At 36.3% G+C, this 57,305-nt stretch overlaps 2 protein-coding genes and 1 long non-coding RNA gene across 3 annotated transcripts; all 3 read right to left on the reverse strand.

Annotated features, from left to right (window-relative positions):
- Positions 1–13,336: 13,336 nt before the first annotated feature.
- Positions 13,337–14,686, reverse strand: LOC122008864 (putative F-box protein At4g22180). Its single transcript, XM_042564756.1, has one exon. It carries the CDS (start codon positions 14,684–14,686, stop codon positions 13,337–13,339), a length of 1,350 nt encoding a protein of 449 aa, XP_042420690.1.
- A 24,842-nt stretch (positions 14,687–39,528) lies between these two features.
- LOC122038913 lies at positions 39,529–43,657 on the reverse strand. Its single transcript, XR_006127964.1, has 2 exons — positions 43,100–43,657; positions 39,529–39,897 (listed from the first exon to the last, which is right to left on the reverse strand). It is a non-coding gene; the product is annotated as an uncharacterized LOC122038913 (long non-coding RNA).
- A 5,720-nt stretch (positions 43,658–49,377) lies between these two features.
- Positions 49,378–52,664, reverse strand: LOC122038914 (putative F-box protein At4g22180). Its single transcript, XM_042598888.1, has 2 exons — positions 51,315–52,664; positions 49,378–49,828 (listed from the first exon to the last, which is right to left on the reverse strand). Coding segments are annotated over exons 1-2 (1,317 nt in total). The 5' UTR covers positions 52,631–52,664; the 3' UTR covers positions 49,378–49,827.
- Positions 52,665–57,305: the final 4,641 nt, after the last annotated feature.

A 57,305-nucleotide genomic window follows, 5' to 3' on the forward strand; every position in this document is an offset into this window, starting at 1 on the left:
TCGAAATTGTCAGCCAAAATATCAAAATCCCGTTGTTCGAAACGGGACCGCATGATAGTATACCATGGGCCTAGGGATTGTTCTTCGGGATGAGAAGAATTAGCCATGATTCGGACAGAAGAAATCAAAAAAGAAGTTTCAAAGACGAAGAAAAGGAGTTTCAAAGACTGGAGCTAGGGGAAGAAATACGAATTAGATACCGGAAAGGAAGAAGGAAAGATCTAAAACCTTACTGAGTGGAGAGGGATCGAGGAAAGGTGCCGAAGAGCGTCAGAGGGCAGAAACAAGATCGCCGGAGCTCCAAAGCGCAGAGGGCAACAGTAGAGGTAACGGAGGCGAGTGAAGGTGAGAAGGAAACGAAGAATTTATAGGGTGAGGGCCGGGCGGCCTCCACCGTCGGATCCAGGTCACGGGAATCAAAGCATGCATCTAGCCGTTTATTTCGAATTGCTTCGATCACGTCAAAATATCATGCCACCGCCTCCGTACTCTGATGGCATTGCTCCACGTGGCAGTCAATCATTCGGAGCATTTAATGAAGGTATGATCAACCTTGATGTCGAAGATTGGCGCAGAACGCGAGGAGATCCGGTGAAGGCCATCATTGATTCATTCAAGGATATCTGTACGGCTGACCGGGCGGAGAGTATTAGCATGGAGGAGCCGTTCGGCTAGACTCACAGTCCAGTCAGTCGGACTATTCGCCTCCTTCGACTAGACTTGAAGGGGAGGCAAGTGATCCGGTAGTAAGAGCGGGCCCCCCCTGCAAAGTCAACGCCCAGTGGAAGTCACCGGAGCAGCCGCCCATCCGGGGAGAGTGGTCCGACCGGACGGACGGCCGTAGACGGCCGGTCCGACCTGACTGCCGGCCGGCTCACACTTATGGTTGGAAGGCACCCTGTCAAATCGGGGTTCCGACGCTCAATTGAAAAGGTCATGGACCGAGCTGACCTTTTGACCGACCAAAGTCATAAAGCACCCCTGCTTATTATTCTCCACAAAGCACAAGTAAACCACTGCGGATGTCCGGCCGGATGTTGAGGGAGCTGTCCGCCCGGACGACAAGTTTGGAGCAAGGGAAAAGGACAGGGGACTTCTTTCTCTGACAACCGGTAGGTTTCACGTGTGTGTCATGCTCCAAATCTTGTGACAGGGGATTCTGATGTCCCATCAAGAGCATGCTTTGACTGTAGCGATATGGGTCAGGTAAGCTTTCTGACAGCCGCATACCTAGGAAAGGACAGAGGACACGTATGCACCTCGATACACGTGCCCAAACCCTTCCCAGCTCTATATAAAGAGCCTCAGACTTCGCCGGAAGGAGGATTTTTTTCAGGTATTCTGAGACTTTGGGAACCACCTTGTTCATCGTAATTTACCTGACTTGAGCGTCGGAGGGTCGCCGCCGGGAACCTCCTTTCCGGGCCGACTTCTGTGCAGGTTAGCCGGAGCATCGCGCCACCAGTTGGAGATTTACATCAGCGGAGATCTACATCAGCGAGTCGGAGAGCGCCATGTGCCCAGCGTCTGTTAACTTCTGATTCGGACAGGATCAATTATTTAAAAGACGAACGCATTAACTAATAAATAAATATTTATCAAATAATCCGCAATCCATTTATCCTAATAACAAACCTAATTTCACCCCGAAATTATCATCCCAAGTTCCCAGCAACACGAACGATTTTTTTTTTTTTAAAAAAACAAAGTTTCCCATAATATTTAAATTTTATGAATTTATTTAATTATTTCGCATCCCTTCTCTTACTTTAATAACAAAGTTATATTATAAAAAAAGGAAAGAAAATAATACAGAAACCAAAAGAAATGTCAAAGAACATTTTGTCTGGATCATAACAGGATGACAAGTTTTAGGGCATATTTTTCTGGATATTGCTCAGTTTAAACCTAAACTATTCAAGGATTAATAATCCTAGTACAATAATATAACTGTGCATCTATAATGACATGTTCTTGGTGTAAAGTAATAATCCAATTCCAAGATGCATGCTATTGTCCACTTATGAATAGTCATTGTCATCATCAAGTCATTGCCATCCTAAATACTTTTATCGATTATACTGATCTTATCTCTCAATTGAAATCTACACAAGGTGTCAGTTGTGAATGGTCATGAATCTAAATTTTCTGATGTGAAAGAGTGAATATTACATTGTCAATTAGATATCGCAACCAAAGAAGCAGTAGCTAATTCACCTGTTTACTATTTACCGCCACACTTTCACACAAATGTCAAATAACTTAAGCACTAGAGATTTCAATTTAAAATAAATTATCAGAGCCTGATGTTTTTTATTTGAGAAATTTTATCATTTTTATATTATTACTTCAAATATCATTTTTTTAGAATGGAATAAAATCTAAGCAAAAAAATGTTATTCATAAATATAATTTATGCATAAAGCAAGGAACATAAGTGATGCAAGATAGATTGATTGATACTTCCTAATTTTAAATATTTAATACCTCCCAATCAAGGATTTCATAAGCTTCTCAATAGCTTTAGCTGTCTGTCGTAATAAAAGAAAGAATACAAATAATTCTAAATAATAAGCAATTTTTAAAATATGGTTTTGTTGTATTGATAAGAGTTTAGGCTTGAACCATTACAGTAGTTGAACCAAGCAATATATAAACTTGTATTCCTCTTTTGTCACAATGAATATGCCACAAATGTTCAATCCACTTTTTGTAAAAATCAAAAGAAGTGCATCCACTTGAATAAAATTATAAGGAAAAGCTCACTATTACAAAAAAAAAATCCTTTTTATATAAAAAAATATTTATTTAAAAGGAAAAAATAAATTAAATTGGCGGCGGTATGGTGAATCTTGCATCCTCATCAACATCTAGCAACCAGTTGATGCTACCCATCTTTGATATAAAAAAAATTATACTGTTACTATATCGAAATTTTAATATATTGATTTTTAATATAATATAAATTCTATACCGTTTATATTCAAATTCGATTATCGATAAGGTATCAAATTTCCAATTATTAAATTGCATATAAATATTATATTGAGACTTTTCAGTACGATATAATATAATAAGAAAAATTAAATGATTACAAGAATACTATATACAAGAGCAATAACATCATTTTCTATAAGTTTTTAACTCTAGATTTCAGTATTAGATTAGCTACATTATCTAAGACCATGCTGACGCGATAGTCATCATGTAATAGAAATAGGATGTATTAAGATCAATTATAATAATAAAGGAAACCTGTCTCATGCATTTGTATTAGCATGAATATGCCACAAATGTTCAATCTGCAATTTTAGTATAAATCAAAAGAAGCACTTAAACAAAATTATAAGGAAAAACTCATTATTACAAAAAAAAAATCCTTTTTATAAAAAAAATTATTTATCTAAAGGGGAAAAAAATCAAATAGGTGGTGGTAGGATGAATCTTACATACTCATCAACATCTAGCAACAAGTTGATGTTATCGATATAAAAAAAATTTATATTGATACCATATCAAAATTTCAATATACTGATTTTAATATGATATAAATTCTATACCATTTATATTCAAATTCGGTTATCGATAAGTATCAAATATCCAACTATTAAATTGTATATAAATAGTATATTGAAACGGCTAAAATTCGATTAATAACGACTAAAATAACGATTAATAACTATTAATAATATTATTAATAACGATTAATAACGGTTATCGATATAATAACGGCTAAAATTTTAGATATATTAAATTTTTAATATAATTCGATTACCACACACATGATATATTAAAATTTTTGATATTTTTCTCAACCCTATATTAATTTACTTGATTTAGATAGAGATCAAGGAAATTGGCGTGCAAAAGAAGTTTGTTTAGCATCGCGATTTAAAAACTTTCTGGCAATATTGGTATAGCTTATTAAAATATGCTTCTGTCATATTAAATCTTAGTTACTTAAACAAACCTAACAATGTAACTTTAAAGTATTTGATCATCTGATGAATATTTGTTGAATTTTTATAAGATAATTTTTATTCTCTATCAAACAATCTTCAAGGAATTATATTACATCAACTTATAAACAGGTACAAATGTCAGAAAATTTTCATTCTTAAATTTATCATATATACTTGTGGATTTTACCTTTATTTGGTTGATTTGTATTGCTGTAATTTCTCTTAGAAAGATTAAAAAAGATTCTTGCATATGTTTTATTAGAAGAAATCAAAAAGTCTTATCAGTTTTATGGATAGATTCTGATTTGTAGAGTATTTTCTAGTAAATTTGATAATAAGTATGTCTATAATGACAACTTCCATGATGCTCTTGTTGTCTTAAACTTGATCGTCAATGCCTCTTCAAGTGATATTTTTTTTGCCTCTCCGTGTTCTGTCAGTCTACTATGCCGGCGTTACGCCTTGGGGATATTATCAGATTTAGTTTCCAGTCACCTACACGTATGGCTTGTCAGAGATGTTTGTAGAAAATATTTCGTGAGAATTTTTTTTGCCAATTTTTTTAATATTAAATTTATTCATGAATATTAGTTTATTCAATTGAAAATGAATTATTTATTGTGTGGAACATTGAATAATTTGACAATTATTTTTGTTTGGTAATTCAAAATCTGCTCCATCCATGGACCTTGCCTATTATTCAACTGGTCTAATTGCCTAAAATTTGATTCAATCGTAGATGGACCATGTGCCCTCCCCTCTTGAAAATTTAAATCAGGAACACAAACCAAACTTTTATCTACATGAAAAGTTGTGTCCAGCTACATTTATCACTTCATTGTAATTAGCCATGTTTAATGCTGATTTCTTTTTAGTCTTCCTCATTGAATTTGAACATTTTCAACAATTGATTGTCCTAGTTTGACTACAAACCCAACACAAAAAATTAGAACACAATTAATAATAAAATTTACTTTATATCTTTAATTTGGAAAGAATGAACTTTTCTGAATTAATAGATAGTTTTCTTTTTATCATTCTTTTTGTTATTTGATTCTCCTAAAAAACCGTTTTGACTATACGATCGGGTTTTTTTTTTTTTCTGTTTATTTTTTTTAGTAAAGAAATTTTTTCGATGTATTAAGATATTTATGATATCACGCACCTCTGATAATATTATCCCTATATATATATATATATATATAATTAAATAATGGCAAATATTTATTTATTAGTTAATGTGTTTCTCTTTTTTAATAATAATTAAAATTATTGAGAGATTATGAAGTTAAAGTAAAATAATCATGAGTTTCTTAAAAAAAAATAAAAAAAGATATAATTTAAATAATTTTGTGACTTTCAATCTGATAAATGGATTGCTGACTTAATTTTTAAAATAAAAATTTCAACAATTTACCAAACAACACATATGAATGTAGGTTTTCTTCCATCAGTAATTTAATTTTGGAAATATCCAAATAACAGATTCTCTCTATTCTTTTAATTGTTTATCCAAAAAAATATTTTTCTTCCTTTTTATTATTTATTTGAAAAAAAATCCGAACCACTTTTTTACTATTTATTGATTTCTGAAAAAAATGTCTAAACCACTTTTTATGAAAAATTAATTATGGATGTTTTTATGCAAAAATTAAATTTTAAAACTTAACTTTTTACATTCTTGATTTTCATAAATCAGAAAATCAGCATAATATTATGGAATATAAACTTTAAATCAACCTATTTTTAGTAACACAATAAAAAGTGTTATTGTTGATTTTGAATCAACAACGTTATGGATTATAAATTTCAAATCACTTCTAATAGTGTTCTTGATTTTCGAAAATCAATAACTTGTTGATTTCTAAAAATAAGTAATACAACTTTTTATTGCAAACATGTTACTATTTTTGAAAATCAACAATATTATAGAGTATAAACTTTGAATTACTTTTTATAGTGTTGCTTATTTTTAAACATCAGCAACACTAAAAATTAGTAACACAATAAAAGTCAGTAACACAGATTTTTTTAGGAATCAGTAATACCATTTTTCACTGTGTTACTTAAAATCATTAACATCATGATGTTAATTTTTCTAAATGAACAAAATTATACCGTTGATTTTTAAAAATCAATAAAATTATGGTGTATAAATTCTGAATTATAGACCGAGCCTATTTATTTTACAAAAGTCATACATTAATCCCAGATTCTCGACATTGTAAGCCCCATAATTATTTATATAGAGGTAAATTAGAAAATTAAGTAGATCATCACATGGGAAGGTATTTCTCTTGGCTTCACAGGGAATCAACTATTGTTTTATTCTTAAGTCTATCATGTGGTGACCAACTCGACCAAATCTTGGAGGCATGAGAGCCTAATTAGATTGAATTGATGAGAACCTATTAAAAAAGTGATAAACCCAATTAGCTTTATTAACTAGCTCTGGGGTGATCAACCATGTCTCACAAAAATTTTCCACCGATCATCAGAATAACCACCAGAGTAAATCGGGAAGCGCTTGCGGTGGGCGGCTAAGAAGCCTAGTATCCTTTGGTTGCACAGTTCATTTGAAGGAAAAATTTCTATAAATTCATTATAGTTGGGGATCAAACAATGGATATCTTGACAACTTAAGGGTGCGTTTGGTTTGCACCGTTTTCATTTTCATTTTCTGGAAAACGCGCGTTTTCTAGAAAACAGAAAACGGCTTTTTGTCATTCTCTGTTTTTTTAGAAAACAATAGCCAATTTTTTAGAAAACGCGCGCGAAAAACGCAAACCAAACATCGTTTTTCAGAAAATGCGCGTTTTCCAGAAAATGAAAATGGAAAATGCGTGTACCAAACGCCCCCTAAATATTTTACCATTGTACCATAATGGGGGCAATGAGAACCTATTTAGGTCGGATTGATGAGAGTCTCGTGTATTTTATTATATCTTTAGATTATCAACTAAAAAGGACATTTGGCTACTTATAGGTTACACAGTTGTTACCTATATAATAGTTATTTTAATAAGTTTGGGGTGAATTTTTAATGGGTGTAAAATAAATATCTGTCTAATATTTCCTATACAGTGGAGTTGGAGATAAAAATGTCCCATAAAATGGATAATACTAGATGATCTTAGATGGGCGTTATTAACTTTTTGTTCCAACTAAAAAGAAAATTTTGGGGCACGTTCCTGCTCCTGATAACATGGACTTGGAGGGCATGTGAGGTGTATGAACATTTAGTGGGCTGAATGTTGTTCTAAATTAGTTGTTCTACATTATTTCTTTATTATATTCAAGTTTTTAGACAATGCCTTTTTCCATTTCTTTTGTTTTTTGGGCCCGATACTTTTTAATATTTGTAGAATCATTTTCTTCTCTCGGGAATTCAGATGTGGGCACGTTTTTTATGATCTTATGCATAATAGTACGCCTCTTTTATTCACTTACTTTTTTTTGGTAGGTTACAGAGAGGAAATTCTACACAGTATGGTTTCCTTGAATTTGTAAAATACAGAAGTAATTTATTTCCTATTAAGTTTTTTGAAATTCCTTTAAAATCAATTCTTTTTCATTTATACATGTTGATAATTCCAAGGTGGCTAGATTGGAGTTGATGAGATTTATAATTAGTGATCCTGTCTGAAGAATTATCCTTCAGACAAGATCAATTCTATGGATGTCACTAAATGAATTTAACAATCGACTAGTGACAGAATTATCAGATAATTTTCTTATGCTGATCAGTAGATTGAGGATATCTGTCGAGAGGTTTGATCAATCTCGTGGTTCCATGGATTCTATGGATATGATGGGTTTCATAAGTCCCTCTGAGATCCGTCACGTCTACTATCTTATTTCTATTATTTACTTGATTCAAATATTATTGAAATAACATGCTAAAAAAGTTTCCTACTATATTCTTGGTTTATCCTTAAAAAAAAAATACTCCTAGGATACTAAATCCAATTAATGACGCCATTAGGATTGAAATATTCATTGATATTGAGTTTATATATATATATAACATTTTAAGAGAAAATAATTTAATAAATATTTTTTAAAAAATATATAGTTAAAATTTTTTACTTACGTTACTTTTCATACTGATCCTTTCTGAAATTTGTGAGAAGGTATGCTAGCTCCAATAAAGAGGAACTCCTGGAGATCCGGAGAAGCTTCTCAGTAATCTTGCGCACAATGAGACGAGCCAACAAAGCATTAATGACCTAAGACCAGGGTAGGAATCTCTGGCTAGGCCCTCCGACGCTCAAGTCAGTTCTCTCACTTGGAGGTGGAAGAAGTACAATAGCGAAAAAAGTACAGAGAAGTAGGGTTTCAGATGTAAGTGTTTGTGTGGAGTAGAGTTGCGTCAGAATTGCAAACTTTGCCAGTGGAGGGGATTCCCCTTTTTATAGTATCTCATATAACCTCCGCAATCATGAGGTGGTCCTCGGTTTGTTAGAGTTTGTTAGAAGATGGAGAAAGCATCATCTAGACGTCGTGCAATAATCTTTCAAGGAATCTTTTTTATACTTCAGATGTACTTTTTTTGTCGTTGATGACTCCTCATTCAGATGAAATATGAAGAAGAATATACCCCTACCACTGAAGAAGCTTCGAGAGGATATTTCCCGTCAAATTGGCCAGGTTGTCATAAGATAGTCTGTTGCATGTATTTCGACCGATCATTCAAGCCGATCACATATTGAGAATACCTTTTGTGAAGCATATCTTGACCGGTGATCACTTAAGCCGATCCTATATTATGAATATCTCTAAACTTGGTCGAGCTCTATCCGCCCGAGCGCATACCAACGTGCTTGTGCTCGTTCGGCCTTCGCTCGGTCATTCACATACTAGAAGTTTTATAAGTCCGAGCGCTTCTAAGCTTGGTTGGGCTTTGCCCGCCTGAGCATATACAAGCACGTTTGTGCTCATTCGGCCTTCGCTCGACCATTCATATACTAGAAGCTTTATAAGGTCGAGCTATCTAAGCTCGGTCGGGCTCTGCCCGCCCGAGCACATACAAGCACGTTTGTTCTTGTTCGGCCTTCGCTCGGTCACACATATATTAGAAGCTTTATAAGGCCGAGTACCTCTAAACTCGGTCGGGTTTTGACCATCTAAGCGCATACAAGCACGTTTGTGCTCGTTTGTCCTTCGCACCATTCATATACCAGAAGCTTTATACGGTCGAGTGCCTCTAATCTCGGTCGGGCTTTGCCCGTCCGAGCACATACAAACACGTTTGTGCTTGTTCGGCCTTCGCTCGATCCTTCATATAGTAGAAGCTTTATAAGACCGAGTGTCTCTAAGCTCGGTCGAGCTTTGTTCTTCCGAGCGCATACAAAAACGTTTGTGCTCGTTCAACCTTCGGTCGACCATTCAAATACCAAACGCTTTATAAGTCCGAGCGTTTCTAAGCTTGGTCGGGTTTTGCCCGTCTGAGCGCATACAAGTACGTTTGTGCTCGTTCAACCTTCGCTCGACCATTCAAATACCAGAAGCTTTATAGGTCCGAGCGCTTTAAAGCTCGGTCGGGTTTTGCCCGTCCGAGCACATACAAGCACGTTGGTGCTCGTTTGTCTTCGTTCAGTCCTTCATATACTAGAAGCTTTATAAGTCTGAGTGCTTCTAAGCTTGGTCAGGCTTTGCCCGTCTGAGCGTATGTAGAGAACTTTTTATTCGGTCGGCCTCTGACCTACTGATCATATGTTCGACCAGCTATGAGCATCCTCTCTTCCTCTCATCCTTAACTTCTACTTCGACAGGTCGGCTTACCATAACCCATAGCACTAGCCTTCCCTTCAAGTCTAGTCGAAGGAGGTATAACCGACTGACTAGATACGAGTTTTAATTTTATTTGCTTACTCATCTAATTTGTTTTTTTTATATTTTCTTTTCTTTCCTTCCTTAATTATGCCTAGAGGGTTGAGCAACTTTTCAAAAATTCTTTCATTGGTAATTGGTCCTTCAACGAAAAGAGAATGTTGGAGGTGCACGAAAATATAACGCCTCAGCCTAAGCATGATTTGATTTGTCATGTTCATCATAAATCCTATTTATGGGCGAGATCCACGTGGCACTTTCTTCCGTTTCTCGAAGTAACCATCCACAGGCTTCTTTACTAGTGTCTTATTGCCTATTTTCTTTAACGAATCAACGATTTTCCTTAGACAAGCCTCTTCAATCCAACGACAATCCTAATTAGCTATATCACGTTAAAACCCTAAGCGTCCTTTGTTTCTCCCTAGTTCGTCTTCTTCAACTCATCTCTCAGTGCCATCTTTTTCTCTCAACCCTCTCCTATAATCTACGCTTCCTCGTCCTTCTCTACTTCCTCCCGTCACCTCACTTTCTTAACGGCTCAATAAGTTGTTAATCCTTTTGTTGTTTTTGCATTCCCTCATGGCCGGAGAACCATCTATTCCTTGGTATATTAAGATGCATTAATCTCTCAGAGATGCTGATAGAACCGCCCTTCATTTTCAATACGAGATTTCTAAGGAATATCGTATTAAAATTCTTGGCCCTGGTGCTTGTCCTCATCTGCCTCCTGCTAATTATGTTACTTTCTTTAAGGATCAACTAATAGCATGGTTACGTTTTTCTATACCTCCCTTCTTAGCAGAAATAAGTCAAAAGTTTGGCATTCCTTTGCTGTAGTTCGCCCCTAATTCCTTTCAAAATTTATGTGGACTGTATATACTATTTCGTCTCTTTGATATTCCCTTAACACCTTAAAATTTTTTTATGTTCTCCTATCCCAAAAAATCAGAATCGGGAGTGTTTTTTTTTCAATCCTGCCCAAGAATGATTTTCTTTGAGGAAATGCCTTCATCTATCAAAGGTTGGAAATCACGTTTTTTCTTTATAAGATTTCTTGACCCTATTTGTTGACCTACAACATGGCAATCTTCTCTCCCTCCTCTTCCTGATGTAAAAGAGCTTCACCAACAACCAACCTTTCTTGATTTTTCCAACAAACTACTTGGTCATCGTTTTCACATCCACAAATTGATTCGCAGTGATCTTTTATACCTTTTTGGTCTAAGTCCTGTTTGAATGGAGCTGCGCTATTCTTTTAGTAAGCTATGACACCCTTGTTGGTTGGTCCTAGGAAGATCATACCCGTTCCACTGTACAAAAATTTTATACAAGTGTCGAACCTTTTCTAAACAACCTATTGTGTTCTTTAGAAATTAAATTAGGAATCGCAAACGGAACTTAACATTATTGATTCCAAATTTAACTTATCTGTTCTTAATGGTTTAGATTTGGATCGCAAGCGGAACTTAACACTATTGATCCAAATCAACTTATGTTATAAATTCAATTAAATATTTATTTCGAAAATTGGTTCCCATGACAAACATGGCGAGACACATGACCTTCTTGGGTATGAGAGCATCCACCACTGTCTCGACAAAACCTCTTAACGAAATTAAATATTTAATTTCCTAAAATAACATTAGGTTTAACTAAAAGAACAATCGAATCACAAATTCAAAAAATAAAAACAAAAACACAAATTCGAAACAAATTCAAAACTCTAGAATCATATGTCTCTTGTGTTTGGTATTTCCAAAAATAACTATACAAAGAAAACTAATATGATGCGAAAAACAATTACTAGTTATACCTTTCTTTGTAAGCAAATAACCTCTTGATCTTCTACCGTATTCCTTTTCTAATCTCGGACGTTGTGAGGGCAACGATCTTCCAAGACAAGAACCACCAAGCTCCTTCTTCTCCAAGCTAAGATTCGGCCACCATCAATTCTCCAAGAGAAGTAAAGGTCTGGCCACCACCACCAAGCTCCAAGGGATGCTAGAAACAAAACCTCCTTTTCCTCCTTCTCCAAGCAAGATCCAGCCACTTTCCAAGCTTCAAAGGTTGAAGAGATTCGGCCACCAAGGAGAAGAAAGAAAAAGGAGAAGAGAAAACTTCTAGGGTCGGCCACACCAAGGAAGAAAAGAGAGGAAGAAAAATAATAGAGTTGTTAGCCATGAAGACACCTCTACCTACTCTTTTATAATCTTTGGTCTTGGCAAATAAGGAAATTTAAATAAAAACTTCCTTAATTCTTTTATCATGAAAAAGAAAATTTTAATTAATTAAAATTAAAATCCTTTTCTTACATAACATGGCCTGACCACTTTTAATCCCCAAAACAAGGAGAGTTTTAATTAACACAAGAATTAAAATTTCCTAATTTGTTTTCGGAAATTTATAAAAATTTCTCCAATAATTTTTTCTTCATGGTGGTGGGTTGTAAAAAAGAAATTTTATAAATTAAAATCTTTCTTTTAAACATATGGATAATTTCCAAAAAGGAAAGTTATCTTTAAAATTAAAATCTCCTTTCAATCTACAAATAAGGAAAGATATCTAATTTTTTCTTAATCTTTTGTAGAAACTTATAAAGGAAATATTTAATTTTAAAATTCTCTTTTTAAATCAAGAACATAGTTACAAAAAAGGAAAGTTTTATCAAAATTAAAATCTTCCTTTAAATCTACAAATAAGGAAAGATTTCAAATTTTTTCTTAATCTTTTGTAAAAAGCTATAAAAGAAAAGATTTAAATTTTAAACTCTCTTTTAAAACCATGGAATCCACATAAGAAAAATTTATAAATAAAATCCCTTTTAACGTGATGTGGCCGGCCACATCATGCTTGGATTCCAATTTATGCGTCTTGTCCACCTATGGTTAGTATTTTGATATACAATTTATGTGGTGCCAAGTTGATTAGAGAGTGACAGATATATTATAATAAGACAAGAGATCAATTTCCGTTAGATATATGTCCTCAGAGAAAAAATCCCTAGCCGTTTGACAGCTGATTAATCTTTTAAAACTACACTAGTGTATTAATCTACGTTCAGAATGGTCGAAATTAGAGATCGCTTCCTAGAAGGACCTAAGATCCCACAACTCTTAAATGATCACTCTCCTATTATGTGAGGATGAATTAGGATTGATCCATTAAACACTATGTTAGCCTAGGATTCCTTGTAGCGCATCAATCTACTCTCATAATTAACTCTCCGTGCATCGATCTACTCTCAATGATGAGGCATGACTAGCCCTTGTTAATCATTTTTTCGCTCCATTTTCATCTTTCTTGGCATAGGAGCATGCCCATATCATGGGACATGACCAGAGAAGCTCCTTTCATCTTTCTTGGCCTAGGGTTCCCAATGAATATGCTCCAAAAAATATATACAGAATCAAACATTTCAAACACCATAATTCTTTGTTTTTTATAAAAAATAAGACACTGCATACAAAATGTTTGTAACATCAAACACTACCCACATGACATAAGCAATTGATTATAGACTTGCTACAATGATTATAGACTCACTAATTAATGGAGCTTGAGGGAGGCTGCCAATATAATCGGACGGAATTAGTCGCGTCGATGGTTAAGGAAATCGGACAATTCAGAATTTTTCTGAACCAATTTCGTTCCAAAAACATTGGCAGAAAGAAGGCAGAAAACTTGTGCGAATTTCTTTCATGAGACATTTGCGGATGGTAAAGCAATCGATTTCGAATTAGATCGGCATCGGTAAAATATATAGAATTTGGCGTCAAATGTGGAAAATCACAACCAGAAAGGCAAAGTACGTTGCCGTCGCCTAAGAAGATGATCAAGTCTCCCAAGTCCTTGGCTTCTACTCTGATACTTAGACTCTCATTATCCACCACCACCCTGCTGTCGCCTAAGGAGATAATAAACTCCTCTCCCAAGTCCATCGTTTTTTCTAGTCTTTTACTTGGCCTCTCCGCATCATCTATCACCCTGTGAACCTTGACAGACATGGCGGTCTTCGAAAGATTTTCATTGCTCTCCCTCCAAATACTCAAAAGATCCCCTCGAGGAGTCTCAAACAAGTAGTGTAGGTCGTCACGATGTAGTGCTCGATCGACCACTCTAAATCTGGGCATTTCGCCATGTTCAATTTGGGCCTCCTCGTCGAGATCACAAACATACACTTCTGAAAGTGTGCTCATATACAGTTTGCCTTTATGGAAGACCATATTTTCAACTAAAATGGAGTTCCTTAGCTCGAACCATTTCTCGTCACCGGAGCGGATAAAATAGATTCTCCCGGGACGATATTGTATGAGCGCGACGGTGTAGCCATCTCCGAGCGACGGATCAGCAGAAAGAATTGCTTTGAAGTGATGTTGTTCCATATACCAATCGCTATACCTATATGTTTCGACCTTCTCTTTGCTCACTGTTTTCGGCATCATGAAGCCGATTAGGCACCCTGCAGTGTTGCGGATGGGATGGGTGTCCTCGGAGGGGAGGAGGCGAGGGAGGTCGATCTGCGCGCCAGTGATCGGGTTCAGCAGCTGCACCTGGAGACGGACGTCGATCGTGATGATCCAACCGTGAGCAGAGCCGAGGAAGAGTCGGTCGCTTATGGGAGGGTCCGGGACGGGGATGGTGTACTCCCTTCGCTCGTCCAAGGCGTAGAAGGTGATGGCGGATGGGTCGCCGCGGGGATTGTCTTTAAGCACGAGCCAGGGGCTCTGCCCGCGGAACTTAAAGTAGCTTCCGCGCGTGGACAGATCCCGGACGGCAGCCGACCACGAAACACAGACGGCTGCCGAGCGGAGAAATTGAGGAAGAGAGAGTTTGGAGAAGATGAGGGAGAAGAGATCCAGCGGGAGACCAGCCCAGCCGCCGTCGTCAGCCATGGGAGGAGAATCTAAGAGAGGCGCTGATGTTCATGAGGCGGCGATGAGGCCTGGATTTTATGGTTATCTCAAGATTTCTTTCCAAATTTATTTTTGATAAATTTTAATTTATAGACTGTGCTATCCATTTATGAGATCGAAAGAGTCAAAATTAACGAAATAAATCAGTTTAATTATGTCGCGTGTTTTTTTTAAAAAAAAGACTGATTATTTTAATTAACTTCGTAATACCTCAACAATTTTAATTATTATTTAAAAAGACAAACACATAAACTAATAAATAAATATTTGTCCATTATTTAATTATTATTTAAAAAGACAAATGTATTAGGGCATCCATAGTCTTAAACCTCTTAAAGAGTTTTATGCCCATATCATTGTCACATCAAAAATTAAAAACCTTACTTCTTTTAAAAATCACTCTCTATTACCATAAAATCTCTCTTTTAAAAATTTTATTTTTTTAAAAATTCACTTTTTATCCTCTCTCCATTATTTTTTTTATAAACCTAGTCATAAGATTTTGATACAGATTTATAAAAAAACTATAAATCCCACCTATAAAGTGGGAGAGGGATTTATATTGAGAGATTTATAACATAAATTATATGCTATAAACCTCTCACTGCAGATGTGCTTAACTAATACATAAATTTTTGTCCATTATTTAATTATTATTTAAAAAGACAAACACATTAAATATTTATCAAATAACGCGTGCGCGCGCATCTAACCAAACAAAATTAAGCAATTGTACTTAAAACCTTAGGTTAGATTAAACAAATCCACAGAAGCTACTGCTCCCCAAAATATCATAATTTAGGTTAACAATACGATGAACTCTCATGTATAAGCATCACAAATGGGAAGCTTTAAAATTTGTTCAAATTATGACAGGACACCAAAACAAACATAGGAAAATATAGAATAACTCAGGTGCAACGTTACCAAAAATACAAGGAATCAAAATGATGCTCAACTAGAACAAAAAAAACAGTGAAGTGCAAACTCACCATGTTTGGAAGGTATGTACCAGTTCCCCTTGTTTTCGTGATATCATTAGAAATTAATGGGGGATCAAATAATAACTTGCGGAAAGTGCATGGTGGAAAGTGGACAAGATTATTTGCACCAACATTCGCATGCATGCTTTGCATATTCCGGGAATGCTTGTTTTGATATGGGGAAGGAGATGCATGGTAGAGCGATATTTGAACAAACATTCTTGGATTGCTACAATAAAGCTGATAATCACCAGAGAGGTCTGATAAATTATTGGGACGAGGAGTCGCATCACCTACTTTCCATCATCTGGGCGGTCCGATCCCCCATGCATTCGCATCAATTAAAGTGCAGTATTCAATGTCAACCGGCGGCATAGCGGACTGAGAGGTCGAGTGGACTGATCGTGTGGGCAGATCGACCAAGCGGATAAAGCAGTTGAAAAGGTCGAGCGATCGAGTGGTAGGGTGGTCAAGTCTCAGATCAGACCAAGTCACTAACCGAGCAGATAGGTCGACCAAATAGTGCGATCGAGCGGGTTGAATAGCCAAGTGTCCGGTCGGCCAGAGAAGCCGAGCGGCCGAGTGAGTGTGTAGCCGGATGAACTGTGAATGTGTTGCCAGATGGACAGAACAGTCGAGCGAGCGTGTGGTCGGATGAGCGGAATGGCCGAGCGAGCGCAGCCAAGTGAGAGTGCTAGCTGGCGACCAGAGAGGCCAAGCGAGCAAGCTGCTGATCAGAGAGGTCGAGCGAGCGAACGACCGAGCGATCGAGTTGGCGAACGACCGAGCAAGAAGGCGATTAGCCGACCAAGCAAGCGAGCGGCTGAGCGCTTGAGCTAGCGACCCACTTGGCCAAGAGGTCCAAGTCGAGCAAGCGAACGACCGAGCAATCGAGCAAGATTGAGGTATGCGATGGGCACAGTTTCCTAGAAACAGGTTCACCCCTACCTCCGGCTGTGCTTCGAGGTTTCCTTGGATCATCTGTTTTTCATGATACAACGGTTAATTATGACATGCACCAAATACTGGTGGTCACAGCGAACTGAGTGGTACCCGACTGTTATCACCATAGAAACTCCGTTGAGCAAGAAATGCACAACAAAGGAGGAGGGGAACGAAGGTGGAACTTCTGCTTCTTTTCTTTTTGTGGATGTCAGTCATTTTACCTATGATTAATATTGCGACCTCGACATATAGGAGCTCATATCAATGACAACGTTAATGATCGATTAACGATCATTACTCGTCGAGCTGTGAAACGCCAGCATTTCACTCGACCGTTTTGATTATCCATTAATCTTACTTTAATGCATCCTCCACACAAGCAGTAAAAATGTTTATGCTGCAAAATGTTAGTTGTTCTACTTGGGCAAATTTTGTCTTGACCGGTCCGACATTTGACGCATGCAGGTCGTGCTCGCACACGAGTCAACTTGGTTCAGTACAATCCGGACCCTGGATTTGCACCCCTCGCGCACCCACATATGAGAGAGAGTCTCTTCCATATTTATTTACATTATCAATGCATGTGAATCAAAATAAATCAACTAATATATCTTAATACTCTTAATATAAGACTAAAGTCGTATTCACAATGGAACAATTTCCACCTCTTCTTCGTTCACATAGATCCTACATATTGGTTCTATCTTAACATGAAAACAAGTGGAGTGCATGAAAAACTTTTCCAGATGTTGACGGCTTAAAACTTTCATATGAAGATCTTGAACCAAATACTCTTGTGGAATGAAGATTTGTAGCATCATCAATGGAATGTTTGCTCGTAATGTTTTCCTCAGAAACCAATGAGACTTCTAGACCAGTTCGTTAATAGGTGATCTAGCAGAATGCTTGCCATGTTATTTTGTTAATGTGCAATTTGTTGAAAATGTGAATGGAATAAAGAGATGGAAATGAAAAGACTATATTGTGCATGAGTTTTTAGTCTCATATTAAAAGTCTCTTGGCTTTATTATATTGGAACCCTAAGGTTGTTTTGATGTGATCAACAAGTTAAGTTAGGTCCTGTGATTTTTAACATTGTGTCTAAGTGTGCATGAGCACACGAAGTCAAGCAAAAGACGCAGCTAGCGAGAAGGACGACACGGGAGAGAGCCGACGGGCTCGGTGCATCGAGTTGCTGCGGAATAGTACGCGGGCAGACGGGAAGGAGGCGCGCGGCGTTTCAGAGGGACGAGAAGCCAGAGTGAAAGGTTGCTCGAGAAGGCAGGAAGTTGGGTTTGGGTGAGCCTTATTCCGGATGGTCGATATCACCCAAGCGAGCGGAGCCGGAGCGAAAGATCCGGACCGAGGCGAACGGAAGCGGAGGAGAAGACCCGGGAGGAAAATGTCAATGTTGTTGACTTTCCCTGCGCGAGGCGCCCGGACTAGTGGCGTCTAGTAGCTCCGTTGCACCCGGACTGGGGGTGCCCGGGCTCCGGGAGTCCGAAACCCAAAAACTATCCAGTTTGACGTGGACGTTGACCGTTACATCGGAGATAAAACTTTATCCCCTCCCAGGCACCTGGAACCCTTCCAGGTGCCCCGACCAAGGCTATAAATACAGTCTTGGCCCAAAAGCTATTCATTCATTCAAGAATTGTGTATTCAACACTTGTGCGCTTCCTTTCTAGTTTAGCTTCTTTCTTTTTGCACTTCACTGCTGTAAGAGGCTTTTCCGCCTGAAGGAGATATTCTAGTGCTCGATTCATTCCTTGGATTAACAACCTCCCCGGTTGTAACCAAGTAAAAATACTCGTGCCTCTTCTTTTACTTTCTTTCTATTTTTTTAATTATTTTGCAAGCTAAGTGTTCTTTTGAAAGTTTGAGAAGGATTTCTTTTTATTGTTTGCAGGGCTATTCAACCCCCTTCTAGCTGGCCCAACGGTCCCAACAAGTGGTATTAGAGCCAGGATGCTTCTGGAGGACTAACCTCCGATCGAAGCAAAGACGATGGTCGGACCGAGTATATACTTGCCGAAGTTCGAAGGGGAATTCGCTACCTGGAAAAAGTGAATGCAGGTATTTTTCAAAACTGACTTTGATTTATTGTTAATAATGGAATTCGGTTTTGTAGCACCGGAGGGCAAAGAAAAATACCAGTGGACGAAAAAGGAGCAGATTGACTACGTGGCAAATGACAAAGCAGAATTCCATCTGCTAAGCGTCCTTCCGCCACAAGAAGTTAATCGGATCGGCAACTACGACTCAGCAAAGGAATTGCGGGAAAAATTCCTTGAGCTGCACGAAGGGATGTCCGAAGTCAAGCTCGTAAGACGGGATCTACTTCGCAACCAGCTCACTAACCTGCGACTTGATGAAGATGAAACAATTACGCATCTGCACTCAAAAGTCAAGGAGCTTCACCGAGCTTTTGAATATCAGAGAAAATGTAAGTTACCGAGATTCACTAAGGTATGACTAAATTCGTTTCCAAGAAATACGAAATGAGCATCACTAGTAGATACCTTTTATATTTCTAATGACTTAGAAAAAATTACCTTGGAAGAATTATTCTCGACATTTGAAGTTCATGAATCAAGATGTACAGGTACGAAGGAGCCCAAGCACAACGTCGCCTTCAAAGCATCGTGAGACGAACCTGAGTTAGAGTTTTCCCTCGACGACGAGGAAATGGTTATGATGGTAAGATGTTTTAAGAAACTATGTAAGTCTAGAAAAACTAACCATCCGCAGGGTAGAAAGAAAAGGATGATCTGCTGCTACCACTGCAACGAAGAAGGGAACGTCAAAGACAACTGCCCCAAGCTAAGGAACAAGGACAAGGACAAAGGTAAGAAGCCTGTCCAAAAGCGCAAGGACCTAGGCTTTCCGACTTGGAAGTCCGAAGTCAAAACCGGACAGTCCAGAGACTATCGAACACTTCTTTTAATGTATTTATATGTGCTAACTTTGTTTTGCAGGGTATGTTTGTGTTTTGGGACTAACATGTCTTGCAGGTACAAAAGAATAAGATTTTCCCTCGGATGAACAGTATCTGAGGCGCCTCCCTGCAGCCTGGAGGTACCTCGGGTGCAAAGGGGTAAGCTGGCTGCAAAGTGGAGCTGGAGGTGCCTCAAAGGTGAAGCTGAGGAGCCTTGGACACTGCCTTGGAGTCGCCTTGGAGAGTTCATGGAGGCGCCTCCAGGCAGGATAAGCAGCAGGCAGTGAAGCTCATCGTAGCGTAGGAAGCGGGATTGAACTTAGCCTTTGAGGCGCCTCGGATAGGCTTGGAGGTGCCTCCAGTAGGCTATTTAAGGGGTCTCGACTAGCAACATTGATTCATTAGTTCAAAAGTGATCCATCTACAACATGCTGCTAACGAAAGGCTCCGACTAAGCTATGGCAAGTCCTCGACAACCCGGCGCTCTGATTTATTGTGCTAAGCTATGGCAAGTTAGAACCGGACAGTCCGAAGATTGTCAAATACTTTATTCATGTCTTTATTGTGCTAACTTGGTTTTGCAGAGTATGGTTAGTTTCTTGGACTAACATATTTTACATGAATCGAATTGGACCCTTTTACCTCGGATGAACAGTACCCGAGACGCCCTCCATGGAGCTTGGAGGCGCCTCGGGTGCATTGCTTAAAGACTCCGCATAGCAGAGCAGAAGGCACCCTCCATGGTTGCTGGAGGCGCCCTGGACGCTTGGTGGAGGGCACCCTCCATGGAGCATGGAGGCGCCCTGGACGCTGTATGGAGGACGCCCTCCATGGAGGTTGGAGGTGCCCTCAGGTGGATAAACAGCGAGTTTTGCGGAGCTTATCATCGCTGCGGATTCGGCGGGGTTGAGGGTGCCCTCCATGCTGTTGAAGGCGCCCTCCATGGTATAATTTTCTATTCTTAATTGTCGGTATAATTTTCGTTACTATTTTACATTGTACTTCAAAGTTGTAATTTTCTGAATTAATAGTGATTGCCCAAAGTAAACGCTCAACGAGCGTGGGCCTTGGAGTAGGAGTCGCCATAGGCTTCAAACCAAGTAAAAAATACTTGGTGTTTGCGTTTGCATTTGTTTATTTTTTCCGCTACATATTTTACTCTGTTCGATTGTCTTAAAAATGAACGTGAAAGCCACGAGCGCTATTCACTCTCCTCTAGCGCTTTTGATCCTACAATTGGTATCAGAGTGGGGTCGCTTCGACTTGATGAAACCACCATTCAAGCAAATTTTTCATGGTAGTTTTCAATTTTTCTGAGTCGATCAGAATCGATAAAATTATCGTCTTCTGATATGGTTTTATCGCAATCGAGTTTTCCTCAAAGTTTGTGCAACACCACTTGAGTTGACTTATTATTTTTTTTATTATCCCGTACTACTAATTCAAGACCAAGTCTTGGAACAAAGTTTCATGTTTTTTTTGTGTGTGCGAGATTTTTTTTATGCTATAATGGCTCATCAAAAAGGCTACAGCACAGCCCGCCCGTTACTCTTCTCCAGAGAAGACTTCGGCTACTGGAAGGGCCAAATGGAGTTCTACCTCCAAACCCAATTCGAGATGTGGATGATCATCAAAACCGACATCTCACTCCCACTCGACGGCTCGGGAAAACCAGTATCATGCGAGAACAGGGACGCAAGCATAATAAAGAAGGTTGAGGTCAACGCCAAAGCGATATGTACTCTTCAATGCAGCCTAACCAAAGAAGAACTTAACCAAGTCGGCCCGTTCTCAAGCGCAAAAGAGCTGTGGGAAAAACTGATCAAGTTACACGAGGGCACTTCCGACACTAAGGTAAGCAAGCGTGATTTACTTTTTAATAAATTGTATAACATCAAAATGTAGGAAGGTGAGACGGCTAGCCAACCTCACGCATGAATTCAAGATCTATTGACGAATTCAAGCGATCGAGCAGAAGGTGGAAAACCGCGATGTAATAAGGTATGCAATCAACGCGTTTCCAAGAAATACATTATGGGCATCAATGGTAGACACCTACAAAGTATCCAAGGGTCTTTCTTTAATCAAATTAGATGAACTATTTTCGGAATTTGAATTACACGAACAAATTAATACACGCTCGCTCGCCCGAGAATGGTATTGCCTTGATTGTAGGTATAAGCAGAACCCGCGAAGCAAAAGCAAAACACAGAACTAAACCCAAGTCTGAAGAAGAATTGAACTCAGAAGACAACGAAATTACCGCCGAGATCGTAAAACTAGTTCGGAAAATGTGCAAAAAGAAGAAGGTAAACCAATCGAACACAAAGGCCAAGTCTAGAGTTACCTGCTATGACTGCAACAAGAAGGGATACTACAAGCTGGAGTGTCCGAGCTAGAAGCAACGAAGAAGGAAAGTCTTAAAGGCAACGTGGTCCGAGTCATCAGAAGAGTCAGACGAAGAAGAACACAAGCAAGCAAGCTACCTCGCTCTACCAGTACAAGCATATGTGGCCGAAACTGAATCTGAGTCCGAGTCAGATATCGAGAGCGAATCAGAAACCGAGTCCGAGCGAAGCCACGGATCCGTATCCACTTCCGAAGGACCAAACCCCATTGTAAGTTCTTTATTCGCCGGTACTCAAGTAGACGAGCTAGAAAAATTAGTTTCATATTTGTTAAAGAAATTGGTCAAATCCAACGTCTGAGTCAAGTCACTCCAAAAGGAGGTAACAACCCTTAAGGAAGCGACTAACTCGAGCTCTTTGGCTGAACCAGTTCAAATTGAAAGTTCAACTCAAGTCCAACAACTTGAGGAAGAAAATTTCAATTTGAAAACTCAAGTGAAAGAACTCAAGGACATGTTGGAACGGTTTATTTTGGGTTCCAAGAACTTTGATCTGATTCTTGGAAAACAAATAGTCGTTTACAATAAATCCAGACTTGGATTTAAGCATAAACATAAATACAGATCATATTTGTCAGTTATAAATAGATCAAATAGAAAATTAGTCAAAGCATGGGTCCCCAAGTCGAACTTCGTTAATTGAGTTGGACTTGGTCAATATTGGATCCCCAAAGATCAAATCCACTACCTTGATAGACCCTATCAAGGTTATGATCAAAGGGGAACCAATAGAAAGACCATTTTTATCAATAGATAGATTTGTTTGATGCTTGCTTTACAGCTTTTACTATATCTGCTTAGATTAGGCTAGATAAAGACCTAGACTTGATTTACACTTAACTAGTTAGACCTATGAGTTGGTGTAAGGAAATTAAATATCCAATTTCTTTGAAAGACTTTGTCTAGAAGTGGTGGATGATCCCATAACCAAGAAGACCTAGTGTCTCGCCACAGTTTGGAAGTCAATCATTGAAATAGATATTTAATTGACTAACTGTAAAATCTAAGTCTAACTCAAATAGAAATCAATCCTTAAATGATAATTTAATTTAAAGATAAAATTAACCATCTCACAAAACCTATAAGGTTTCCTGATTGATAATTTAATCTGGGTGAGATGGACTTAGGTAAAATTTAGAATAAATCTTAATCACTTAGTTAATCTAAATTTTAATTAATAAATCTTACTTAATTTCTTAATTAAAAATCTTACTTAAAATCATAATTAATGTCAAAATCTTAATTAATCTTAATTGAAAATTTTAATTAATTTCAAAATATTATTTAAAATCATAATGAATTTCAAAAATCTTGATTATTTGATTATTAATCATAATTAAATTATAATTATTTTTAAATTTCAAAAAGTTAATTATTATTAAGTTCTAAATCATAATTAAATTAATTTCAAAATCAGTATTTAAAAAATTATAATTTTCAATTCATAATTAAAATTCAAAATATTAATTCTAAGATTTTCAAAATCTTAAGTATCTGTTAATGATAATTAATTTTCAAATCATATTTAGTTTCCAAAATCTTAATGATAATTAAATTTTCAAATCATATTTGCAAATTATAATTTCAAGCTTAATTAATTTTTAATATATTTTTACAATCTTCAAAATTTTAAATGCTTACTTATTTGAAATTCAAACTCACTGAAAATATAAATTTATATTTCAATATTTTTTAAATATTGATAAAATTAAAATAGAGTTAACTCCATCTCACACGTACTCATAAGATGAATATGCTTGACAACCTAGAATGAGTGAGATAGAAAATCAGGAAAATAGAAAACTACCTTGAAAATTATTAAAATAGATAATGTCTTCTATCTTATTTACATCCTTGGACTTTAGGATCCTTGAAAGAAGCCAAGTTGGTTTGTTTTAAAATAAAATATCTTTAACTTAAAAGTTTTTTTTAACCTTCTATTCTTCAAGCTTATCAAAATATTTTTTAAAATGGAAGGTTTCATCACAATATTCTTAAAAGTAAAGTATTTTTTTTTAAATCTTTTTTAAGTCGAGTACTTTTAACCAAGCCCTTTTCAAAACCTTTATTAAAACTAAGTTCTTATCAAAGCTAAGTTATTTTTTTGTAAAAAGCTAAGATAGTTTCAAAACTTAAGATTAGCTAAGTTTTTTTTTTACTAAGTATTTTTCAAGGCTAAAATTTAGCTAAATTATTTTTTGAAAAAATCTAAGTGTTTTCAAAGCATTTCTAAACGTGTTCCAAAGTACTTATTTTTCAAAGGCTAAGTTTAGCTAAATTTTTTTTTTAAAAAAAAAAAAAGAAAAGGCTTAGTCACTTTTAAAAAAAAACTTAAAGTTTTGCTAAGTTTTTCTTGCAAATCTAATATTTTTCAAATAAGAGCTAGCTTTTAGGGGGAGCTAAAAATTTTTCTATCTTTACAATCTTCTCTCTACTTAGTATTATTTTTTGATTTATGTCAAAGGAGGAGAGAAAAGAGTTAAGAAAAGTTAAGCATTTAAACATAATGAAAAGGATCATAAGGTTCCTTTTGAATTATTGTATTCATGCTCATGTTTTTTTATATATTACTTAACTTTGAACCGTGTTGCCATAATAAAAAAGGGGGAGATTGTTGGTGCGGAAAGCATCCGATGATCGAACCTGTGTTTTGATTATGTCAAAGGGTTCAAAGTTAGGTTGTCTTGTTATCTAACATGTTTGAATGAGTTTGCAAGAAAGTCCTAAGTATACTTAGGCAAAAGTCCTAGCTACGGTTAGGCTAGTGGAAAATCCTAGGGGGTGGTAGCACTAGGTCCTAGGGGGTGATAAACGTAGGTAAAGAAAAGTCCTAGCTGCGGTTAGGCAAAGGGAAAACCCTAGGGGGCGATAACCTTAGGTCCTAGGGGGTGGTAACCCTAGATGAAAAGTCTTGGCAGATCGAGAGCTTCGGGCAAAATCCTAGGGTGTGGTAACCCTAGGTTGAAATCCTAATGTCGCGAACCGGATGGAAGATTGGACGGGTTGTGGAGCAGACGTCCAGCATGAAGACTAGAAGCTTCGGACGCTGAGCAAAAGTCTAGTTGGTCCAGAGGATCATCTGCAATAGGTAAACTCTCATGAGTAGAGTAGGTGAGGGTGTGTTCCCCAGTGAGGGAACAGCAGACATCGGTTCGACCTAGGGTTTCCGGAGGTGAAATCTGAAGTCAGAACCGGACAGTTCAAAGGCTGTCAAATACTTTATTCATGTCTTTATTGTGCTAACTTGGTTTTTCAGGGTATGGTTAGTTTCTTGGACTAACATATTTTGCAAGAAGCGAATTGGACCCTTTTGCCTCGGATGAACAGTACCCGAGGTGCCCTCCATGGAGTTTGGAAGCGCCTCGGGTGCATTGCTTGAAGACTCCGCACAGCTGATTAGAAGGCGCCCTCCATGGTCGTTGGTGGCACCCTGGACGCTTGGTGGAGGGCGCCCTCCATGTAGCTTGGAGGCGCCCTGGACGCTGTATGGAGGGCACCCTCCATAGAGGTTGGAGGCGCCCTCAGGTGGATAAACAAGGAGATTTGCGGAGCTTATCGTCGCTGCGGATTCGGCGGGGTTGAGCGCGCCCTCCATGTTGTTGGAGGTGCCCTCCATGTGCTATATAAGTCTGTCTCGAGCAGCAGTCAAGATATAACAAGAAATCGCAATCCTTCTTCTCAGTGCTGCTCAAAGGTCGATCCGATAAAGTTGTAACAAGACACCGACAACCCAAAACTTCGAATTTTCTATTCTTAATTGTTGGTATAATTTTTGTTACCGTTTTACGTTGTACTTTATAGTTGTAATTTTCTGAATTGATAGTGATTGACCAAAGTAAACACTCAACGAGCGTGTGCTTTGGAGTAGGAGTCGCCACAGGCTTCAAACCAAATAAAAAATACTTGGTGTTCGCGTTTGCATTTGTTTACTTTTTTTGCTACATATTTTACTCTGATCGATTGTCTTAAAAACGAAAGTGAAAGCCACGAGCGCTATTCACCCCCCCCCCCTACCGCTTTTGATCCTACAAGAAGATGACCGAACCTAGCATCCATCCGCCAACATTTGAGGGGGAGTTTGAGCTCTAGAAACGCAAAATGGAGGTCTTCTTCCAAACAGACTTCGACATCATGTTAAGTATCAAAAATGGTTTCGAAGTACCCAAAACAACAGATGGAAAAGAACTCGAGGAATATCGATGGAGCAAACAACAAAGAAATGAATTGATGGCAAATGGTAATGCTGAATTTCATCTACTTAATATTCTACCTGTGGAGGAACTCAAAAAAATTGGTGACTATACATATGCAAAAGAACTTTGGAAAAAGTTCTTGGAACACCACAAAGCGTCAAGAAAAGAAGAATCTAACCCTTAGATTGACATCGCTTAAGAGGAATCTGAGACCAAAGAGAACAATAACATAGCGCTAATAGCTGAATGCCAACCTAAAAATAACGATGATAGTAGCTCAGAGATGAGCATAGATGGAGGAAAATCTTTAGATGAAAGCTGCGATGAAGGGAGAGCATTAGACCATGAGGTAAGTAAGGTACGCACACTTTCACCTTAATAATCTTTTCAATTTATTAAAATACTTTCAAAGAATATAGTACAACTAGAAAAAGAAAATGCTAGGTTAAAATTAAACTTAATAAATTCATACCTATTAGAAATATTTGATAACTTAAAAATAGAAAAAGATAAACCAGAAGAACAAATAAAATCTTTGAAAAATCACTGTGCATGTATAAATTCGAATATCTTTCAAAAATCAATGTTTAGAAACTATGGTAGGCTAAATTGGTACATTAGATGTCACCAGGGACAAATTAGAAAAATTTTAAAAATTCATGTACCCCTTAAATTTTTAATAAATCCAGTAGGTAGGAACCTATATTGAGTTCCAAATTCCTTTTTAGATTAAATTCCTAATTTTTTCATAGAAATTATCTAAATTAGAATTTTTTTTGCTTATATGTCAAGTTGGAATCTTTTTCTGTGTTTTTTTTAAAAGACTGAAAACTCTTTCTGGAAAACATTGTCCTACTACTAATGCTTGTTGTGTACCCCTAGAAATTTCTTTTCAAAACTGTTTGTCTACTATATTTTTCCTTTTTTTTTATGTGATCAAACTAGAGAAATAAGTACAAGTTAAGGGGAGAAAGGGGGAGTTAGATAATTTTCAATTTTTTTCCATTTTAACAAAATGCATCATTTTAGTTATGTTATTTCATTTTTAACCCTAACTTAATTTGGGTTAATGCACATCAAAAAGGGGAAGATTGTAAGTACCCCAGGGTTGTTTTGATGTGATCAACCAAGTTAAGGTAGGCCCTGTGTATTTGATCCTTGTGTCTAAGTGTGTAGGAGCTTAGCAATACAAGAAGTCGAGTGGAAGATGCAGTTAGCGAGAAGGATGACACGGGAAAGGAGTTGACGGGCTAGGTGCATCCGAAGGACGAGGTGTTGCGGAAGAGTACATCGATGAGCGAGAAGAACGTACGTGGCGTTCGAGGGACGAGGAGCCGAGGAGGAAGCCTGCTCGAGGAGAAGGCTAGAAGATGGGTTCCGGTGAGCCCAATTCCAGCTGGACGAAATCACTCAGGTGATCGGAGCAATGGAAGAAGCAAGTGAGAGCTGTTGAGCTACTAGAGGCACCTTCAACAGGGTGAAGGCGCCTCCACACCTCTTTGTGGAAGACGCCTTCCATGGTTGGAAGGCTGCTTTGATGAACAGTACGAAGGCGTCTTCCAGCCCTTGGAGGCACCTTCGCTGGTCGTCGGCCGAGGATAATGTTTTATCCTTGACAGATAAAACTCTATTCGATGAAAGACACCTTGGACCTTTTTAGAGGTGCCTTCAAGCTGCGGATAAGCTTTTCCAGGGGCTATAAAAAAAGCTTTGGACCTAGGCAATAGAGAATAACTTGAACAACAACTTCGGTATTAACTTCCTAGCAACTTTCTAAGCTTTTCAAAGAATGTAAGAGACTTCTCCGCCTTCATCGAAGGAAATATTTTTAGTAGAGCTTTGCAACTACCTTTGATTAATAACCACCTACATTGTAACTAAATAAAAAATTATAGTCTCTTACTTATTTTCCTTCTAAGTTGTTATTTCATCTATTGTTGTTGCTTAATTAGAATTGTGCTACTAATACAAGTTAAAAGAATGAGGAGTTTTATTTTCTTCTTACAGGTAATTCATCCCCATTTTATCGGTCCCGCTGCACTAACATTTTTTAATTATATAAAAGCTTGGATTGTATCCTAATTTAAATCATATACTCTAGTTGCAGTTAGAAAAACTTTATCTTGAGCAAGCTAAAAATTTCCATAATCCCATACAGAGTTAATATGGAGAAATAAAGTTGCTAAATTTATCTTGAATTTGACACATGAATATTCTCATAAACAGACTCCAAATTTGACAAATTGGGACAAAACCATCACCAAAACAAAAAATTAATTATTTATTGGTGGTACTCGTCTTTCATTTAATATGTTTTTAGCCACTGTTTTCAAATTTAATGTTTCTATTAATGTTTATTTAGTTATCCTCTCTTTAAAAGGTTTTTTATTTTTTTTACTTTTAATTTCCACCGCCCATGAAAGTCATGCATCATATCATAACTTAAGTTAGGTAATTACCTTGCGATCTTAATTGATCCTATCTGTGAGCTATAGGGATGGCACGCTAATGATGATAGACTGATATTTGACTGGAGTAAAACTTTTTCTTTCTTAGTGAAGTTTTCTTGTGATTCTGTGTATACACCGACAATCTAACGAAAGTTAGTGACAAAAGATCAGGAAAGGGGATCCCTGGTAAAGTTCTCTGATGCTCAAGTTAGTACAGTCTTCGACGGAGGAATCAAGAATAGAGTAATGCTCGTGCGAGAATATAGCTCAAATGATGTAGATTCCGTTCTTTACCAACGGAGAGTACCCCCTTTTTATACTATCTCTTATAACCTCCGTGATCATGAGATGACATCGCATGTAGGAGTTTGTTCGTTTTTGTGTAATGAGTATCCGAGGAATCTTTTATCTACCCAAAGATATACCTCTTTTGTTGTTTCTAGCTTAGGCGTTAATAAAGCCATTACAAGAGCATATTGTCATAAATGGTTGCCCAATAGGAAACAAGATAGCTTCCGAAGGAGGCCCCAAAGGAATACTCCCTGATAATTCTAATAGGCTGTTAAAATATTAGTTACTGGATATATTTTGACCGACTAACAAGGCAGACGACCTTATGCTTATCCTTGCATTAAGCTGCTCTGTTATGTATTAAATGCAGTCATTAATCTGATATGAGATTCATATAATACGTTAAGCATGCACGAAATCTGCTTAGGTAACCCTCTGATAAACTGTGTGTACTGAAAATCCATTCAATAATAAATATGCAAATAAGTTTCTTAATTTTGGTCGGCCTTATGATCGATTGTACATGAAGAGTTTTAAGAGGTTAACCGCCTCGAATCCAAGTGACCTTTTATCCGTTCGATAATATACGAAAAGATTTGGATCGGACGTACGCAGAGAGATTTATGATGCTAAATGAGGAAAGAATATATAATGAGAGAAATCATGATGACAAAATGCGAATACTCTTGCCCCCAGCGCTTCCGCCAACCTGTCCTAGAGCCAACACGAAGGAGGTAAATCACGGGCGGTTACTAGCCTTTGGAATAGTGACTAGTACATAAGAGAGGTATTTACCTCGGCTTTGCCAAGATTCGAACCTCAGACCTCATGATGACAACACTTTATGCGCTAGCCACTAACCCGTCCCGAGGGGACATAATAGGAGAGATCATGATGAGAGAGAATGAGGAGAGAAAAAATATAATAAGAGAGAAAGTGTGATGAGAGAGAATGAAGAGAGTGGAAGTGTGATGAGAGAAAATAAGGAGAGAGAGTGTGATGGAAGAGATTTAGAAGAGAGAGTGTGTGATGAGAAAAAATAAGGAAGCCAGTAAAATGGGAGAGAAAGCATAATGAGAGAGGATGAAGAGAGAGAAAATGTGATGACAGAGAATAAATCGAGAGAGAGAGTGTATATCTTATTTGGATAAAATCTGTTATTTTCTTTACTCTAGGTTTAGTTATTTTATAAATATTTTTTCCCTTTCGCATCAAGTTGTTGATATAATTGTTAAAAAATTTATTCAATATTTTTTGAGCTCTTTCTTGACTACTATATATTTTTAATTTTTTTTATCTTTTTTGCAACTATATAGTAACTTATAGAATGGTCCTAACCCCTTCAGTGTCCTTGTATTTCATATTTTACCATCAAAATTCTTTATTAATTGATTCGTGTCTTTCACTTAATATATTTTTTACCATTATTTTCAAATTTAATATTATTTTGTCTCTAATTAATTGTATTCAAGTAGCCATGTGTTTCTACTAATATTCATTTACTTATACACTCTTTAAAAGGTTTTTTAATTTTTATTTTTAACTCATGCATATTTTTTTATTATTAATATTATATTTGAGATACATATATTTAACACCATAACTTAAGTTAGGTGGTCTAGTTTTATTAAGGATAATCTTGCAATTGGTATTTTCATCTAATTATATTAATTTTTTTTTATGTATTTGGTATTTTCATCTAGGTTAATTTAATATCACATTTGGTATTTTTCATCTAATTTTATTAATTTTTTATGTTGCTTTCATCTAGCCATCCGTGTCTAGAACAATTTATAAATACCTTAGGCTCCTGGAGCGTTAGAAAGCATATTCTTTTCAACTTTTAGACTAATATCAAATGTGATATTAAATTAATTTTTTTATGTGCAGAGTCTATTATAATAATTTGCTATTAGGATTCATCAATCCTTACATTGTACTATTACATAGGTCTCATACGTACACCCTTATCAAGTGTGATTTATAGGCATGGGGTACACATAAAAGTCTGATATATTGGCACAGGGTACATAGCAAAGAAAATAAGGATGTTGTTACATGTCATTTAATCACATAACAGAAAGGGGCTATAAAAAGAAAACTATCTATAAATTTAGAAGAGTTTATTATTTTACATGACGAAGAAAAAATATCAGCAATAAACATGGATAATTACGATAATATGATTAAAGTAGGATAAAATTTTTCATGTAGATAAAATCTTGGATTGTATCCTTGATTTAAATTATATACTCTAGTTGCAGTTAAAAAGGCTTTCAATCTTGCAATGCTTATACAAGCTAAAAATTTACTAAAAATTTACATAATCCCATACAGAGTTAATATGGAAAAATAAAGTTGCTAGATTTATCTTGAATTTGACACATGAATATTCTCATAAACAGACTCCAAATTTGATAAATTGGAACAAAGCCGTCACCAAAAAAATTATTTATTTATTGGTGGTACTCGTCTTTCATTTAATATGTTTTCAGCCACTGTTTTCAAATTTTTATTTAGTTATCCTCTTGTAAAAGTCATGCATAATATTATATTTCGGATATTTTATCTCTAAATTATATATTCCCGTGTCATTTTATAATTAGATGGTCATGAGATGTGTGCAACATCCTTAAGTTAGTTATCTTACCATCTTTAAATTTTAATTGAGGTGCGTGTATACTAATTATAGATTTTATCATAATATATATTTTTCTAATTGAGGTGTTCTCAAAATATATGTTTTCTCAAAAATCTTTTGGTAATGGGGAATTAAGCTATGAGTAGGGATGTAATCGGATCAAGCTGAGTTGGATAGAATCGAACTCTTGAATATTTAAGTTTGACTCATTTATAATCGAGCCGAGCTCAAGTTTTATTTAACGAATATATTCATGGTTCACGAGCTTATTCAAACTTTTATCGAGTCTAAACGAACTTAATAAATATAAATTATAAATTTAAATATTCATTAAAAACTAAATTATATATTTAAAGAAAATTATTCTTATTAAAATTTATAATTTCATTCAAATAAATAAATTTAATATATTTATGTATATGTTTAATAAGTAGAGTGTAAAATCTATAAATTCAATATCAAAATTATTTTTTTTATATTTAAAAGTTGATTTATAAATTTAACATGTTCACGAATTAACGAGTCGAATATTGTGAAGTTTGAACTTGATTTATTTATCTTAACGATTCTTATTAAATGAACTCAAATGAGCTTTTATCAAATCGAGTTTCGAATAATTCATGAGCGACTTAATTCATTTACACCCCTAGCTATGAGAAACTTAAAAGATAAAGAAATTATAGAAAATCATTCGTTTGAAACACCATTTTTTAAAAAAAGAAAGAAAGACACAGCGTAAAAATGCTTAATAATTACAAAAGTTCTAATATACACAAAATAATAATAATAAATATATATACAATAACTTGAAACTCTATACCTATATACATAAGCAACTGATTATAAAATTTTACTAATTAATGGAGCTTAGGGAGGCTGCCAATATAATCGGACGAAATTAGTCGCGTCGATGCTCAAGTAAATCGGACAGTTCAGAATTTTTCTGAACCAATTTCGTTCCAAAAATAATTCCGGATCGCAACCAGGGTAAAAATAGATATTAAACCTTCGCAAATTTCGATCTTCAAAGTCTCCCAAGTCCTCCTTCGCTTCTTCTCTTAGAAGATTCTGCTTATCCATCACCGCCCTGCCGCCTTTTAAGTAGTTCATAAACTCTACCATGTCAATCATTTTTTCTAGCCTTTTACTTGGCTTCCCCTCATCATCTATCACCACCCTGTACACCTTGAATGATATGGTCTTAGTAGTATTTTGTATCTCTCTCCCTCCAAATACTCAAAACATCCCTCGAGGAGTCTCAAACAGTAGTGCAAGAGCACGTTAAAACTTGCATCCTGATCGACCACTCTAAATCTGGGCTTCTCGCCATGTTGAATTTGGGCAAAGTCACAAAAATACACTGTCGAAAATGAAAATGCGCTCATATACAGTTTGCCTCGATGGAAGACCATATTTGCAATCAAAACGCGTTTATTTAAGTCGAACCATTTCTCGTCGCCGGAGCGGGTGAAATAGATTCTCCCGGGAGGATATTGGAAGAGCGCCACGATGTAGCCATCTCCGAGCGACGGGTCAGCAGATAGAATTGCTTTCAGGCGAAGCTGTTCTACAAGCTCTTGGCATGTTGGTGTCGGCGTCATGAAAGCAATTAGGCGCCCTGCAGTGTCGCGGATGGGGTGGGTGTGCTCGGAGGGGAAGGCGCCGCTCAGGCGAGGGAGGTCGATCTGCGTGCCGATGATCGGGTTCAGCAGTTGCACCCGAAGGCGGGCGTCGATCGTGATGATCCAACCGTGAGCAGAGCCGAGGAAGAGTCGGTCGCTTATGGGAGTGTCCGGGACGGGAATGGTGGTAGTGTACTCCCTTCGCTCGTCCAAGGCGTAGAAGGTGATGGCGGATGGGTCGCCGTGGGGATTGTCGTAAAGCACGAGTCAGGGAGCTAAGCAGTTGAGGAAGGGAGAGTTTGGAGAAGATGAGGGAGAAGACATCCAACGGGAGATCAGCCCAGCCGCCAGCCATGGGAGGAGAATCTCCGAGAGATGTGGATGTGGCGGCGATAAGGCAGGCGGAAGATCTTCTTTCTAAAATTTCATTAATAAGCCTGATGTTTTGTGTTTGGATAAAAAACTGTAAGTAATATCGTATTTATATGTAAATTTTCCGTTTCATAAAATAATTCCACAATCTTGAAAGAGTCAAAATTAAAATAAATTATCTCAATTATGTCTATATTTTAAAAAAAAAATTGTTAAAGAAACCGATTATTTTAATTCCGACCTCAACAAATTTAATTATTATTTAAAAGACAAACACATTAACTAATAAATAAATATTTTTCAAATAATCCGAAATCCATTTATCCTAATAACAAACCTAATTTCATCCTGAAATCATCATCCCAATTCCCAACAACACAAGAACGAAAAATTTTTAAAAAAAACAAAAATTTTCAACTCTACAGAGTTTTCCCTTTCTTGATTGCAAATGGAAGGTCAAACTTAAACGTGTTTATCATTCACAAGCATGCCATTTCTTCTTCCATTTCATAGAAGAAGAAATTTATGATTCTCTGTTTTCCTTGTAAATATTTGGTATGAATTAACAATATTAAGAAACAAGTCAATTTAATGTGCTGATAAAAAAAACAGCTCCTTTCTATAATATCTGGAGGGCAAAAAATTATACTTAGCATCTAGTAACTAGTTGATGCTATCAATCAGTTTCTAAGTTCTTCAGGTGTAGATAAAAAAATTTTCTTCCTACAACAAAACTTTATTTACTAAGGGGAAAAAATCAAATCGATGACGGCTAGATAAATTCAGTTTCTAAGTTCTTTAGATATAAACAAAAAAAAATCTTTCCTACAAAACAAAGCTTTATTTATTAAGAGGAAAAAAACCAAATCGGTGGCGGCTAGGTGAATTCAATTTCTAAGTGTTTTAGATGTAAACAAAAAAATTCCTTCCTACAACAAAAAAGTTTATTTATTAAGAGGGAAAAAACCAAATCAGTGGTGGCCAAGTGAATTAAGTTTCTAAGTTCTTCAGATGTAAACAAAAAAAATTCCTTCCTACAATATAAAGCTTTATTTACTAAGAGGAAAAAAACTAAATCGGTGGCGGCCAGGTGAATTCTGTACACTCATCAGAGTATGATATTCTGTCCAAGCTCATCATCTCCATGCCATACACCCCACATCGGCCGGAATTTCTTGCAATATTTCAAGTATGCCCTTTTCCTCTTCACTCTAATCGTAATCTTTGTTGTACTCTGTGAAATATATTGAGTTCTGTTTTAGAACTGGGAACTCTGTAGTTGAGAGGCTCACTGACTCGTTTATACCCAAAAAGATAGCCCAACTGCCTAGTTCTGTTATCTCTTTGCGTTTAATAACCTTGCAGTTCCACCCAAAAGATGCGCCGGCAAGATTTTTGGACAAAATTACAAGAACTCTGTAATCAAAAGGAGCATAGAAGTGCATCCGCTTGTATAAAATTATAGGGGAAAGCTCATTATTACAAAAAAAAATTCCTTTCTATAACCAAAAAAAAATCTTTATCTAGGAGGGAAAAAACCAAATTGGTGGTGAATCCTGCATACTCATCAATATCTAGCAACAAGTTGAGGCTACCCGTCTCCATCTGTAGACTCCAACATCGTGAATGTCCGTGTTTAAGTCTATCAAGGAGTGAGCATTCGGTTAATTCGGTCAATAAATTAACCAAATTAACCAAAAACCGATTTAGTGTTAGCTAACCGAATCAAATCATAGTTTTACTAAAACTGAATTAACCGAATTAATTATTTCAATTAACATTGAATTAACTAAATGTATTTAAAATAACAATAAAAAAATTTATACAAAATTAATATCAAATTAATCGAATTAATCGAATGCTCACCTTATTCATACTCCAGTTGGCTATCAATATTGTCTTTTACGGGGTCACTAAAATATATTGAATTCTTTTTCAAAATGGGAAACTCCCTGCTGAGTAGAGTACCGATTGATTTATTCCTAAAAAATAATTTCTGATTGTCTATATCTTCTACTTCTTGACATGTAGCTATCTTGTGATTCCACTCAGGAGATATGCAACCAAGATCTACAATATTTGTCATTTTAAAAATTTTAAATTGTTGGGTTCTTTCTTGATGGATGTGGTCGGAGTACGGTAAAAAAGATAAAATAGAATTATCAAAATTGACCTTCAAATTATCAAATCAAACCATATTAGTATTTGGATTATTTTAATAATTCTATTATAATTATTCTTAAAATTATTTTTAGAATAATTCTGTTATTTATTTATTTATTAATTGATCGAGTACTTTTTGAATATTATATATTGTATTATCCTTAGAGCAAATATAATGAACAATAAGTTTTATTATTATCATATTATTTCTGGTTCTCTCTCTATTTTTTTTACATGATATCAAAACCATCTTCCGTGCCACTAACATTAATATCTCGCCTGAGCATTCCACCAACTGTGACCGCCATTGCCAAAGCTGTAATTGTGGCCCAAAATCAAGTAGGATGATATCGGTCACCTTTGGAGGGAACGTGAAGTCGCATACATGAATATCGACGTTGATATCCACTGCGTACAACAATCCACCAAAAAAAAAGCATATCTTTAAACATAAAGCCATGTTTCATGCTGACCCATCTGGCTTCCCCCGTGACCCCGCCAATGATCCATCTCCATGTAAAAGTAACCGCAATCTTAAACTTATAAACCCAATTTTATCGTGGGACTTACTATGTCACATCACTATCACATTAAAAATAAAAGAGTCTATAACTTTTATAAACCTCTTCCTACCATCATAAACCTAACAAACAACTTTATATTGGACCCACCACATCATTATCTATATTTTCTATTTACTATCTTATTTACTATTTATTTATATATTATCATAAATATATATTTATAATATACATGTTAATTAATTTATTAATAATATATATTAGTTTTATTTAATATTTCTAAATAAATTATTAATATTTAATAATATTATTAAAATAGATGTTGTCAGATAACATTCACTTTGGCAAATGAACGTTGTCGGTCAGTTTTGCAAAATGAACATTGTCGTTCATTTGATAAAAATGAACGTTGTCTATTGTCTCATTTAATTAAGTCTTTTTAAAAAATAAAAAAATAAAATATTTGCTTGACAACTAGCATGAGACCCATGTGCATTTAATTTTATATTCTTAAAAGTAATATAAAACGAGCATCCAATTTTGGATACTAACTTCTTTAATTCTAAGCTTTTTGAAGTCATGCAATGTAATTAGGTTTACAAAACACAACTTCTTGAGTTTTGTAAATTCATCATTGCAGACACCCTAATAATGCTGTATTTTATGAATTTGATGGAGATAAGAATATGAACTTGCTAAAATAGCGATCTGTCTAGGTTGGGAAGGGTGGCGACTGAGGGAAGTTGGATACAATCCATTGTGATTGGATTGTCACTGATCACTTCCGATTCTTGGTTGGCAACAGGGGTCATCGGCGAAGTCAACCACGAAGAGGCCACGTGTGAATTTATCGGAAGAAGTACAGGATACCATAAGCCAAGCAGGCGACCCAAGATCTTCGCTGCATACATTTTTGCTCCAATTCATGCATTCGGCTGCTAATCTAACGCGGTTGAACCGATTAAAGCGGTTGAAGAGGAGATCGAGGAGATGATATGGTATCGTTGACCAGTCTCTGGATTGGAGGAGTTCACGGAGGATCGACCAGTATGATTCCAGTTCCGGTTCCGGTTCCGCCATGGATGTGATGGGGTTAGCTAAGCTCAAGTTCTACTCTCTTTTATCTGTATTAATTTACTCGATTTAGATAGATTAACGAGGTAGCTTGAAAAAGAAGTTTGTAAAAAAAAAGACATAAAGTATGTGATAAATTAAAAATTATTTATACGAGTAAATTAGAAAAAATAAATATATCTTTGAATTTATAATTAATATGTTTGACGACACGACTTATTTTGTATCTAGTTTGACCTTACCTAAACGCGATCGTGGTGATTCACCTGGCTTAGTTGGTCAAAATGTGGGACCCACAGCTATCCTTAGCGTGGGAAACTTTGATTTACAATTAAAAGAAATGAGAGTGAGAGAGGAATAGGGCTTTGGCAAGGAAAAATTCATTTCACGAAAATAATATGGAAAAAACATAGTCATGACACTGTGTGAAAATTTTTGATTTTAGAAAAAAAAGTTACATGGATTTGCATGACAGGTCTGCAGCGTTCCCCAGCAAGTGTTCCGCAAAGGATTTGATATGCCGCACACTCTGTAAATAGCTATTTTTTTTTCATTTTGAATTTCTTTTATACTTAATACTATAATCTAACTCCTACCCCTAAAATCAAAATCTAATTAGCACAACTGAGAGCTTAAATAAAAACAAATTAAAAAAAAATTAAAGATAAGTTGGACAGATATAACATCGGCGCTCAATGTGTATATATATAATTGATATCAAATATCTAATTCTTCAAATTAACTAATCTTAGAATGATCGATTTATTCTATAAAAATTTTTCATCGACCATCAAATAAATTGAAAGTACTAATAGAAATTCAGATAATCAATATTTTTAAACCTGCTTTTATAATAAAATCTCTTATAATACGTCATATTTAAGATTTTAATCTTAAATTTTTTAATTATTTATACGTTGGAGGCCTAACTATTGTATGGAAAAATTTATATATTTAATACTATATTAATGTTCTTATACAAATATAATAATTTTTATCGGTCGGATTCTATCAAATAATTTGATCGAACTCAACAGCAAAAATCTTTTGCTAATGTACACAAAATAATAATAAAAAAGTATATACAATAACTTGAAACTTTACCTATATACATAGGCAACTGATTATAGACTTACTAATTAATGGAGCTCGAGGGAGGCTGTATTTATATTGTAATTTTCCGTTTCAGAAAATAATTCCGCAATCCGTTATGAAATTGAAAGAGTCAAAATTAAAATAAATTATTTCAATTATGTCCAACTTTCTTGCTTGCAAATGGAAGGTCCAACTTTAACTGGTTTATCATTCACAAGCATGTCATTTAGTCGGTTGAAAAAATTATCATGCTTGATACAATGAAACTTAATACCATATCATTCAAGGCTAGAACTCTATGTTAGGTAATTGAAGTTTTACTAACTGCATAGATTAGCATGTTCTTTTATGATTAAAGTTTCTGCCTGATCAAACAGTATAAAATGATTACAAGAATAAGATATACAAGAGCAATAGCATCATTTTCGATAAGTTTTTTACTCTAAACTTTAGTGCCAATTAGCTACATTATATTATCTAATATCATGATGATCATCATGTAATAGAAATAAGATGCATTAAGATCAATTACAATAAAGGAAATTTGTCTCATATACTTGTGTTAGCATAAATATCCAACTAATGTTCTGTGAGTTTTAGTAAAATCAAAAGGAGCACAGCAGTGCATCCACTTGAACAAAATTATAGGGGAAAACTCATTATTCCCTTTCTATAATATCAAAAAACTCATACTCAGCATCTAGCAACCAGTTGATCTTATCAATCAGTTTCTAAATTCTTTAGATGTAAATAAAAAAATTTCTTCCTACAACACAAAATTTTATTTACTAAGAGGGAAAAAATTAAATCGGTGACGGACAAGTGAATTCAGTTTCTAAGTTCTTCGGATGTAACTAAAAAAACTTCTTTCCTACAACACAAAATTTTATTTACTAAGAGGGAAAAAACCAAATCAGTGGCGGCCAAGTGAATTCAGTTTCTAAGTTCTTGAGATGTAAACAAAAAAAAATTCCTTCCTACAACACAAAGCTTTATTTACTAAGAGGGAAAAAATTAAATCGGTGACGGACAAGTGAATTCAGTTTCTAAGTTCTTCAGATGTAACTAAAAAAATTTCTTTCTTACAACACAAAGCTTTATTTACTAAGAGGGAAAAAATCAAATCTGTGGCGGCAAAATGAATTTAGTTTCTAAATTTTTCAAATGTAAACAAAAAAAATTCCTTCCTACAATACAAAGCTTTATTTACTAAGAGGGAAAAAAATCAAATCGTTGATGGCTAGGGGAATTTAGTTTCTAAGTTCTTTAGATGTAAACAAAAAAAATTATTTCCTACAATACAAGGCTTTATATACTAAGAGGAAAAAAAACTAAATCGGTGGCGGCCAGGTGAATTCTGTACACTCATCAGAGTCTGATATTCTGTCGAAACTCATCATCTCCATGTCATACACCCCCACATCTGCTGGAATGTTCTGCAACATTTCAAGTATACTCTTTTCTTCTTCACTCTCTTTATAGCCTTTGTTGTGCGCTGTGAAAAAATTTAGTTTTGTTTTAGGGCTAGAAATTATTGGATCGATACGCAAATGGAAGGTCCAGCTTTAACTGGTTTATCATTCACAAGCATGTCATTTAGTTGGTAGAAAAAATTGTCATGCTTGATACAATGAAACTTAATACCATATCATCTCTCAGTTAAGTAACTGAGGTTTTACTAACGGCATAGATTAGCATGTTCTTTTATGATTAAGTTTTTGCTTGATCAAACATAATAAAATGATTACAAGAATAAGATATAAAAGAGCAATAGCATCATTTTCGGTAAGTTTTTTACTCTAAACTTTAGTGCCAATTAGCTACATTATCTAAGATCATGATGATCATCATGTAATAGAAATAGTATGCATTAAAATCAATTACAATAAAGGAAATTTGTCTCATATACTTGTATTAGCATGAATATCCAACAAATGTTCTATGAGCTTTTAGTAGAAATCAAAAGGACCACAACACCCCAAAAAAATGTTCCTTTCTGTAATATCTGGAAGATAAAAAAATCATACTCAGCATCTAGCAACTTAGTTGATGCTATCAATCAGTTTCTAAGTTTTTTAGATGTAAAAAAAAAAAATTCTTCCTACAACACAAAACTTTATTTACTAAGAGGGAAACAACTAAATCAGTGGTCCATCTCATGACTGCGGAGGTTATATGAGATGATATTAAAAGGGGAATCCTCTTCGTTGGCGAGGTAAGCTTGGCACCATCACTCAAATCCTAGTTCTACTTCAGTTTACTGTACTTCTTCTTCTTCTTTTTCCTACTTTGAGAGAGAGAAAACTGACTTAAGCGTCGGAGAGCCTAGCCAGGGATTGCCACCCCGATCTTAGGCCATTAATGCTTTGTCGGTTGGTTTCATAGTGCGCAAGAGGTGATAACATACGTGGGGGCATTGATACAAGGTCTTCTTCATCTCGGTGCACTATTCGCCGGAGTTTTTTCCAGATCTGCTTTGGGTTTCTTAGATCTATTATTATTCTTCTTCACCGGAATCATCGCCCACCTCCCTTAGCGCTTCATCTCGTAGAAACTATTCGTCGGAGTTTCTTCCAGATCTTCTTTGAGTTTCTCAGATATGTTATTATTCTTCTTCACCGGAATCATTGCCCAACTCGCCCAGCGTTTCATCTCGTCGAGCTCTCAGACAGAATCAGTTATCATAATCTAGCTATAATTATATCTTACTTCCAAGGGGTATTAAAAATAAATCCGACTCAACGATTCAATACGAGTCGACTAAAAAAAAAATCAAGTTTAGATTAAATATTTTCAAGGTCAAATCATGTTAGGATTGAAGGTTTCAGATTGACTTGGGATGCCTCAAATTTAAGGTTTAATGGAATTTTTTTAGGTTAAATCTAATTTTATTTTAAAAATTAAGGTATTTTTATATATATTAATATTAATATTAGTATGATAATGATAAAATATTGGGATAAATATAAAAATTATAAAAAAATAGTAAAAAAAAAAGTCAGTTTTGAATCGGCTTATTCAAGCCGGATTCACATTGGTCAAATTCAAATTTGAGTTCGGATCAAATTCAATTGAAATTAAAAAAAATAAATAAATTCCAACCCAACCTAAATATCATCCAATCCATCCAAATTCCACTACTCCTTCCTTTCAAAACCTATGTACTCCATATTTAATTCCATTTTTTTTCCACATATTATAATTTAAAATTTAAATTCTCAATCATCTTTAGGACTCTTCTATCTATTTTATTGCTTCTGAGTATAAAATATTAATTTTCTTTTAATCATCAAATATACAGCCTTTATTATTTATATTTTAACGTCGATTGCAATCTAGCTGAGAATGGTAATTCCCACCCTGACTTATCCATAATAAAGCTAAAACTAGTTATACTCCCGTGTCCTCATTGCCGTTTAAGCCATGGACCATGATGTATCATTGAGAGGCCTCCAGAGCCAAATTAGTTATTCACATCATAAGTTTATAGAATTGAGCGAATATCGAATCTTGATAAAAACGTAAATTCCTACGTCTTGTATAATTTAGAGAGTGTTTGGCTGAGCTTATAAACTCTCTAAAATAGTTTATGAGCGGTTTTAGAGCTTATAAACTCTTCAAATTTGTTTGGTAATTTTTTTTTTCAAATGACTTATATACTCTCAAAATAAGTTGTTTTGGAGCTTATAAACTGTTTTTTAAAAAGTATGGAAGACCCTACTTTTTTAAAAAAGATTTTATTTTAATAATTTTCTTCTCTAAAATATCCTTATATAATTTCATTAATCCTCATCTTATCCTCCATAAATTTTTATGAACCTAATATCTTTCTATCTCTGCCGACTTCTCTTCCAGCGTTGTGTCATCTTCTTCGCCAAATTTTCTCTCCCTCGGTGGAGAAATTCACCCCAAAATTAATAAAAATTCCAAAACCCTCTATTAATAGTATTATACCATTTTTGATAATTTTATTAATAAAAATATCTTATAATATTAAACACATCAATACTTTTAAGTTAATTGTAATAACTTCACCCAAACACTTTAAGAGCTTATTTTTAAAATAAGACTTAACAATTTATAAGCTCCTAAAATAACTTATAAACTGTATGAACTTATAAATTGTTTTTAATAAGTTTAACCGAACACCCTCTTAACCTTATTCACTTATCTTTTCGATCATCATAATTTACTTCACCTTTTGTCACATGACAGCATTAAGAGGTACAAATATACCTCTCTGAATACCTATTATCTCCCATGCAAAATATTTCTTATGATTTATCCTTTTCTAATTAATTACGGAGAGTCATTCTAAACGGACGCGAAGATGATGATGATGATTTTCTTTTAATGCATTGATGTAGCATTGAGCAAGGTTAATTGGTCCAAGCCAATGCTACACCAGTACATTTCAAATGCTACATCACATTTGAATTCCTGGTGATATAAAAAAAATTCTCTAATAAAAAAATAACCAATTTAATACTGCAACCCAATATTTTTCTCTATTTTCTCAAAGTGTTCATTTGCTAATGATTTTTTAACTATGAGAAACTTAAAGATTAAAAAAAATAAACAAAATCATACATTTCAACACCATAATTTTTTTATTTTTTTTAAAGTAGGCCACCGCATACAAATGTTTGTAACATTGAAACACTACTACCTACAAAAACAACTCAATATAAACTTACTTATTAATGGAGCTTGAGGGAGGCTGCCAATATAACCGGATGAAAGTCTTGTCCACGTCAATCGGATAATTCAGAATTTTTCTGAACCAATTTCGTTCCGAAAACACTGGCAGAAGATAGGCCCGCTGAATGAAGGTAGAAAGCCTTGGATTATTTAATTGTTTATACATTCGATGATAGTAGTAGGAAAATTCTGGATCCCGAAATCCATCGTCATCTGCAAAATATATAGAATTAGGCGTCAAATCTGGAAAATCACAAGCAGAAAAACAAAGTGGGTTGCGGCCGCCTAAGAAGACGATCAAGTCTCCCAAGTCCTTATCCACCACCACCCAGTCGGAACATAAAGCATCTGGCGCGTGAAGACAGATCGCCAACGGCAGCCGACCAAATGAGGGAGAAGAGATCTAGCGGGAGATCAGCCCAGCCACCGCGCTTCCAGCCATGGGAGGAGGATGTAGATGTGGCGGCGATATGCAGGCGACGGCTTCTTCCTGGATTTTATCATCTTGTCCTAGGGTTACCTCCAAGTATTTCTTTCAATTTTTTCCTCTCAAATTCCAGAATTGTAATTTTATAAAAAAAATCATAAAATTAAATTTATCACACATCATATTTATAATTATATCGATATTTTCCGTTTAAGAAAACAAATCGGCAATCCTTTTTTATTAGATTGGAATCGGAATGGTCAAAATTAAAGAATATGTTTTGTTTAATAAACTGATTATTTTATTTAACTTCGTAACCCCTAAACAATTTTAGTTATTATTTAAAAAGACAAACACATTAATTAATAAATGAATATTTGTCAAATAATCATAAACATCCTAATAACTTTTGTAGCAAAAAAAAGTATTATGAATACGATAATTATTCCTTTTTGCACAATAACCCTACAGATTCTCCAATGTACTTGTTTACCCTTGCCTTTCATTAGTTTGATTGCTAATTAGGGAAATAATTTTATGGACTCTTAAGTCTTAACAGATATGAAACAATTTTTTTTATCGGTAAGATTTATTTTAAAAGAATAAAACATATAAAATATAGACTAAAATATTAAATAATATATAATCATAAAAATATATATAATATAATCCACTAATATAATAAAAATATTCTGCTTAAATATTACCATGTCTTTCAATTTTAGCAAAAAAATATCAACTAAATTTTCATAATAAAAATATACATAGTTTTTTATAAGAATCACACATAATAGTTAGTCCAAGTTCAGTATTTTTTAGTTATATCTCTTATTTAGAAAAAAAAATTCTTATAAATATATTATAATTGAATATCGAACTGTGAATATTTTGATGAAAAAAAAATAATTATATGTGACTTACCTGATGAAAGATAAATTTTAATTTAAGAAACTTTGCAGAAAAACTGTAACAGAAAAAATTAATAAAATTTTATAGACAACGTATGTATGGGAATAACAATTATTATTTTTTCTTTTAATAATTTAACATATCAATTAGTCTTTTAGGTTTTTGGTAGTCAAGAACTCTTCAAGATTATTAACTCCGTTATTAAGTCATAGTCATAAATATTAAAATTCCTATTATACCTCAAAGATTGTTCAACATTTTTATAAGATCTCAGACTCTCCCAATTAAAAAAAGTCAAAAGTTTTTTAATATTTTTGAAATTATTCAACCCAATTTTTAATAAGAAATAATGAAAAAAAAATAAATGAGCTTGGCGTCCCACCCTATATAAAATGGCATAATTATCCTTTATTATAAAATAATAATTTATTTATATTTTAGTTCTCTTATTTATTTTTTTTTATCTAAATCGGTGTATTATAGTTACTATAAATCCGTAGTTGCTATATAGTTGTAACAACTACAATATTATAGTTGCTAATCTACTATGTTGGGACACTTCGAAGTTAGAGGGAAAAGGGGGATAAATAGCTCGTCTCGCTCACTTATTTGCTTCGTGGATATTGATCCTTTGCAGCGGAAATACTCAAAGCAAAGTTTTCCAATATTAATATAAGGATTTACTTGATATCCACTTCAGTGAGGTGACTAATCCAAGGACTCGACCCTCTCTCACACATCCACTATGAAATAGCTCATTCTCGGAAATAATTCGGAAGAAGAGAAACCTCGTACAGGCTCACACATTAAAATACACGAAGAAGAATAAGAAGAAGCTAATATAATATGAAATCTTATAAAATTTACAACAAATGAAATCCTAGCTTCTTACCTCTTGCTTGTAGACACCTCTTGATCAACTTGGAACTGTAGCAATACTTCTCTTTAAGTCTCCAAGAACTAGTGTGTGGTTGTCGAGAATCTGTGTTAAGAGCGTTGATGAAACAGTGCATGCCAAAACACTTTTCTAGGGTTCTTCATACACTTTAATCCCTTAAGCTTACTCTTAAGCGATTACTGCGATTACCACGTCAGCAACATGCTTCAAACATCTATATTCTCAAGCATAATCGATTACCTTAATTGATTACGCATGCCTAATCGACTAGCCTGATCGATTAGGCATGTTTTTGTTTGCCCGAGAATGACCCATAGGCAATTGATCCAATCGCTTACGGTGTCTAGTCCATGAGAGAAGGTGCTCATTAGTATTTCCGATATAGCGGATGAGACGTCCTGGGTCACCTGGTTGAAATGCTTGATATAACTTCGCAAGGGCTAGGGCGACCCTTGCTTAAGAGCAAAGAAACAGTGGTCTGTTTTCTGGTACTTCCTGCTGCTGGTGAAGTGGCACAAGAAGACAGTCTTGAAATCATGAAAACAGGCAATGGGTCTGTTCGACAATCCATCGAACCATTTCTGTGCTGAGCCAGATAAAGTATTCAAGAATATTCGACACTTAATAGCGTCGCTGTATTGATGTAACAATGCAGCATTCTGATCCTGAACTTGCAGAGATGATCCTCCGAATTTTTACTATCATCGTATTCTCTAATGGCCGGGACTTGTACCCCTTCGGTAGCTTCTCCTCTAGTATCCTTAGAGAGAATGGTACTTGCTCATCAGGTTCCCCTCGGGACTCTTCCTTGAGGACTATAGCTTTCCCCTTCTTTGAGTCCCTGGGCGGGGAGCTTTCTGCCATAGAGATATGCAGTTGCTCTTTCTTATTATAACAGTCCAAGCCCTTATGATAGTAGTCTGGGGCTAGTTCCCGGTAGAAGGCCGGGAGGAACTCCTCGGGTTGCTTCCTCTTAAACACTCTGTCTGAAACATGAGTCGAGTCCTTAGAAACGATAGACATTTTGTATGGTCGCGAAGCAGTGGTCTGTTTTTCGGAAGCTGCTCGTCTCTTAGCTTCCTTGAACAGCTCGTACTCCCTGCCGTCATGATCACATTGATTCGTCCGGTCTCCTCTATCTTAACACTCTAGAACAGGTGAAGACAGTTTCCACATATGACGTTAAATTGATCCTGTCCAGAATCTGAGTCAGATGAAGGCCGGGTGAGTTGTTGCTAGCGTTGATGGAGGGGCGACTGAGACACCTTTCTCGCATGCACTTCCAAAAATGGACTCCCACGTGATGCTGACGGACGACGATGACTGAGCCGGTGGTACCTAAGCTCTGCTCACACTCAAACAAGCACACAGGTGTTAGAGGTCAGAAACCAGGGAAAAAGTTCCCCGAGCAAGTCCTCCGACGCTCAAGTCAGGTACTTTTTCCCCAGAACAACAGTGTATGAAGGAGAAAGAAAGTAGAAGACAAGTGTGAATATCCGAGAGAGTGTACCTGCATGAGGGAGAGAACCTCCCTTTTTATATGACAATGCGTACCTTCTAGAGCCTGAGTGATGTAAGAGAATATCGGGTGTCAGGACTTGTCGGGTGATGGAGGACACATGACATTCTCCTGTAGACTGAAGGAAGGTTCCATTCGCAGGTGAATGCAGACCGTTGGAATATTCCCTGACACTTAGTAGTTATTCTCTGACAGACGGTTACGATTCCCTAATCTTGTTGTCATGTATTGCCTTCTGTCCCGACCGGGCATGAATAGGGCAGTTCGAGATGATCAGTCGGGTATAACACCTGGCCTAAACCTTGGGGGTCGGGAGCCGTGGAGAGATCGTCCAAGAACTGACTGGGAGTTAGTTGGCTGGGAGTTTAGCTTACTGAGAGCACTAGGCCTAAGTACAACCAGACCGTGAGAGCTCAACCCGTCAAATCCAGGTCCAGTATCACCTCAACTGCCTCTACCCAGGTGTCTCAGATCTGAAGTTCCAGTATGTGAATACTCGATCGGGAATCAGTTGTTGACGTCGTCACCCCAGTCTTACTTCCTCTTTCCATACCAACTGTTCCTTCCCTTTGGTTTCTAACTGTCACGTCCCTTTAACTTCTGACTGTTACGTCCCTTTAACTTCTGACTGCCACATCTCCTTTACTTCTGACTGTCAAATCTTATCGAACCCCATCGTTATACACCGTGTCAACAAACACATTAAATATTTATCAAATAACGTGTGCGTGTGCGCATCAATACCAAACATAATTAAGTAATACGGTGCACGTTTTGTGGGGTGGTATGATGATGTGGTTATGAGTCAATATCGCAAAAGGGTCAGAAGTCAAGTTGATCTAGAGGTCAGGAAGGTCAGAAGTCAAGCCTCTGTGGTCGGTCAGCAGTCAAGCTGACGGGGAGGGCAGGAAGGTCAGAAGTCAAGCCTCTGTGGTCGGTCAGTAGTCAAGCTGACACGGAGAGCAGGAGGGTCAAAAGTCAAGCTTACGTGGCCCGGGTCAAAGTCTCGATTAAAGGATATCATAAATCGGACAAGGACCAACCCTGATAGCGATCAAAGGCTGGGTCCCCGGGTCAGGTGGGAAAGGGTCAACCCTGAAAAGCAGTCGACAGAAATAGGTTTGGGTGCAGACCTGGCGGGCAGGTCGGGACGCACAAGTCATGGATGATATAAGATAGTAGGTCTGGACACAGACCTGGCGAGCAGACCAGAACATCCAAGCCAAGGATTACAGGTATACATGCAGGTCTAGACACAGACCTGGCGGGCAGGTCGGGACGCACAAGCCATGGATGATATCAGATAGTAGGTCTGGACACAGACTTGGCGAGCAGGTCGGAACATCCAAGCCAAGGATTACAGGTATACATGCAGGTCTAGACACCGACCAGGTGAGCAAGTCAGAATGCACAAGTCATGGATAATAAACAGATAGAAGCAGGTCTGGCGGGCAGGTCGAGACGCACAAGCCATGGATAATAAACAGATAGAATCAGGTCGGGCGAGCAGGTCGGAACGTACAAGCCTAGGATTATGGGTATACAAGCAGGTCTAGACATAGATCAGGCGAGCAGGTCGGAACGTACGAGTCAAGGGTTGCAGGTATACAAGCAGGTCTGGACATAGACCTGACGCGCAGGTCGGGATGCACAGGCCATGGATGATAACAAATAGAATCAGATCGGGGTACAGATCTCGAACCACAGACTCATCGTCCAAACGCTATAAGACAAAAAAAAAACCAAGGAATCGTAACCGCTTGCCAGAGAATGTCAGGAAATAATCAGCTTGTCAGGGAATATTCTCACAGTCAGAGCTCACTACCCCTTTTGATTACATCCCCAGCCTATGAAAAGGGGCCACCTGTCATCCACCGCCAGACACCACCTGACAACCGACATTCCCTGACACTCGTCAGACCCAGAAACTTCCATTGCAGTATAAAAAGGGATGTTTTGTCCCTTACGCATGTATGCTCACTCGTCATTTTTTTCACTAGTCTTTACTTTTCGTCCTTTTTCTGTTCTTTCTGGGGAAAAAGTACCTGACTTGAGCGTCGGAGGGCCTGACCCAGGGACTTTTTCCCTGGTTTATGGTCTCTAACGACTGGGGTGCTCGTCCGAGTGTGCGCAGAGTGACAGCGTCATCGTCCTGGTCCTCTTTGTTCGTCGGCTACCTGTGCGAATCTTTCCAGGGGGTACCCGGCAGATTCAACGCTTCAACGACTTTCCGTCAATTTTCCGCACAACAAAGCCCGCCTTCATCCGACTCAACTTTCGGACAGGATCATTAAGCAATTGTACTTAAAATTGGAAAATTTCATCGTATCTGTACAAGTAATACCTCCACCTCTCACATTGAGATAATGGAACCCACTGACCAAGTATGAATTCCACCATCCAAATGTGGATGTAAGAGGTGAGGATACTGTCTGTACAGCCAGGATCAAACTAACCCTTAAAACCATCGGTTAGATTAAACAAATCCACAGAAGTTACTGCTCCCAAAAATATCATAATTTAGGTTAACAATACGATGAGCATCACAAATGGGAAACTTTAAAATTTGTTCAAATTATGACAGGACACCAAAACAAACATAGGAAAATATAGAATAACACAGGTGCAACGTTACCAAAAAACAAGGAATCACAATATCAGCTAGCTGATGGAGTGATGGTGATTCATGAACATAACTGGAAGTGCAGTGTGCAGTGGTGGTGGGTTCTCTTCTCTAGGCCAGGATGCACTATTCAATGCCCACCTCAACATTATCTCTCGTACTGATCATATTACCCAGTGTCCTCTCATTGTGATTCATTCTTCTCTGAACATAAATACAAGTGTGGTGCATGAAAAACTTTTCCAAATGTTGACGGCTTAAAACTTTCATCTGATGATCTTTAACCAAATGCTCTCGTGGAATGAAGATTTGTAGCATCATCAATCGAATGTTTGCTCGTAATGTCTTCCTGAGGAATCAAAGAGACACTTCTAGACCAGTTCTTCTTGCAAGCCATTAATTCAAAACTAATATATTCCAAATTTTTATAAAATTTAATTCTTTTAATAAAATATTAAAATATGTGGATTTAAATATCCATCATATTAAATTTTTTGATATAATGCAAATTATATTGCGTCAGGAAAGAAAACCTTCGCAAATTATATTACTTCTTTTCTGTTGTAGTTTTGAGGCAAACCTTCTCAAAACAGTCTACAAAGACATCAACAAATCTGAATAACTTCTTAGCCACTTTCCTAAATGCAACCAAAGTTGAAAATTAAATTCTCACCAATCACATAAGAGAGAACATCCCGGAAAATCATCTACCAAACTTTCTACAATAATAAAAGGTTAGATGAACTTCCACTTGCTATTCATTAAATTCCGCCAACACTACAACAAAGAGGCACCTAGTATTGAGAAGCACGATTGCAACAAATGTCTAGAATTGATGGAATAACTACCTTATAAATGTTATTAGACAATGTAGATACATACGATAACAAATAGACAAAGTTTAGAAAAGCCTTTTTCCAAGATGAATATTGATTTTTATCTTTATATATAAATATTAGTCAACCCCACCTAACGAGATAATACTTGGTTGTTGTTATATCTTTATACACGAATACACACAAAATTATAGGATGAAGAGAAGAGGGTACAACTTATTTATATCAAGTAAAGTCTATCATCATCACCAACCTGTGCTGGTGTCAATTGAGTAATGAGCAAGCTATTTGGATCTTACCTTTTCATTGAACTTTATGTAAAGCTATATGACTAATATTATTCACATTTTAAATCAGTTTATATTCTATTAACTAGAGTTTTCTTTGATCATCTTTATTTCAACTCATTTAATTATAGAATATATAAATAGGCTTTGAACATATTTCTACCATCTCAATTTTTTTCTCATTTTAGCAGTACATCCAATTGCTCTCACAGTAGTATTTTTGATGTATCTATCTAGTAGGTCCTCACATCCAAATTCACATTCTCACCTTTGTTATATTATTTTTATATGCTATTTTTACACCCTGATTCATAAGGCATGACAAATAATTACCATGATTCTTTCAAAAATTCCGTTTAGCCAATGAGGTACACATTGATCATACAAGAATTTGATTTTCATATCCTAACTATTCTTTTGAATACTTTCTCATGGGTACTGCATTACATTATTTAGTTTTGTTTCTACATAACATAAAATGTTTAGTTTCTAAATTTTTTTACTACATTTCAACATCAAGGTTAATAAATTTGTAATTCTCACTCTCTTGTCTTAAAACATGCAAAAGCAATATATGTTATGTAAATATATAGAAAAAAGATCACATTTTTAAAAGACAACTTGTATATGTATAATTAGCTCAAGCATGAAATTTATAAACTACCTACATAAGCAATTGATTATAGACTTGCTACAATGATTATAGACTCACTAATTAATGGAGCTTGAGGGAGGCTGCCAATATAATCTGACGGAAGTCTTGTCGATGCTAAAGGAAATCCCACAATTCAGAATTTTTCTGAACCAATTTCGTTCCGAAAACATTGGCCGAAGGTACATTGGCAGAAGGAAAGCAGAAAATATTTGATTTTGCAGATAGTAAAGGAATCGATTTGAAATTATATCGTCATCTGTATTGTCATCTGTAAAATATATAGAATGAGGCTTCAAATGTGGAAAATCACAAGCAGAAAGGCAAAGTGCGTCGCCGCCGCCTAAGAAGATGAAGATGATCAAGTCTCCCAAGTCCTTGGCTTCTACTCTGATACTTAGACTCTCATTATCCACCACCACCCTGCTGTCGCCTAAGGAGATAATAAACTCCTCTCCCAAGTCCATCGTTTTTTCTAGTCTTTTACTTGGCCTCTCCTCATCATCTATCACCCTGTGAACCTTGACAGACATGGTCTTGGAAAGATTTTGATTTCTCTCCCTCCAAATACTCAAAAGATCCCCTCGAGGAGTCTCAAGCAAGTAGTGTAGGTCGTAAGGATGTAGTGCTCGATCGACCACTCTAAATCTGGGCATTTCGCCATGTTCAATTTGGGCCTCGTCGAGATCACAAACATACACTTCTGAAAGTGTGCTCATATACAGTTTACCTTTATGAAAGACCATATTTTCAACTAAAATGGATTTCCTTAGCTCGAACCATTTCTCGTCGCCGGAGCGGGTAAAAAAGATTCTCCTGTAAGAATATTGGATGAGCGCGACGGTGTAGCCATCTCCGAGCGACGGATCAGCAGAAAGAATTGCTTTGAGCTGATGCTCTTCCCTCACTGTTTTCGGCATCCTGAAGCCGATTAGGCGCCCTGCAGTGTCGCGGATGGGATGGGTGTCCTCGGAGGGGAGGACGCGGGGGAGGTCGATCTGCGCGCCGGTGATCGGGTTCAGCAGTTGCACCCGGAGGCGGACGTCGATCGTCATGACCCAACCGTGAGCGGAGCCGATAAAGAGTCGGTCGCTTATGGGAGGCTCCGGGACCAGGACGGTGTACTCCCTTCGCTCGTCCAAGGCGTAGAAAGTGATGGCGGATGGGTCGCCGCGGGGATTGTCGTTAAGCACGAGCCAGGGGCTCTGCCCGCGGAACTTAAAGTAGCTTCCGCGCGTGGACAGATCGCGGACGGCAGCCGACCACGAACCACAGACGGCGGCCGAGCGGAGAAATTGAGGAAGGGAGAGTTTGGAGAAGATGAGGGAGAAGACATCCAGGGGGAGACCAGCCCAGCCGCCGCTGCCGTCAGCCATGGGAGGAGAGGAGAATAGATGTTGATGGTCATGTGTCGGCAATAAGGCCCTGATTTTATAATCTCGTTCTAGGGTTTTCTCAAGATTTTTTTCTAAATATTTCTCAATAATCCTTTTTTTCCCCTCAAATTTCAATTTTTTTGATAAAATTTCATTTATATTCGTATATAAATTTTTTGTTTCCAAAATTTTCTCAATAATCCTAATTTTTTTCCTCAAATTTCAGATACTGTGATTTCATAGATTTTTTTTAATAAAATTTAATTTGTCAAACTGTATTTATAAAGAAATTTTTTGTTTCAGAAAATAAATCAGCAATCCATTTATCAGATCGAAAGAATCAAAATTAAAGAAACAAATTATTTTAATTATGTCTTCTTTTAAAGAAAAATCTGATTATTTTAATTCAACTTCGTAATCCGTCAACAATTTTAATTATTATTTAAAAAAACAAACACATGAACTAGTAAATAAATATTTGTCCATTATTTAATTATTATTTAAAAAAACAAACACATGGACTGATACATAAATATTTGTCCATTATTTAATTATTATTATAATAAAAAGACAAACACATGGACTAATACATAAATATTTGTCCATTATTTAATTATTATTGAAAAAGACAAACCCATGGACTAATAAAAAAAATATTTATCCATTATTTAATTATTATTTTAAAAGACAAACACATTGACTAATACTTAAATATTTATCAAACAACGTGTGTTCGTGCCCATCTAGACCAAACAAAATTAAGCAATTGTACTTAAAACCATAGGTTAGATTAAACAAATCCACAAAAGCTACTGCTCCCCAAAATATCATAATTTAGGTTAACAATGCGATGAACTCTCATGTATAAGCATCACAAATGGGAAGCTTTAAAGTTTGTTCAAATTTTGACAGGACACCAAAACAAACATAGGAAAATATAAAATAACTCAGGTGCAACGTTATAATAAAAAAAATAAGGAATCAAAATGATGCTCAACTAGAACAAAAAAAAAAAAACAGTGAAGTGCAAACTCACCATGTTTGGAAGGTATGTACCAGTTCCCCTTGTTTTCGTGATATCTTTGACATCATATCATTAGAAATTAATGGGGAATCAAATAATAACTTGGGGAAAGTGGTGGAGCCATAAGAGTCATGAGTTGGTGAAGCCACAAAATGAGAGTCCTCGTTTCCATCTTCTGCATTTATGTTTGATACTCTGTATTCGTCTCCCCCATGATCTACTGTTCCACTCTTTAGGGAACTAGAGTTTGCACATCTGGGAATCAAATAATACCTTTGTTGTATTATTTTTATATGCTGTATTATTTTTATATGCTATTTTTACACCCTGATTCATAAGGCATGACAAATAATTACCATGATTCTTTCAAAAATTCCGTTTAGCCAATGAGGTACACAATTATCATACAAGAATTTGATTTTCATATCCTAACTATTCTTTTGAATACTTTCTCATGGGTACTGCATTACATTATTTAGTTTTGTTTCTACATAACATAAAATGTTTAGTTTCTAAATTTTTTTACTACATTTCAACTTCAAGGTTAATAAATTTGTTATTCTCATTCGACTCTCTCTTGTCTTAAAACATGTAAAAGCAATATATGTTATGTAAATATATAGAAAATAGATCACGCGTTTTTAAAAGATAACTTGAATATATGTATAATTAGCTCAAGCATGAAATTTATGAGCACAATACTCATCCCACAAAGGATAACACTTCAGATGTGTGATATGACATTATATATTATATTAAGTAATCAACTTTATGACTGTGCAACCAACACTCCAGATCTCTGATGCACTTGAAACACCAGACATTTCAATAGCCTGAAAATATTTAGGGTACGTTTGCTTTAAATTATCATATATAATCTTTTGTTACTTAATTATTAATTATTAAGTAATCATATAATTAAAATTATGAGTAATAAAATATAATTAAATATTATTTGATTCAACATAAATAATAGAATAAAAATTTATTTGTTTAAATTTTTTAATAAATAACCTAGTTTAATGTTTTATTGTATTATCCTCAGTTACAAAACCAACCATATTCTTTATTTTATTTTTTACGTTTTTTATTTTTTTTTTCCTTTATGTTTTTCTTTTTTTTTCATATTTTTCTCTTATCGTAAGGTATTTTTAATAAAAAAATTCGTTAACCAATTTTTCGAGATTTTTCGATTCTAGGTTGCATGCCTCTTTTGCTGACATGTTGGACATGAAACATTACTCAGGAATTAAGGTTATCAAGGATAATCTCCAACCAAATGTATCCTTAAGTAGGTTAGATTTCCAGGATACCCCTTGTATCGTACAGATAGGATAACAAATGATAACTGAAGCTTCTATTAGGATCACTTTAGAAGCTAGGGGGGTGATTAGCTATGTTCGCTTGATCGATGATTGTTGTAGCAGAAAATACTCAAGCAAACGTTAACGCCTGGATTTACTTGGTATCCACTTCAAGAAAAAGTGACTAATCCAAGGATCTGCACTATACACACTCTTCACTAAGAAAGAAACTCCTTCTCGAAACAACCGGAGGTGAAGAAACCTCTTACAACACTCACACAAGCATACAACTCAACGCAAGAAATAAATACATGAATACAAAGGAAAACCTCCTTCTTGCTTGATCTCATGTAACTTGTAGATGTCCCTTGACCTTGGAAGTGCAACAACACTTATCTCTAAGATGCTTCAAGAAGCAGCGATGAATAGTTGTGAGCTTGGTGAAGAGAATAGCAGCAATGTCGTGTACACTCTGCATCATTTGAACTCATCGTCGTCTTTATATGTACATTTTTAGGACTCCCAATCGATTGGACTTGCTCCCAAAGATTGCCATGTCAGATCCTAGCTATCTCAGTCGTCCAAACGTTGCATCCTGCGCAACGATCATATCCCAATCGATCGATCGATTGATTAGGGAGATTTTGATCGATCGACTAATCGATTCAGAGTGTCTCTATAATCTCGCAGATAAACCCAAAATTGATTGACCGATCGATTCAAGTTACCTCATAATCTCATGAGAAAATAAGCCTCAATCGATCGACCGATCGATTGGAGTATCCCAATCAATCGGCTGATCGATTGGGGAGCACACTGTGCTCTTCGCGCGAGTGGCCTCCAATCGGATCGATTGCTAGCCCCAATCGATCGACCGATCGATTGGCCTATCCTTGCTCGTAAAACTCTCCCAATCGATCAATTGGGCTCTGGTTCAATCGATCGACTGATCGATTGACCAACCCTAACGTGACTAACTCATGTCTAGGGTCCCAAACCCAACATCTGGTCAACCGTGACATATTGGTACTTGCTCATACTTAGCATCTGGTCAATCTTGACTTGCTGGGACTTCATGTAATACCCCGGTTCTGAGATTCTGATTAAGTATGGCTTAAAAGGTTAGATGATACTATCCATATCACCAAGATGCACCTTCCTTTTCGGAAGCTCAAACTTAAGAACTCCAAAGTTAAGCGTGCTTAGCTTGGAGAAATCTGAGGATGGGTGACCTCCTGAGAAGTTTTCCAGGGTGCGTGCGAGTGAGGACAAAACACGCTGAAAGGACCTCTGGTGGTCTGTGGAGCTAGTCGTCAACCTGATGGGCAATTCTGGTGGCGTTCCCGGTTCGGTCCTGGTGGAGCCCGCCCGAGCCGGGACGTTACAGATGGTATCAGAGCGACCTTACGACCGTGAGTGTGCCTGTGGCAGGAGCACCCAGGGCACCACCTAGCGAGGGAGATTGTGGGATTTGTTTGTGGTGTGATTCGTGATTACACAATGAGGACGTTGTGTCTTTAAGTGGGGGTGATTGTAATACCCTGGTTCTGAGATTCTGATTAAGTATGACTTAAAAGGTTAGATGGTACTATCCATATCACCAAGGTGCACCTTCCTTTTCGGAAGTCCAAACTTAAGAACTCCAAAATTAAGCGTGCTTGGCTTGGAGAAATCTGAGGATGAGTGACCTCCTGGGAAGTTTTCCAAGGTGCGTGCGAGTGAGGACAAAGCACGCTGAAAGGACCTCCGGTGGTCTGTGGAGCTAGTCGTCAACCTGATGGGCAATTCTGGTGCCATTCCCGATTCGGTCTGGGTGGGGCCCGCCCGAGCCGGGGCGTTACACTTCGTCACCAAGTGTCCAATCAATTCTTTGACCCACTTGGATTTTTCTAGCCGTGCCAAGTGTTCGGTCAACCTTGATCCACTTGGACTTACCGTCTCGTGTCAAGTGTCTGGTCCTCAATGCCCCACTTGGATTTCCAAACACCATGTGTCTAATCACCCTGGACCCACCTGGAATTCCATACGTCCGACTTCACTCACCAGGACTTCCTTACTGCCTAGCTTCACTCACTAGGTCTTTTACCTGACTTCATTCACCAGAATTTTTCAACTATCTAACTTCACTCACTAGGACTTTTTATCTGTCTGGTTTCACTTACCAAGACTTTCTACACTAAGTGTTCGGTCAACACTGATTCACTTGGATTTTCATCATCTGTCAACCTCCCCGTTGGACTTGTCCTTGCCTAACTTCCAGTCAAGTATCCGATCAACTTTGATCTACTTGACTATTTTTCACACCAAACTGGTCAAACATTAACCACAGGAGAATTGATCTAACAAT

Source organism: Zingiber officinale, chromosome 1A, assembly GCF_018446385.1.
Source record: "Zingiber officinale cultivar Zhangliang chromosome 1A, Zo_v1.1, whole genome shotgun sequence".
NCBI lineage: Eukaryota > Viridiplantae > Streptophyta > Magnoliopsida > Zingiberales > Zingiberaceae > Zingiber > Zingiber officinale.

Bases quoted from the DNA above. Each gene is read 5' to 3' on its own strand.
- LOC122008864 (XM_042564756.1), bottom strand. From the start codon at position 14,686: ATGGCTGACGACGGCGGCTGGGCTGGTCTCCCGCTGGATCTCTTCTCC.
- LOC122038914 (XM_042598888.1), bottom strand. From the start codon at position 52,630: ATGGCTGACGGCAGCGGCGGCTGGGCTGGTCTCCCCCTGGATGTCTTC.